Source organism: Mauremys reevesii, linkage group 9 (assembly GCF_016161935.1).
Source record: "Mauremys reevesii isolate NIE-2019 linkage group 9, ASM1616193v1, whole genome shotgun sequence".
Taxonomy (NCBI): Eukaryota; Metazoa; Chordata; order Testudines; family Geoemydidae; genus Mauremys; species Mauremys reevesii.
Genome location: NC_052631.1, coordinates 7843543 through 7911390, shown reverse-complemented (window position 1 = coordinate 7911390; position 67848 = coordinate 7843543). Strand labels below are relative to the sequence as shown.

The window sequence follows — 67848 nt, the reverse complement described above, 5'->3', positions numbered from 1 at the left end:
CCTGCCGTGCGCTTTGCAGTGGCTGACATATGGCTGTGGCGGGGCCTGCCCGGCGTGAATGTCAGTGCCCCACCAAACGGCCCTGCTCAGCCACGCGCAGACACAGTGACAGCAGGAGGGCATTAGCCAAACGGGAAACAAACTAGCCCCTGCGCTCGGAAGCTGTTCCCAGCTCCGCCGAGGGCCGTAACGACCCGAGCGAGCCCATAAATCCAGGGCAGGCTGCGGCTGTCTGGGCCACGCCAGATGGGGCTGTCTCCTCGCACAACCCGTTAGCAAGATGAGCCTGTTTATCAAGGCTGCTCCGCTTTAACCCCTACGCGCCAGGCAGGCAGTGCCAACACAGCCCCTGCTTCCTGTCCCGGAGGCTGGGGGGCGTCAGCCCCATCCACCCCTCCCACTGCCAGCCAGTCAGCACAGCCTTCCCCAACCAACCAGCCAGAGCCCCCGTTACACTGCAGGGCCCGCGGGGGCGGCGGTGGGTGGTCACAGGGCTAGAGATGGAGATGCCCCCCTGGGCCCACCCAGCCCACACTACTGGGAAGGCTTGATGGGCCTGGTATCCAACAGCGCTTTGCCCATGTGGCAGGGCTGCCAGCCCCTCCCTGGGGGAAGAGTCCCAGCCGGAGCCACTCTCCCTCGAGACATTTTCCCTGATACTCCCCTGAGATCCCTTCCTAGCCCCTGGTTTCACCACAGCGATCACCCTCCCTGCTCAGTGTTTGCACCCAGGACCTCAGCCCGTCCCCTCCCGAGCTGGATGGAGTCGGCTGTTCCATCCCTCCACCGCGGGTCTCCTCGGCGCTCCGGCCAGCTTGTCTCGCTGGCTGGTGTCAGGAGACCAGGCAGGGCCTCTCCAGAGCTGTAGAGAGAGGGACTGTCCCGCCCTGCTCCGGGATTGGGGGGGCACCGAGTGTTCCCACCAGGCACTTCCAGCCCCCGCTCAATGCCCCCCACATCTCCCAGCCAAGTCACCACAGGATTCATGTCAGAGATCCAGCCAGGCACGTTCTTTGTGCTGCTGACCCCGGGATCAGACCCTGGGGGCAGAGCCGGGATCCCCCTCCTCTCCCTGCCAGGGCCAAGGGGACTTGACGCAGCACGGTGGGCGGAAGCGCCTACCCAGGGACCCCAGTACTGGGGAGGGGAGTCGCAGGCCGCTGGGCTCTCATGCCACATGGAGCTCCCAAGGCTCAGCTAGTGAAAGAGCACAGCTGGTACTGGCCAGGCCGCGTTTCTGTCACTGTGCCCCCTGCCCGTGGACCAGAGCAGGGCGTCCCGGTGATGGCCTGTCGGTTATGGAAGGCAGCAAGAGACAGGCCTGCAGGATTCTGGGCACCCTGCCAGGGAGCAGGCCTGGCCCTGGTGCCAGCTTTCTGACAGCTCCCTGTGCCACCAGGGTGAGCCCAAGGACGGGGTGCGCCGAGCTGGCAAATTAGGCCTTAGTGGGAAAAGCAGATCACAAAGAGCTGGGGGCAGGGGGCCCGTTGGCAGGGGACGGAGCGCGCTGCACGGCGGGGTCAGCCGGGGGCTGCTCCAGCCCCGCATGGGGGTTCTCACGCTCAGTGCCGGCGGCAGGGGCTCATTACGGGGAACCATAAACACAGAGGTCCTGACTCCCCCAGCACAGGTGCGGCCTGGGTCCCCCCATTCCCTTCCAAGGTGGGGTGAGCGCGGTGTCCTGCTGTGGGAGCGGGTGCCCGCGCTGCCCAGCCGGGCGTGAGCGATGCCAACAGACAGTTTAATGCAGAGAGCAGCTCTTTCAGGGCTGCATTTCAGGAGGCGGCCGAAGACGCCTCTGTTTACTGGCGACACGGGAAGGGCTGTAATTAGGAAGCAGAAGTGAAGAACTAACACATGCCTGTGACCCCGGGAGCACAGCTCCCCGGAGAGGGCCCAGAGCAGCCCCACCAGCGCCGCCAGGTCCTAGTGCCGCCTGGGCCCAGCGGCCCCTGCACATGGGGCCAGCCCCCTCCAGAGCCCCTTTGATCAAGCTGGGATGGGACAGGTGTCCCCTGACCCGCAGCCTCAGGCCGAGCTGGGACTCCCACGGGCATCTAGGAGCTGCTATTGTGGGCTTCTGCGCCGGCTATCCCCAACCCCCCTTCCTGCCATGCTGGCGCAGGTCACTCAGCTGGCATCTGCTCTGGTGTTGGGAGCCAGGCGTCCCGGTTCTGCTCCCAGCTCATTGCAGAGCAAAGGCAGAGGCCGGGACGGCCTTTAACACAGTGCTTGTCTTCAGCCAGGCCTGGCACAGGTATCCCGGCCCTGCCGTCGCAGCCAGGGCAGGCTGGGGTATGAAACAGCCACGCCCCAGGCTTTGGCTGCCACGGGAGCAGGCTGCCGCTGTGTAGTGGCCGCACAGAGGGCAGTTAGCACGGGCCTGCCCCAGTAGGAGCTGCTGGGTCCAGGCATTTCTGAAACCCTGGCCCTTCTTTAGGTGTGCAAGCTGGTGCTGAGCACTAGGGAGTCTCGCCTCACATCTCTCTGTACCCCAGCTCCCCCTCTGCAAATGGGGGCGGGGAGGGGTACCGCAATCCCTTTCTCCCGCCCTGGGCCTGCCATGTCTCTGCGAGCTCTTCGAGGACGGGGCTGTCTCTTGTGTGCGGCACTGGGCACCACGAGGTCCTGGTTTCAGCTGGTGCTGCTGGAGCACAAATAATACTGAATAATAAAACTTGTTGCACCCTCCAGAGCTTCAGGGGGTAGAGGCTGGGCCAGCAATTGCCAGCCCCTACGCTCCCGCTCCGCGCATGGTGCGAAGAGCTGATGCCCCCATCTCCTTCTCAGCCAATGGCCCCTGGAGTATCAGGGGTGAGCGCAAGCTGCTGAGCCCAAATTGCTATTTCCTCTCTTTTCCTCCCAGTCCCCGTTAGCACCTGCCAGGAATTGGCTGGAGTTTGCGAGCCTGACGCTGCTCTGCAACAGTCACTGCTCTGGAGAGGAAGAGGAAAGAGCCCGATTCTGCCCTGGGACCCACTGAGCCAGCCCCAGTCCTTCCATGGGACCCGCCGGCACAGTCCCCTGCACGTCTGCTGCGCCCCTTGGCAGGAGCTGGGGCTAAGCATGTGCCTGCAACCTAAACCTACAACCAAGTGGTGCCCTCAAAGGTCTGTTACTAAATACAGGCGACATTATTAGCCATTATTTTTTATTCTAAATTATGCAAAATACAAACAATAAATCCTGCTACTACACCCCCATCCCTGCCCCATCTCCATGCAGGGCCCTGCAGCCTCCCACCCTGCCCCGCTGCCCCCCATCCCTGCCCCATCTCCATACAGGGCCCTGCAGCCTCCCACCCTGCTCCGCTGCCCCCCATCCCTGCCCCATCTCCATGCAGGGCCCTGCAGCCTCCTGCCCTGCCCCGCTGCCCCCTCCATCCCTCCCCCATCTGGACGCTGCACAGGGTCTCCACTGCCACCTCGCCCATCTTGCTCCCCGTCTCGCCCTCACCCTTCTCAGAGGGGCAGGGAGCATTTCACCTCCGAGGCCCCTTCTCCGCGCCGCCAGCATTGCCGAGCAGGCAGAGATCACAAGCCAGGGCCTGTGAGGGGCAACTGGCTCCACTACCCAAGCAGCAGCGACGGGCAGGGACACTTTCCAGCTGTGCACAGCCTCCCCCGCCAAAGACACCGGCCACCCTCCCCCCCGTGATCCAGCCAGTGTCATCGCCACGCACTGTGGTAATTCCTGCCCTGCCCGGGACAGGGTGCTGCACCTGGCCAGCGCTGGACCGCATGGACATGGGCATCGTGGGAGCAGGGAGAGCCCTGGCACACGAGGGGTCACTATTTCCCCAAGACTCCCCACCCCCAAACCAATTGCCATTGCTTTGTGGTGACTCTCGCCCGGTCCCAGGCCCCCCGGCCCCTCCAAAGTCCCTCCTCCACCCCCAATCCCAGTGCCCTGAGCCGTTCCAGCGGGCAGACACCAGTGACTGGCCGCAGAGCCCGTGCCAGCTGGAGAAAGTGACAGAGGCTCCCAGGCCAGTTAGCAATCCCCGCTGGCAGCCATAATCCCGGCACATATTAACCAGCCATCTGCCTAACGGCTGCCAGAGCAGCTCCCTGCCCGCTGGGCCAGGACAAACAGATCAAGTGCCCGACATGGTCTCACCTCACCCCTGGCACCCAGCCACCTCCCCCACCAGCCTCGCTCACAGTCTCCTCCCTCAGCCGCCACGTGCCCACCCACTGCCCCACCGCTCCCCTGGGCATGGAGGGTACGTGGCAGCAGCACAGGTGGGGAGGCTGCAGTGCCCTGTAGGGAGATGGGGCAGGGATGGGGGGGGCAGCGGGGCAGGGCGGGAGGCTGCAGGGCCCGGCAGGGAGTTGGGGCTGGGTTGGGGGGGCAGCGGGGCAGGGCGGGAGGCTGCAGGGCCCTGCATGGAGATGGGGCAGGGATGGGGGGCAGCGGGGCAGGGAGGGAGGCTGCAGTGCCCTGCATGGAGATGGGGCAGGGATGGGGGGCAGCGGGGCAGGGAGGGAGGCTGCAGTGCCCTGCATGGAGATGGGGCAGGGATGGGGGGGCAGAGGGGCAGGGAGGGAGGCTGCAGGGCCCTGCATGGAGATGGGGCAGGGATGGGGGGCAGCGGGGCAGGGCAGGAGGCTGCAGGGCCCTGCATGGACTTCAGCCCCAATGCGCTGCAGGAGACCAGGCGTGTCAGCTTCCTCAGCGTCTGGGAGGTGGTGACGGCGGGACACGATTTCCAGTGCTGCGCGTGGCGAAACGAGAACATGCCGGCCATCCCCGACAAGACACACTGCTACCAGGCCTGCAGGTTCAGGCCGGTGCAGGGCCAGGCGGGGGCGCTGCAGGTCTCTGGGCGCAGTTCCGAGGTGGATGGCAGGCAGACCCTTGGGTGGGGCACAGGGAGCTCATGGGTTTAGGGTCCTGGGGGGCAGGGCATGCCCTCTGTGAAGGCCAGGGCAGCCCTCGGCTCCTGGGCTGAAGGCTGGCACTCACACAGCGGTAACGCACCTTGGCAGCAGCTGGGTTGGGGCGCGCTGGCGTCTCCATCTGAGGCAATTCTACGGGGCCGGGCACTGCAGGGGCCACTGGGGAGGGGTTTCCAACCTGGTACCTGAGTTACGGTGGGCAGGAGGTGGGGGAAATCCAGCCCCACCCCCCTCAGCATGAGGGGCCCCCGGGGCCTGTGAGTCTGGGCTTTGACAAGAAGATTACAGATCGGCTCTAATAGGCCCTTAACCTCTGCCCCCCTGGACCTGAGGCCATCTCCACAGGAAGCAGACGGCGGCCATGAGGGACACTGGAAATTGCAGCCACGTGGGCGATTGGTTGCAGGCAGCAGGGCAGCTGGGAGAGCAGGGGGGCAGGGACAGGCTGCGGGGGGCAGAGAGGAATGTGTCACACCCCAAATGCTATGTGCATGACAGGCTCTCGGGGGGCGGGGGGAGCGATGGGGATAATACAAATCCTGCCTGCCCACAGTCCCTTTCATAACCAGTTGGGATTGACAGATTTAAGTCAATAGCCAGGATTATGCCCACCATTGAAATGCAGCCACCTCTGGGGTGGGACGTGGCAGCTGTTTATGCAGGGATCCCCCATTTGGCACTGAAATGCACCTGCCTCTTAGTCAGGTCATGGCTGCTGTTTAACCCTGGAGCGTGGCGCAGGGGAGAGTGCCCCTGCCGAGTCACCCACCCCTTTCCCATCAGGACATGGATTTCCTGGGGAGGGCTCTGTGACGTTGCACTCCTGTCACGGAGTCCCCGGGCGATGCTCTGGAACTGCTCCCCACAAAGCCAGCCAGGACTTTGGGGAGCCTCCTCTCCTTTGGAGCAGACTTCGTCCAGGGCAAGAAGCTCACACGGCTTCACCTCCTGGGTCTGACCATGGAGCATTCAGCATATGCCCCTCCGTGCGCTTCCCACAGCGAGTGCGCCCCGGCGGGGTCCTGGGGAAGCCAGAGAGTCCTGCACCCCCACTGCGCAGTCAGACGTGACTCTCAGCCAGCCAGTAACACAGAGGTTTATTTGATGACATGAACATGGTCTAAAACAGAGCTTGTAGGTACAGAGAATGGGACCCCTCAGCTGGGTCCATTCTGGGGCCCAGTGAGGCAGACACCCACGTCTGCCCTCACTTCCCATCCCCAGCCAGCCCCAAACTGAAAACCCCTCCAGCCCCTCCTCTCTGCTCAATTCCTTTCCCAGGCCAGGAGGTCGCCTGACCTCTTTGTTCTCCCCCACCTTTAGCATCTCCTTGCAGGGGGGAAGGGCCCGGCCATTAGTTGCCAGGAGACAGAGGGTCGGCCAGGAACTGAGGCCCCCACACAGTATTCAGGGGAAACATTAAGAACAGTCCCACTTTGTCACATCTCCATATGATTTTATAAAAATATGCTCATGAGTGTGACTATAATGTAACTGGAATAGGCTTCATGCAAACGGTCTCTTGTAAGGTATCATTACAAAGCTTATAATCTCCTGAGTGTGGTCATCCTATTTGTATAAATGTGCCACTCTTGTATCTGAAACTAGAACTATGAAATATAACTCTGGGGGCCTATTGTAATTATGCAAAGTGTGGGCCATTAATGGTGGTTTGGAATCTTGATGGCTCCCATCAACTAGGACAATTGGTTGTAAATGGCTCTGTTTACTTGCAAGCCTTCCTGTGAGTCAGGCCAGGAAGAATGAAGGCTTGCGGGGGGGGGGGGTGTCTCCCAGGACGTGTGACCGTGTCACCTGGTACTGGATTCCACCTTAAACCTGGTGCTTTTCCATTTAGAAGGAGGGGTGGGGACCCAGAGAGACAAAAGATTCCCACCTTGTGCCAAAGCTATATAAGGGGTTGGAACAGATCAAAGGAGCTTCCAGTCATGAGAAATCCCCTAGTTATCACCTTAGCCAGAGCTAACAGGAACCGTGCCACGGGAAAGGATTGGGCCCAGACTAGGAAGGAGACCAGTCTGTGAAAGACGCTTATTGGAACATCTCTGAGGGTGAGATTTTTATCTGTGTGACGAAGTGGGAATGTTCTTAATGTTTTCTCTGAATACTGTGTGGGTGCCTCAGTTTCCCCTATGCATTTCTTAAGTCTCTAGGTGGTGGGATAAGGGGGTGCGATTGTTGCAGAGCCCTAGAGGGCAGAGGTGTGCAAGGGCCTGCACAGAAAATGGCCGACACCCTGTCTCCTGGCAACTGATAGTCTGGGCCCCTCCCCTGCAAAGATGCCAACTGAAGGTGTTGGAGACCAAAGAGATCAGGTGACCTCCTGGCCCGGGAAAGAGACAAAGGGAGAGGAGGTGGCTGGAGAGTTTCAGTTTGGAGCTGGCGGGGGAAACGGAGGGAGGGCCAGAGGTGCTCTGGCCTCCCTGCCTCCCCAAGATGGACCTGACTGAGGGGTCCTGGTCTCTGTACCTACAAGCTCTGTCTTAGACCATGTTCCTGTCCTCTAATAAACCTTCCATTTTACTGGCTGGCTGAGAGTCCCGGTGAATCGCAGGAAGTGAGGGTGCAGGGCCTGGACTCCCACATACTCCGTGATACCCTGTAATCAGTTTTTTAATGTATTAGACTTAGACTTGTGCGTTTTGTTTTATTTTGCTTGGTAACTTACTTTGTTCTGTCTGTTATTACTTGGAACCACTTAAATCCTACTTTTTATACATCATTTTAAACATCATTTTTGCTTATTAATTAACCCAGAGTAAGTAATTAATACCTGGAGGAGCAAACAGCTGTGCCTCTCTCCATCAGTGTTATAGAGGGTGGACAATTTATGAGTTTACCCTGTATAAGCTTTATACAGAGTGAAATGGATTTATTTGGGGTTTGGCTCCCATTGGGAGCTGGGTGTCTGGGTGCTGGAGACAGGAGCACTTCTCAAGCCATTTTCAGTTAAGTCTGCAGCTTCGGGGCGCGTGGTTCAGACCCTGGGCCTGTGCTGGAGCAGACTGGCATGTCTGGCTCAACAAGGCAGAGATCTGGAGGCCCAAACTGGCAGAGAAAAGGGGCTCAGAGGTAGTCTCAGCACATCAGGTGACAGTCCCAAGGGGGTTTCTGTGATCGAACCCGTCACAGGCTCCCATCCCTGGCGTGCCCTGACTTGGGAGCTCGGACGCTCTGTGATGTCTGCGACGGCGCACTCGTAATGCCAGGGCTTGGGTAGATCAGCCGGGGCTGGTCACAGCGGTACCATATGCCTGAGGTTGTGGGGTCATGCCGAATGCTGGGAGCCGACCTGTCCCCCCAGAGCTGCAGGCCTGGGATTCACGCCTTGCTGCAGGCACGCGATCACCAGCTCCTTCCCTCTGGACTGCTCACAGCTGCTAGGCCCGTGCGTGTGGCTGGGCCGGGCACCTGCAAGCCCAGACTGGATTTTCTGCCAGCTGGGCACCAATCCCTGAGCATGGGCTGTGTCATAGAATCACAGAAGATTAGGGTTGGAAGGGACCTCAGGAGGTTCTAGTCCAACCCCCTGCTCAAAGCAGGACCAACCCCAGCTACATCCGACATGGGTTGGCCCTGCCAGCCAGCCCGTGTCCCGCAGCAGTTTGCCGGGAGCCAGGTCTCAGCTGGGTTTGCAAGCACGGCGCTGCACAGAGCGCGGGGCCAGCCAGCCAGTCCCCGGGGCTGCTTGGTACAGGGGAGCTCGGGTCCCGCCGGGCATGGGGCAGGGCCCCGGCTGGGTGGGGCTGGCACCAGGTCCCCTGGCTGTGCTGCTGTTCCAGGAATCTCCAGCACTTGGCAGTCGAGAGATTCTCCCCCCCACCCCCAGTTCTCCCTATGCTGCCAGGAGCCACCTGCAGGCCTGGGGGAGCCGCAGGCTGGGCTGCCCAGGTACCTCAGCCTGGATTAGTGACAGCCCCAGCACCCCACTGAGCAAAAACCTCCCTGAACCAGCAGCTGGGCCAGTAACCCACTGCCCCCGCCCCACTGGCTGTGTCCCCCCATCAGGATCTTCCCTGTGCACCTCACACCTGTCTCCCCCCACCCCCCATGCCTCCAGCCCCCCTCTCCCGGGGTGGGGGAGGCAGGAGAGAAGCCCTTTGTGGGACTCCTGCACCGTTGCGCTCCATGCCACCCACCTTCTCGCCCATGTCCTGCCCAGACGCTGACTGGCAGGACCCACTGTCCCCAGCCAAGCCCATGGATCCCAGGGGGTGCCTACACGCCACCCTGGCTTGGTGATTTGCCGGCATCTCCTCCATGTTGCTGTGAGCACAGGCAGGTACCTGGTGGGGTTCACAGGCTCCACCAGCCCCTGCCTCTCTCTGTAGAAAGGAGACCCTGGCACAACTTACGCCCAGCGCGCCAGCCCCTCTCCAGAGCCTCCTAGCTGCACGTCTCCCCACACTGGATTAGCCTGGACATCCCATCCCAGACCTCCCAGACGCCCCTGCCTGGCAGCAGCCAGGTCTCAGTCCAGGAGGCAGCTCCCCTGCAGCACGGCTCTGCTGGGTGCCAGGCTGGACTCCTCGCACATCACTTTGGAGCAGGGGGCACCAACCGGGGCTCTCTGCCCAGTGTCCCCCCAGCATCCATCCATCACACCTTCCCCCCACCCCGTAGGCTGCTGGCCTCTGACCCTGTGCCACCAGGCCCCTGCTCCCGCGAGGGCTCGCTCAACGCGGGATCTGAAGCACGGAAAGAGACGGGGAGCCAGGGGCAGGGAGGACATGCTAACCCTGGCCCCTCTCAGCCCGCAGGGTCTTGGATAGACATGGGGGCCTTGGAGTTCAGGCCTGGTGGGGATTCCAGGCCCTCCCAGTGGTGCTCGGCCCCCGCACCTGGACAGCTGCCTCCCTTGCCCTGGCGCACTGCCCCATCCCCTGCCCGTTCCCCCCATCCTGGGGCTGCCCTCAGTCCCACCCCCAACCTCCTCCTTGTCTCCCGGAACTCACCCTCTGGCTCCAGGGCTGCCTCCCACCAGTAAATCCCCCCGTAACTCTCCGGCCTGTCACATTTCTGAGGACCATGATGAGCTGGCGAGTGGTGAGTGCCAGGCCTGTCTGGGCTCCCGCGCCCGCCCTGCCTGGCTGCAGCTGATGGATGGGGGCAGCGGCACTTGCAGCGAGGGCATGTTCCCAGGCTGCAGCTGTCACGGTGATTTGAGCTCGTTAGTCAATCAGCACCAGGGTGAAACTGAGACCCAGCAGCTCGCCTGGCGCCCTGCCATGGGCTGGGCTGGCAGAGAGACAGGGACAGGTACCCAGGGATGGAGACAGAGAGACAGGGACAGGAATATGCAGGGACAGCATGGCAGAGAGATGGGGGTGGGGATACCCGGGGCTCAACTGGTGGAGAGATGGGGTGGGGGTAACCGGGGCTGGAGTGGCAGAGACTAGGATGGGGGAACCCAGGGACAGACTGGCAGAGAGACAAGGCTGGGAACTTCCCTGGCTCACAAGCTGAATGTCTGTTCTGTTCTGCCTTTGCCCCCAAGGCAATGGGTCTGAGACTGGAGCCCCTCCCTGCTGAGGCACCAGCCAGAATTTGGAGCAGGGTGACGATCGAGGGTGATGGGGGCGTTGGCCACTGAGGCCGTCAAAGACCAGGACATTGGCTTAGAAATCCTGAGCTTTTAACCACGAACCTCCGGGGCGTGGGGGGGGTGTCACATTTGCCTGCTTTTCCTTGCAGCCCCCAGGGCCAGAATCCACCCAACGTGTAAGGTGAAAGCTGCGAGTCTCCCCTGATCCCGTGACTCCGGGCACTGGGGCTTCCTGGGAAACATGAAATGTGGGGAGAGATGGTGATGGGGGATGGTGGCGTGGGGGGGGTGGTTCTGGGACTCTCCTACACTCCTGGCACAAGCCTGTCCGACTCCCTGAGCTGTCCACCATGCCCATCTCCCTGCGGTTACCCTGGACCTACGGCTCTGTAGCCGGCCCCAGAGCCAGCAGGGAGTCAGTGTACACCCCAGGGCAGGGACCCACACTGCCGCCAGGCATGGCTGTGTCACACGCCGCTGTGGGGCTTTGTGCCAGGCCTGTGCGGCTGAGGGGGGCATGGGGCCAGCTCACATGCTGCCCCCCGACCCTGCTGGTGGCCTGAGGCAGCTTTGCCCCTCTGCAGCTGTGAGGAGGGTCACTGTGGGAGCCCCATTAGCCATGGGCCTAGTTTGGGGGGTTGGGGGGCCATTGGCCTGACTGGAACTGCCCCCCTCCTCCAAATATAGACATCAAACTATGCCTCTGCCATTAACAAGGCTCAGGACTGAATGATGGGGGCATGGGAGGGGCTGGGCCAGGGGCCCTCTGTCCTGTGGGGCCAGTTGCCCCTCCTGCAGTGGCAGGGGCTGTGCTCTGGCAAGCCCAGATGTGCCTGGGATGCCATGGCCCTGGGCCCCGTGGCAGGACTGAACTTGTTAGCATCTAAACGAGGGGCTGGGCTCACACTCCCCCCTCACTTGGACGTGTTTCCCAGCCAGCAGATCCAGGGAGCAGCGGGCACCGGAGCCAGCCCTGTGTTAGCTGAGGGACGGGGCATGCCCGCTGCTCAGCACAGGGAGCAGGGCCCTGACACGGGCGTGGAGGGCAGCGCCACAGCAGGGCGTACGCTGGCACCGCTAGGCCGTCCTGCCCCCTTCGTGGAGTGCACCTGCACCGCGCACCCCAGCTTTACCCCAGGGCGACGGTGCTGGGCGTTGAGGCCCAGTGAGCGGCTGGTGATGGCTCCCTCTGCGCTCGCCCTGGCAGCCCCGGGCCTCCTGCCCGCACTGTCTATCCGAGTGGGGCCACGGCTGTGCCGTGTCTCCCCCGCCAGCTCCTAGGACAGGGAGTCCCCAACTCCTACTGCTCTGGCAGGGCCAGGCCAGGAGAGGGAGCGGGCAGGTCTGGGGGCTGCCCTGGGGGGAGCCTGGCGTGGGGGTGCAGGGCATGACAGCAGCATGTCTCAGGCAGGTGCCCATGGGGATGGGGAGCATGGGGGATGCGGCTGAGTGGACCCCACTGGGGAGCCGGGAGCTGCGAGTGGCACTGGGGCACATCCCCCCGGTGAGGTTCTGACCCTGTCACTCCACTGCCTGATGCAGCCCTGGGGAGGGCCCTGCTTCATGGGGGGTGCAGCACCCCCAGCAGGATCCCTGCCCCCTCCCCAAGGGCAGCCCCAGCTCCCCGGCCCCGCAGCGCCCATTTCCCACCAGAGGGACCATTCTTGGTGCAATGCTGCCACCTGCTGGGGAGGCTCAGAGCAATCGGATCCCACGGGCTGCAGGGGCCCCGGACTCAGACCTGGGACGAGAAAGGGAGACACCCCCCCCCTCTTCCCGGGAATGCAGGGGCTCAGACCCCCTCTCCTGTGAGACCTGGAGCAGGCCCCCAGCAGCAGAAAGGTATGGGAGAAGCACCCCCATGTTCCTCATCTCTCTGCACTGACCCCAAAACCCTGCGCCCAATTTATCCCCCATCCCCTGCACTGCAGCTCCAGCACATGCACCCCATCCCCTGCACTGCCCCCATGCACCCCATCCCCTGCATTGTCCCATACACCCCATCCCCTGCACTGTCCCCATGCACCCCCATCCCCTGCACTGTCCCCATGCACCCCATCCCCTGCACTGCCCCATGCACCCCCATCCCCTGCACTGTCCCATGCACCCCATCCCCTGCACTGCCCCATGCACCCCATCCCCTGCACTGCCCCCAGGCACTCCTGTTGCCCCCACTGCCTCCCCCCTGCCTTCATTTCCCCTTGCCATGGTTGTTAGCCTAGAAGCCATCAGCCCTGGCCCTTGGTCGTGCCCCATCGCTCCCCCGGGGCTTGGCTCCTCCCCACCAATGCCCCCCTCTTTACCCATTGCAGGGTCATGGGCTCTGAGCTCGCTTGGGGAACGAAGCGCCTGCTGCTCCCCCTTCCCAGGGGACCCACACACACACTGACATCAATGGCAACTTCCCCCTTAGATGCAGCCTGTGCTGCAGGGATGGGGAAGGCGGGGGCAAGGGGGAGCTGGCTCTGGCCATGGCCTCGGCTGCCACCTGTTCCCTGGGGTACCCAGCTGAATGAGACTGCGTCTGCCGAGGGGGACGGGGCCTTCTGGGGGGCGACAGGGAGTGGCCCCGGCTCATCTCAGAAGGGGCCCGTGACCTCTTAGCTCCTGCCGAGACACCACCAGGGTGCACCAGCGGGCACGGCTCTGCTCCCCTCCCCCGCCGTGCTCATCTCTAGCCATCTCCAGGCTGCCCTGAGCTCCCGTTTCCGCAGCACCTAGTGTCCGGGGCACAGGAGAGGGCATGGCGGGCACCAGCCCCCAGCATGGGCAGGTGGGGAAATGGCCCCTCTCCACCTGGCAAACAGCCTCCAACAGCTCCCCCTTGTCTGACTCCCACAGGGCGCCCTCCGAGCCCGATGGGGCTGGGGGGGGGGATTTGTGCCAGGAGAGACGGGGAGGAAACCACAGGGTAATGCAGTACCTGGCATCTCCACCCCCCTCCCCAATTCACACCCGCTCCAGCCCCGCAGCTCCTGGCATTGCAAAGCACCGGGACTCACCGCAGAGCGCCCACCTCTGGGGAGGAGGCTGGGAGCCAGGCCCACAGCAGGGCACTGTAAGGACCGGGGTGTCTCTAGCCCACCAGGGGCTCCCCGCCCCCGTGGCCAGGCACTCCAGTGACCAGAGCCAGGTTTACTGCCAGTTTGGGGCGAAGGAAACTCATCTGGGGTCTGAGAAGCGGGCAGAGGGAAGCAAAGTTGCAGCCATGTGGGCCAAAGGCCCGGCCCTGTCGAAGCGCCCAGCCCTGCCGGCCAAGTGAACCAGGGTGGAGTCGCTCCCAACCATGGAGCGGGCCACGGCCACGGCCAGATATAGCCTCCAGGCTGGAAAGCTGCATGCCCAGGCCGGGAGGGAGCCGGGCAGGGGGCCGGGAGGGAGCTGGGCACTGGGCCAGGAGGGAGCCGGGCAGGGGGCCAGGAGACCCGGGCAGGGGGCTGGGAGGGAGCCGGGCAGGGGGCCGGGAGGGAGCCGGGCAGGGGGCCAGGAGACCCGGGTAGGGGGCCGGGAGGGAGCCGGCAGGGGGCCAGAAGACCCAGGCACTGGCCCGGGTTGGGATGTCGCGCTGCACTGTGGGGACAGAAGCAGGCTCTGTAAGCCGGCAGGGAGAGCACAGCGCATTTGCAGGGGACACGGTTTTGGTTTCGGGGTCCTGTCAGCCACCTGCACGACGGGACATTGGGGGTCACACAGACTCAGCCCACAACCCACAGCCCCTGGGCTAAGCATGGCCCATAACACCCACAGGGAGCAGGTCAGAGCTGAGCCCTGACACAGCCAGGCAGGGCATGTGCCTGCCATGGGGGGTCGTCCCCTCCTGACCACTCACCCTTCCCCTAGGGGCTCGCTGCCCCTCAGTGTGCTCAGGGCAGGTGCTGGCAGTAGCCAGGTCCCTGGCCCCACCAGAGGGGGCCTGTGGGGGCAGAGGAGGAGGGAAAGGGTTTGGCTGGGGCCGGGAGGAGGACAGGATGGGGCTGGTCTAACCACTGAGATGGTGATTGAAGCGAACGGCAAATGCAGTTTACGTCCAAATGAATTAAGTGCAAGTGGACGGGAGCTGGGCTGAGCCGTCCCTGCGTTCAGCAGCCGTGCCGCAGGGTGACCCCGCTGTGAACCTAACTCCCGCACGCTCGGAATCCTCCCATGCCACCCGGCCTGCTCCTAGCGCCCGACACCAATCCGCCGCCCGCGTGGGACGCCCCGGCTTCCAGCGCCCGACACCGATCCGCCGCCCGCGTGGGACGCCCCGGCTTCCAGCGCCCGACACCGATCCGCCGCCCGCGTGGGACGCCCTGGCTTCCAGCGACGGCACCGATCCGCCGCCCGCGTGGGACGCCCCGGCTTCCAGCGACGGCACCGATCCGCCGCCCGCGTGGGACGCCCTGGCTTCCAGCGACGGCACCGATCTGCCGCCCGCGTGGGATGCCCCGGCTTCCAGCGCCCGACACCGATCCGCCGCCCACGTGGGACGCCCCGGCTTCCAGTGCCCGACACCGCTGCCCACGTGGGACGCCCCGGCTTCCAGCGCCCGACACCGATCCGCCGCCCGCGTGGGACGCCCCGGCTTCCAGCGCCCGACACCGATCTGCCTGCGTGGGACGCCCCGGCTTCCAGCGCCCGACACCGATCCGCCGCCCGCGTGGGACTCCCCAGCTTCCAGCGCCCGACACCGATCCGCTGCCCGCATGGGACGCCCCGGCTCTCGGCACCGAACAGCGATCCGCCCACGTGGGACGCTCCGGCTCTCGGCACCGAACACCAATCATCCCGCGTGGGAGGCCCCAGCTTCCAGCGCCAGACACTAATCCGCCTGCGTGGGACGTTCCGGCTCCCGGCGCCAGACACCAATCCGCCCGCGTGGGACACCCCGGCTCCCAGCACTGAACACCGATCCGCCGCCCACGTGCGAGGCCCCAGCTTCCAGAGCCAGACTCCGATCCGCCTGCGTGGGACGTTCCGGCTCCCGGCGCCAGACACCGATCTGCCCTCCGCATGGGACACTCTGGCTCTCGGCACTGAACACCGATCCGCCTGCGTGGGATGTCCCAGCTCTTGGCACCAGACACCAATCCCCCCGCGTGGGACGCCCTGGCTCTCTGCACCAGATACCGATCCACCCCCTGCGTGAGACGTCCTGGCTCTCAGCGCCCGACACACATCCGCCTGCGTGGGAATCCCCGGCTCTCGGCACCTGACACCGATCCGCCCGCGTGGGATGTCCCGGCTCTTGGCACCTGACACCGATCCGCCCGCGTGGGATGTCCTGGCTCTCGGCGCCCGACACCGATCCGCCTGCGTGGGATGTCCCGGCTCTCGGCACCAGACACCAATCCGCCCGCGTGGGACGCCCCGGCTCTCAGCGCCCGACACCGATCTGCCCACGTGGGAAGCTCCAGCTCTCAGAGGAAGACAGGCTGCAGAGGTGCCTTGGATGCACCATCCATTTGCCAAGAGGAGTCCTGCACCAGGCGTGGCCCTGACTCACCTACATCACTGCGCTCTCAGCAGACGTTCCCGCTCATCTCTGCCCCTCGGGAGGCACATTAGCCACAGCCATGGGCGAGTCTTTGAACTCCCTCATTGGCGTCTTCAGCTCAGATGCACCAGCACAGGGGAGCGAGGCCCGGTTTGCCCTGGAATCCAGGCTGCTCCCGCCCCTGCACCTCTGGCTCTGCCCTCTGTGCCCCCATCACCGCACTGGGGCCACTGTGCCCAGGCAGACCCCAGATCCCGACCCACTGGCCCCCAGCAGTCACCAAGGTTGCCTGCCATGGAGGCACCAGCCCCTTCCTGCCCCGGGGCCATGAGCCGAGAAGCTAGCCACGCAGCGCCCCCATCGCAGCAGGCAGCACTGCACTTCCCCGCCCTCACAAGGGAGCCGGTTCCCTGGCTGGGTCGGGAGCTCCTCCGGCCCCTTCTCTGATCCCTCCAGGTGCAGCTGTGGGGATCTCGCTCTCAGCCCTGCAGGCCGGGCTGGCAGGGTCCAGGGCTACTGGGTGCGGGGGCTCCGCTGTGCCAGCCGGGGAAGAAGGGGTTAAACCGGCTCACGCTCCTTTGGGGAATTAAAGGGGGGAGGGAGCAAGTGCCACAGCTGAACTTTTGACACACATGCCCCCCCCACCTCCCGACCAGATGCCAAGTGCTCGGGTGCCTGCAGCGCTGCCAGCAGGCCCCGATCTGTGCACGTAACCCCCAGTCAGCCTCCGCCCCCCCGCCCGCTCAGCCACCCTTCCGGTTCACTGCCTGGCCACCGGGTGAGTCGACATGGCACTTGCTTCACGCACCCCCCCCCACCCCCCGCCCGCAATCAGGGCTATTTTTAGCAACTGCTCGGGTTGGATGCCAGGTCAGAGTCTCAGTCGAGTGTGAGCGGCAGGGCACGGGGAGGGGCACGCCAGACGGGACAGGTTAACCTTTGTGCCCCTGTGCAGCTGGCTGCTTTGCCTGCCCCTCCCCCACAGCCTCCCCACCGCCTCCCGTGCCCCCCACCACCACAGTGCACCTGGGCCCACCTGCCCAGCTCCCCCCACCCCCACATGCGCCTCTCGGGCAGTGGCACGTACAGCAGCAAAGCACCCGCTCCGTGCTGCCAGGGGCTGGGCAGGGCAGCCTGACAACCGCCCTGCTCCCTAGCGTTGGGCCCATCCCCATGGTATCTGACCCCAGAGACAGCCACACTCCTTTGGTGAGTCACAGGAAGGGCCCATGAGCCCCTAGCTGGCCTGCTCTGGACCCCAGCATCCAGGGGCAAGGGGGAAGGTCAGCTCCCGGCCAGCTCCCTCCAGGGAGCAGGGGCCTCCAAGGGACACCGTCTGCGCCAGGAGCCCTGGAAGCTCCAGCCGGGGCTGCCCCAGGCCTGGCGTGGGAGGCAGCAGCCGCTGGGGGAGCTGGCCAGCCCTGGGGCCAGACTGTTGTGGGAGATGCATGGAGCAAGAGGTTGGGGGTGAGGCGGGAGGGGAGCAGGGGCTGGGTTTGCGGCTGGAGTTGCAGTCAAATTCCCCTCCCCCCTGCTGCCAGGCAGCCCCTCCTCCCTCGGGGGGCAGGGCTGTGGGGAGAGGATGGAGCAGCTCTGGGGAAGGAGAGAGTCACTTGTTCATGTGCTCTGCACCCACAAATGTGGGGCTGGGGGGGAATCTTCAAAGAGCCCTGTGAAGCTTCCTCATTACCCGCAATCCTGCCCTGCTATCCCAGGCCTGGGCTCCCCACCCCCAGCTCTGCTGATACCCCTCAATCCTGCCCCACAGCTCCCTGCTATCCCAGCCCTGGGCTCCCAGCTGCAGCCGCCCTGTTATTCCATCCACCTGTTAGCAGCTGCCTCTGCTCCATGCCCATGGCAACGTAACTCAATGGCTGGGCGTGGCAGGCGCCAGGATCCGGGGCTACAGAAATGTGAGACACTTATGGGGCCCAGACCCCAGCTGAGACCCGTAAACTCATGTCACTTGTGTCTAAAACCCAAGTTTCAGTCTGGTGGTGGCAGTAAATGCTCATAGTGCACAAGAGCTGAGCGGGCGGGGTGTGGGGGGGAGCCTGTGAGCTCACAGCAGAGGGACTCACAGCAGGGTTGGCCCAGAGGGACAGGACTGGCCTGGGCTGCTTAACCCTTCCCACGCCTCTGGGCTGAGCAGGAAACACCTCTCTCTGAGCTGCATCAACAAACAGGTCGGGGGACTGGGCCCCCACCAGCCCCAGGCACCAAGTGTGGGGACCACAGCCATGACACGCACTGGGGAGGAGAGACCCCAACCCAGGGGCAGACAGACCCAGCCGGGGGGGACTGGTCACAGTGCCCCAGGGGCAGACAGACCCAGTGGGAGGGGGGACTGGCCACAGCACTCCAGTGAATGAAAATGGACCAGTGCACACCCTTGTCCCTTCTGCCCCCAGCACTGCCCCGGGAACCACTGCTGGCGCTCATGGAAGGCATTTGGGTGCCGCCGGTCATGAAGACTGTCACATCGGAGTCGCGCACGCACAGCTCTAGCTGCCTGGTTCCAAAGCCACTCAAATGCGGCCCGGCCGCCCTCTGCCTGGCAGGACGCAGGGGCAGCTGGCCCAGTCTGAACAGCATTCAGCTCCCGTGGCCAGCTCAGCTTGGGAATCAGGCAGTGGCTCTGTGCAAAGCAAAGTGCCAGAGCACCACTCCCTGGCCTGGTTGAAATACAGGAGTGAAGGCATCTTGCGCTGATTTCATACAGGCCAGGCCATTTTTTATTTAAATCAGGGATGTCCCTTATAACATGGGACTGTTGGCAACTCTTAGTGCCCCATGCCCACCTGCCAGTGCGGAGCACAGGGACGCCTCCCCCTGGCAGAGTCAGCTGTGTCCTGGAGCTGGTCCTCCCTCCAGTGCCAGCTGCCCGGGCCCCTCCCAGCACCAGGGCAGGTGCTCCTCTCACACCAGTCGGGTCGCTGCTGCCTGAGTCTGTCCAACAGGCCAGGCCCAGCCACACAGAGCAGCACTTACCCGGCTCCCGGCCCTCCCAGCATCCCCGCTCCTTCACCAACGGACTCCATCCCCCTACCCTCAACCCGACCCAGCCCCCTCCCAGCTCACACCTCCCCCCTGAAATACCCCCATCCCCCAGCTCTGAACACCCCGCCCTGCCCCTGGTATGCACCCCACGCCTGCTAGCCTCAGCCAACCCAGCCCCACGCTCAGAAACGCCAGCTCGGCACCTCCCTGCTCTGGGAAGGCAGGTGCTGCGCAGCAGGGAGTGCACACACAGCCCTACTTTCTGCCTCCATGGGGCTGGCCCCACTGCAACTCCCTTCCCCCCACTGCCTCCTGGGCTAGAAGTCCCCTAGTGGCAGCTAGGGTTGCCACTTTTGGTTGGATGTATTCCTGGAGATTTAACCACACAACAATCTTTAATTCCTGGAGACTCCAGGCCCATTCTGGAGGGTTGGCAACCTTAGTGGCAGCCAGGCACTGCAGCTTCCAGAGAGGGGAGCCCCCTGTGGTGACAGGCGGTACTGCAGCTGGCACTGCATCAGTCCCGCTACCTAGCTCCGAGCAATCTGCCAGCTGGTGGGGCTTGGCCCCTCCCGGCCAGGTCGCTGGCAGAGGATTGGGGGGGGTATTACTAGTGCTGCTGATGGCCCCCTCTGGTCCAGCCTGGCAGTGCCTGTGCCCATGTGGTGCCCCTGGGATGGCACAGGTCTCCCAGACTCTCCCCCAGTGCAGCCGTGCCCTGAGGCCCCTGCCTGGCAGGATGAACCTGCACATCAGCCTCTGCCCCTCGCCTGGGTCTAGTCTTTCTTCCACACATGCGTTACAGAGACAGGGAGAGCCCTGCCCAGCCCCCGCCCCCACCCCCATGGAGGGGGCCGGGCTGCCCTTGCCCTGAGCCTGAGGGAAGAGCAGGGGTGGGGGCAGAGGCCAGCAGTTTTATGGCCTTTGTTTTCCCTTTGATGCCATGTGCCAGGCTCTACCCCCTGGGCTGCCTTCTCCAGGGTGCACCTCAGCCACGGCTCCAGCCAGGAGCACCCAGCCACACCCCCACCCCCAATGCCAGGCCCACAGCTCAGCCCCCTGCCTCCTGCCAATGGCAAGGTGGTACCAACATCACTCTGTGTCTAGGGGAGATCCAGCCTCCCGCACCCTCAGCAGGCCAGGAGCATCTCCACCCCCCGGGACTTCACCTCTCCCCTCTGTCCAGAGAGACAGCAGCCGGCTGGAGCATAGCAGGCTGGAGCATAGCAGGGCACGGGGGCTGGTCAATCTGGGGCAGCAGGCCAGCAGCACAGGAAGGGAGGGGCAGGCAAGGGCCAGCCCAGAGTGGTGGGGAGTGCCAGTGCAGGAGGGGAAGGAAGGATGGATGTGGAAGAAGTGCCAATCCAGCAGGGCAGGGGTGTGAGCTCATCCCCTGACAGTCTCGCTGTGCTGAACACTGTCCTGTGCAGGGCCATGAGCTCAGGTCTCACTCCCCATGGCCCTGCCCAGAAGGGGCAGCCAGATGGTGACAGGCTGTGACGCATGAGCCCTCGGTGCCAGCCAGGGCAATACCTGCGTGGGAGAGAAGTGGGGAGAGTGTCAGGGGGGCTGTGCCCTCCCACACACCCAGAGATCCTGGGGGGGGCCTGTGGAATGCCTCCCAGCACAAGGCAGACACACCGGGCTGGACCAGGCCCGAGGGGCATTTACTAGTGACGTTGTGCAGGCTTGCAGGGGAGCGGTGTGCAGAAGGGAAGATGGTCTCTCCCAGCTCACGGGGAGGGGGCCTGTGGTCTGTATATGGAGGGTAAAGGCAAACATAGGAACTGCCAGGCTGGAACAGACCCAAGGTGCAGCACCCTGTCTATGCCAGCTGCTTCACAGGTAGGTGGAAGAGCGCTGCAGTAGCAGGTACGGGATAACCTGCCCCACACAGTGACTGAATTCATCCCCAATGCCCAGCAATCACCACCATCCCGCCCTCTAATACTCTGTTAGCATCAATCAGTATAACAAGATTCTTGGGGTCCCTACAAGCATCCAACCCCTCTTTGAATCTTGCTAAACGCTGGGTCTCACCAACTTCCTGGGGCAGGGCATTCCACAGGCTCCTCCAGCCACTTTACAGCCTTTCGGCACAGCCCCTTTTCAAAGGTAACAATCCCCATTTTTTCCATCCTCCTCCCCCGCACCTCTCACTCGCCTTTCTGGGATGGGGTGCCCAGCACTGCAGCCAGGAGCCAGCTGAAGCCAGACCCGTAATCTATACACCACAATAGTCTCCAGGTTATTCACTAGCCCGTTCCTTCTGCAGCCTAGCATCTGGTTTGCTTTTTTCACCACAGCTGCACCTTGAGCAGCGCTCGCCACTGAGCTGGCCACAGCGATGCCCAGGACCTGTAGCTGAGTCGATGCAGTTAAGTGAGAAGCCGGTGGGTAGCTGAGTTTTCCCCCTCCAGCGCACAGTCCTTTGTATTGATCATTCAGGCCCTCAGGGGGCCCTTTCATCGGGCTGGGTCAGGACCCTCTGAAGTTCTGCACACTCTCCTCTGGCCATGACTAACCTAAATACATGTGTGGCCACTGCAAGTTTTGCCACCTCCCACCCTGCCCCTTTGCAGCACTAGTACAGAGCGCTGAGGCACCCCGCCCTGCACCTCGACCTAGATTCTCACACGTATTTAGGCTCCTACCTCCCACTGGTTTCAAGGGAAGCCTAAGCGCCTTTGAGGACCTGGGCCCTTCTGCCATGATGAAAATTCCCTGTTTATTCCTGTTCTTTGAGCTCTCTCGCTTAGCCTGTTTTTGATCCGCGACAGTGCCTGGTCACGCACCTTCTGAGGCTTAGCTTTTATCACAGCCTTGTGTGAGGGGCCTCATGAACGGTCTTTTGGAAGTCTAAATATATCACGTTAGCCGCTTCGCCGTCACGCACTGTTTTACTGACACACACAAAGAATTCTAGGGGATGACTGAGCCGACCTTTTCCTCCGCAGGATCGGTGCTGGCTAGAGCCTCTCAGATCATGATCTTCCAGCTGATTTATTCGTCTACCTTTAAATTATTGTTGCAACCACGCTCCCAGAGGCCCCATAATTCCTCAGACCACCTCTAGAGCCTTTTCTAAATATAGGAACAATATACGCTGCCCTCCAGCCCTCTGTAACAGCAGCTGGTTTTAATGAGCGGGCAGGTTTCAGCTAGCAGCTTCTTCTCAGAGCTCCTTCAGCGACAGTGGATATATGCACCAGTGTGGTTACAGCATGCGAAGGGGCTTGGAAAGGGAAGGGGAGCTGGAGTAGCGGCTGGGTGGTTTGCAGGTTAACTACAGAGGTCCCAGTAGAAGTGGGGACAAGGTGTAGAGGATGGGTATCTCAGGGACAGAGGCACAGGATGGACGGTGGTGGGCAGAGTTAAGGGTGTTTGGGGCAAGTGCATCTACATTGCATGAAGGTGTTTACTAAAAGGAACCAGCTCCTCAAACCATCACACTGACTTTTTTATTGGGGAATTTCCTTCGCTTCCCCCCATATTTTTGCCACCAAGAGATTTTTTTACATGATGTGAAACCCTGGGAAGGTATTCATTTGCTACTGTACAGACTGACAAGAGCCCAGGCCGGGAGGGTCGAATGCTCTTCTGCGGGTTCCCCGGTACCTCGCTGTGGCTCAGCAGACCTCTGAGGGTCAAACCGTTCTCTGTAAAACGTCTTCCCCCACAAAACAGACTGTGCAGATTCCCCGGCAGTTGAAGAGCTCAGCGCGCCGCCCAGCACCAAGCAGCAGGACTGCAGAGTCCCTCAGGCAGGAGCTGCTGGCCTCACCCAGGCGTGTCGGTGCACTTGACCCAGGACTGTTTGGCCACGGGGCAGAGGAGGCACCCTGAGCCCAGGGGCTCTGACGCTCTCACCTTGGTGGCTTTAACCCGTGCAGTCCCTCTGGGTGCGCAGTGGAGGGGTGGGAGGTCACGAGCGCTGCTCCTCCGGGGACGGTCCCGGCACGTAGCTCCTGGGCGGCTCCACCAGGTAAGAGTACGAGAGCCCAACCATGACCTACGGGAGCAGAAGAGCCATCAGCATGTGGCCCGCGGGGCTGGAGCCCTGGCTCCCCCAGGGGCAGGATAGGGAGGGGCAGGCGGCCGTCCCCGGGGTGCTCACCATCAGCAGGCTCAGCAGGCCCATCATCACCCCCAGCATGATGTAGAGGTTTTCGGTCAGGCCTCCAGCCCACAGGGGCCCCAGAATGGTGGCGATTCCCCCCACTGACCGTCGCAGGCCCTGGCTGAAACCTACAGCACAGGAAGAACACAAAGGGTTAATGCTGCCTGCCGTCCCCAGCTCCTAACACCGGGGGCCCCAAGCCACTGAGGGTACTGGCCTGCCTGGGGTGTGCCCGGAGGTAGGCACGCTCCATTCCCGTGGGCAGCCTCTCCGCGGGTGGGGACCTTGCCTCTCTCTTGGGGGGAAGCCTGAGCGATCACATGGCACTACACAAGCAGATAATGGCCATCTGGGAGCCAATGAGACTGCCTGGGTGTTGGGCCATATCTCCCCCCTTCCCAACCAAAGGAGCGAGGTCACGGGACTGGTGGGCCAGCCCAGCATGACTGCAGAGAAAGACAGAATGGGAGAGGGGAGGCCGGCGACAGAGAGAGAGAGAGAGAGAGAGAGAGAGAGAAGCAGCCCCCCCGTCCCCCAAAAGAAAGTCCCACGGGACGTAGGGCCACACACTTTTCTGCACTGGCCCGAGAAGCAGAGCGGTGGTCTCTGTAGTGCGTCCTTGCCTCCCCGTCCCGCTGGATCAGAGCGCCCGTCTGCCAACGGTACCAGCTGCTGCAAAGAGCAGCCGTCCCCAAGCTCTGCCCAGTCTCCCTCCTCCCCACTGCTCACACCACCGGGTGGCGGAATATACTCCATCAAAGACTCACAGACAGCCCTGGGAGTCGGAGGCCTTGGTTCTGGGTCAAATCCAGGTTGGCGTGGGGCCAGAGAGAAACAGCTTAGAGATCACGACTGATGAGGGAAGGTTATAAAACTGGGCATGTTTAGTCTAGAGTGAGACGAAGTGGGGCTGTTCTTAATGTTTCCTCTGAATACTGCCTCAGTTTCCCCTATGCATTTCCTAAGTCTCCAGTGTGCATAAATGGCCGACCCTCTGTCTCCTGGCAACAAATGGCCAGGGCCCTTCCCCCCCTGCAAGGGGATGGCTAAAGGTGAACAAAGAGCACGTGACCTCCTGGCCCGGGAAAGAGACAAAGGCCAGAAAGGAGGGGCTGGAGGGGGTTTCAGTTTGGAGCTGGCTGGGGATGGGAAGTGAGGGCAGATGGGGGTTATCTGGCTTGCTGGGCCCCAGAATGGACCCGGCTGAGGGGTCCCGTTCTCTGTACCTACAAGCTCTGTTTTAGACCATGTTCCTGTCATCTAATAAACCTCTGTGTTACTGGCTGGCTGAGAGTCACGTCTGACTGCGGAGTGGGGATGCAGGACCCTCTGGCTTCCCCAGGACCCCGCTGGGGTGGCTCGCTGTGGGAAGCGCACGGAGGGGCATATGCTGAATGCTCCAAGGAGGTGAAGCCGTGTGAGCTTCTTGCCCTGCAGACAGTCTGCTCCGAGGGAGAGGAGGCTCCCCAGAGTCCTGCCTGGCTTTGTGGGGAGCAGTTCCAGAGCATCGCCCGGGGACTCCGTGACATAGAGAAAAAGGGGAGACCTCATAACAGACGTCAAATGTGTTCAGGGCTGGTGCAAAGAGGACGAAGACCAACCGTTGCCCATGTCCACTGGAGGTCGGACAAGAAGTAATGCGGGCGACTGGCAGCAAGGTTAGATATCAGGAAAGGGATCCGGCGGCTGTTTCTGACTCGAAGGGTAGTTAAGCTCTGAGCCAGGCGAACAAGAGAGGCTGTGGGGTCCCCATCACGTTTTAACCGATGGTCTAGGTATATCTGGCCCTGCCTCAGCACCGGAGGCTTGAACTCGCTGAGCTCTCGAGGGCCCGTCCTGCTCTACATTTCTGCCAGGCCGGGCAGGTCGGTGGCCCCCGGTCACAGCAATAGGCAGAGCCATGCTGGGTTCCCTGGCTGCTCTTTCTCCAGGCTGAGCTTCGCCTGCCCACCTGTGCCACCCCAGCTCTTCCACCCACCCCTATAAATTCATTCAGCCTTTAGGTGGCAGGCAGCAGCGAGGCCTCACGAAGGAACCCAACAAGCTTTGATCTCAAGGAGTCATTCAGGGAGGCCTGCCAAGGAGAAGGGTGTCCCCATTCAACTGTTTGAAATGGGCCACCCTCATTACCACTACAAAAGTGATTTTTCCTTCCTTAGTATCCTGCTGTTAATTCATTTGTCTCGTTAGCACTGACCCCCCACTTGGTAAGGCAACTCCCATCATTTCACGTGCTGTATATTTATACCTGCTACTGTATTTTCCACTCCATGCATCTGAAGAAGTGGGTTTTAGCCCACGAAAGCTTAATCCCAAATAAATTTGTTAGTCTCTAAGGTGCCACAAGGACTCCTCGTTGTTTTTGCTGATCCAGACTAACACGGCGACCCCACTGAAACCCATTCATCGGGTGCAGGAGTGGCTCAGATCACCCCAGCAAACCAGTCACTGAGCTGAGACGGACCCAGCCAGCTCCGCCAACATGAAGCGGATGCAGGACTCGGCGGCTGGAGTGGGCAAGGCTAAAGTGGGATAGAAATTGGACCCTGGGAATCAGCGTTTGAGCAGAAACCCAACACAGCCATGTGAAATGGAAACCCCTGTGTTGGAAAGGGGGCCTGGTGCCACGGTTTAACAGCATCCTCCTGGGACAGAGCTACCTGCTCTGACACCAAGATCCTGACAGACGGGCCAGACTCAGCCCTGGTGGAACTCAGCTCCGCCAGGGCCAGGGAGGAGTCAGGCCCAGCTTGTGCAGGTGAAGCGAACGGCTCCGTGCTTTTAACAGCACCATCCAAGATCCCAGCTGCCCCAAGCTGCTGCCCTGATGTCCCTACAAGGCGGGAGGGGCGGGAGAGGCCGACCGCACAGAGGTCGCGTGTGTGTTTTGTGACACCCATCTCTAGGGTGCCCTTCATTGTGGTATCTGGGCTTGGAGCGAGAAGGGGCAGGGTCCCAGAGCGGACTGTGCTCTGAAGGGGAGTCTGAGTGCCGCTGATCTCTCTCAGGGCAGGTAGGAAGTGGGCGCCATGCCCCAGCCTGGGCACCGACCCCTCCCTGAGGCTCACCTTGTGTTCTCTCTGCTGTGACCTTGGAGAAGAGCGAGACCTGGGAGACAGCCACGAAAGGCAGCCCCAGCACCTGCAGGAACACGCCGACCACCAGCTCGGACAGCAGGACGGGAAAGCTTCCTGCGGGCAGCAAAGCAGACATGGCAGGGGGTAGATGGGCCCAGCGTGCAAAGAGCCCCAGACACTGGCAGACTCGAATCAGGGCCTATGCTCGTTCCTGCCCGGTGGAGGGGCACACCCCTGGCATGCTCTGCCCGGCCCCAGTATGGTCCATGCTCAGTCGCTAGCTTTCCTAATCAGCCAAGGACCAGACTTGCATGAATCTGGGCGCCCAGGAGAGCACCCACTGCTCCCTTCCCCGGGCACTGAGCAGGGAGTGGGCCCAGGGAATTGCAGCGCCAGCAAGGCACTGGGCCTGTCATGGTGCCCATGCTGCCCACAGCTGCTGCGCATCGCCACCACTCATCTGGGCAATGGGTCTCCTCTCCACCACACAGCCCCTGCTGGGCCAGCCTGAGCCATGCAAGGTGCCACGCAGCCCAGGGGAGCACTCCAGAGCCATGCCAGGCCCCCGTCCCCAAGCATCCCTAGCCAGCGAACCCAACCCCCTGCCAAGCGATTCCCCTCAGGTGGGAGTGCCCAGGAAGAGAGGAACCGGAGAGCCCAGCAGGACGGTTAGCCGGGAGGGGAGGGGGCAGGCAGTTACCTTGGGGCCGGGCCAGGAAGAGCAGGCACCAGATACAAGCCACGTTGCAGATGACCAGCCCAAGCACCAGGATCACGCGGTCCGGGAGGCGGCTGCTGAGGCAGCGCACCAGGAAGAAGCCGCAGATCACCTGTGGGTGGGGAGGGAGGGGAGTTATTCCACAGCCCCCGGGGCCGGGTGCAAAGACCAGTCTGCTGCTGGGGGAGCCAATCAGAGTCGGGGGGGGGGGGGTGACCCAGGGTGGGGGCCTGAAGGGAAGGAGGGCAGAGCAAGCCCCGCATAGGGCCTCTTGCGAGCTAGCAGCGCCCAAGAGCCAGCCAGCACCGGGCACACGAGCACATGCCCTGTATTCCCTCCTCAGGAGTCATTGCTCGCCAGGGCTCTGCAGTCTGCCCTCCCCCCTCACGGCTTCAGCACCACCGCTCGCCCTTCCCCTGGCTAACAGGCAGCCATGCCCGGGCACAGGTGCCAGCCAGCACAGCCAGGCTCCAGGAAACGGCCTGTGCCATGCAGACCGGTGCAGGTTGGCAGGGCCAGGCCACAGGCTCTCTGCCAGCAGGGCACAAGGTTTCCCCAGCCTGCAGCCCACCCTGCCCTAGCTGCAAACGGAGACCGCTGGCAAGGATGCCCCGCTCCGCACGCTGCTGGAGCAAGGGCAGGAGACGTCCCACACCAGTTCTGTCTGGGCACGTCTACACAGGCACTCTCCCCTCCCTGCACTCACACAGCCAGTCCCACCCGTGGGAACAGCGAGTGTGCCGGTGTGGCCAGGGCAAAGGCATTTCAGCCCCGTCCATGCCGGTGGAGGAGCATGAGACCTATCTGCACCAACGCTCCCAGAGGGGCTGGAACAGGGCTGCAGCTATGGGCTACGCAGGAGAGGCCTGGCTGGACGGGACCCCAGCATCACTAGCCTCCCTCACTGCCTGGGCAGGACAGAGGAGATTGGGGCTGGAGGGATGACTCAGAGGACTGGGGGGCACCGAATGTGGCTCTAGGCCTGCCCTAGACCTCCTTCTACCCCACCCCCAATCTGGCAGTACACACCCCTAAAGCATGGGGTAGAGAACAAGAAGCACCTGCAAATATCTGAAGGATCCCAAAGGGGTGGTGGGGGGAGGTCACCAGGAAGGCCGGGGCGAGTGCTGAGAAAGAGGGAAGAGGGTCAGACATTCATAGGGCGCGAGTGCTCTCGGCAGGGTCCGGATCGTACGTGTGCACACACACCGTGGGATGGGGGCTGGTCACCTGCCCCAGGCCATGTCTGCCAGGACCCCCATCTTTACAGCCCCCCAGGGCTGGGGTCTCACCTACCTCAATGCCGCACAGGAAGTACATGATGCTGTTCTCGAGCTCCCCGAAGCTCAGGTAGCGCTGGGTGATGGGAGTCACCATGGTCTGGAGACAGATACAGGCAGGCAGAGAAAGCAACCTAGAGTCACACATCTACCCACCCTCCATTCACGGCTGTGAGGAGCCCCCTCTGCGTGGGATGGACAGGTACAGCCCCTCACCCACAAGGTGCCCTCCCCTGCTCTGCCCCAGTGGGAGGGTTCTCCTGACCAGCGCGCTGGGTCTCTGCTCCCGCTTGTCTTCCCTGAGATGGAGGTAGGCCTGGGTCATGCCCAACGTTCCCCCAAATTCTGGGCTTCACAAGGGAGAGATGCCCAACTCTCTGGGCACCAGGCGCAGGTGAAAGGTGAACCCCACCAGGGGTCTGGGAGAGGCCGGAGCATCACATGGAGGGGAGAGGAGACCCCCTGTCCCCCTCCCCCCCATACACATATCCAGAACCTGGGAAGGGCTGGACAGGAGACGTTCCCTAGACCCAGTCTGGTTGTGAGAGGAGCTGTAGCCCCCACCACCGACATGGAGAAGAACCCCACCGCCCGCAGTCTCGGTGGGAGTGGAACAGAGTGACCTGCCCATCAGGCCCCCAGGCACTCACCTCCAGGGCTGTTTGGTTGAAGAGGGTGATGAACTGGGCAGTGAGCAGAACCACCACTTCCTCCCGCAGGTACTCTGCAACGACACCACGGGGACGTCACGGGGCTGCGGCGCTGGAAGGAGAGCGGCCAGGCCCGCAGGGAAGGAGAGCGGCCAGGCCCGCAGGGAAGGAGAGCGGCCAGGCCGCCCTGTCTCCCACGGGGGGTGGAGGCGGGAGAGACACTGCCCAGTGGAACAGGTCAGTGAGCCAACCAGGCAACAGGGAAGGGTGGGGGGTGACACAAGCAAAGTGCCGGACACTCCTCAGGGTGGGGAACGCGATGCTGCTGTAACCAGACACGCTGGGCAAGGGAGCCAGCCGGGAGAGTCTGATCGTTTTCTGGCCCTGAACTCCATCCGCAGCAGACCCGCACTCTCCTGCATGCCAGTTTCTTCACTCATTGGCTCCCAGTGGACATGGGTGTGAGCAAGAGGGGGCTGTGACGAAGTGGGACTGTTCTTAATGTTTCCTCTGAATACTGTGTGGGTGCCTCAGTTTCCCCTATGCATTTCTTAAGTCTCCAGCGTGCATAAATGGCCGACAATCTGTCTCCTAGCAACAAATGGCCGGGGCCCTTCCCCCCCTGCAAGGGGATGGCTAAAGGTGAACAAAGATCAGGTGACCTCCTGGCCTGGGAAAGAGACAAAGGCCAGAAAGGAGGGGCTGGAGGGGGTTTCAGTTTGGGGCTGGCTGGGGACGAGGATTGAGGGCAGACGAGGTTGTCTGGCTCGCTGGGCCCCAGAATGAACCCGGCTGAGGGGTCCTGTTCTCTGTACCTACAAGCTCTGTTTTAGACCATGTTCCTGTCATCTAATAAACCTCTGTGTTACTGGCTGGCTGAGAGTCACGTCTGACTGCGGAGTGGGGGTGCAGGACCCTCTGGCTTCCCCAGGACCCCGCTGGGGTGGCTCGCTGTGGGAAGCGCACGGAGGGGCATATGCTGAATGCTCCAAGGTCAGACCCAGGAAGTTGAAGCCGTGTGAGCGTCTTGTCCTGAAGACAGTCTGCTCCAAGGGAGAGGAGACTCCCCAAAGTCCTGGCTGGCTTTGTGGGGAGCAGTTCCAGAGCATCGCCCGGGGACTCCGTGACAGGGGCGCTGCCCTCCTCCACTGTCCACCGGCCCCCAGAGCCCAGTCTTTCTGGAGCACCAGCTGGAGAGTCCAGGCCTCTTTTCCCACCAGGCTGGCACGGCACCCAGCTCCCTCTCATGCCAACCCTTCCACAGCCCCGTCCTGCCAGCTCACACCACGGCTTGCTGGCTGACCTTGGGCCACTTCTTTCCCCTCTCTGGGCCTCAGTTTCCCCTACTGCAACCCAGGGATAACAGCCCTGGAGGAGGGGGCAAAGGCTCAGTGCCCAGAGAAGGGAAGGGACCATCAGGGTCTCCTACAGCTGGGCCTGCACTCCCCGCTCTGTGCCCAGGTCTGCGCCCTGCCCACCGGGACGCTGGGTCCAGGCTGACAAGTCGGTGACACTTGGGTGCTGACCCAGCTGCTTGCTCTGGCGCAGGGCATGGGACCCTGGGGACAAGCATGAAGGCCCCACGGTGCCCACAGGCCCTCTCGCCACTCAGCACCCAAGCAGCTCACCGTCCATTCCCACGTAGCTGTCCAGAGCAGCGGGAGACCCACCAGCGACAGCCCCACAGCGTCACGATCCTTTGTCCACAGCTTGGGGGCTTATGCAGCTGCCAGGCTGGTGCAATGGGACACGGAGGGTTTGTCCTTTCCCCCACAAGAGTGGTCCCCAGCACAGTGCCCGCAGGCACCATGGCGCTCGCCGGGGCACCTAAGTGCACCCGCGTACTGTCCAGCGGACGAGCAGCCGCCAAAATGCCGCCAAGAAGCAGCGTCATCCAGAGGCTTCGCCGCCCAAATGCTGCTGATTTTCGGCGGCATTTCGGCAGTGACGCCTCTGGATGATGCTGCTTGTCGCCGGCGACACCTATTGCCATTGACGCTTCTCGGCGGCATTTCGGCAGATGCTCGTCCGCCAGGCACGGTCCTCGGTGGCTCGTCGTCCAGCGCCCGCCAGACGAAAAAGGTTGGGGACCACTGCCCTAGACGCTCGGACCCCCTGATTACGGAGCACACGGCTGGCCTTGGGACTAGGCTGTCGCCAGCATGGGTTCGACTCCAGCTCTGCCAGACTCCCACGAGGATAGGAGCCTGGTTGGACTGAAGCGCGTGACAAATCCCCCCCCACGTACTGCCCAGCACGGTACTGATCAACATGGGGGCATGCCAGGCTCCCTGCCTCTAGGGCCCGAAGCTGGATCCCCCCAAAACCGCTGGGCTGCAGGGGCGCTCACCGCGCATGGCGCTGAAGTTCTGAAATGGGCTCTTCTCCTTTACTCCGCCCTCCTCCTCGGCCAGGTGCCCGTTGGGCACGTAGCGGGACTCGTCCCCCACGGGGGGCTCAGCGGGCACCCGCTGGATGGTGCCGCCATAGCTCCGGTGCTCAGCGGGCTCCTCCTGGCCAGCGTCGTGCTGCACCAAGGGCTCGCGCTCCTCCTCCTCCTGCTGCGCTGCCAGCGCCGCTCGCTGCGGGTGGGGCACGGGCTGCAGGTCGTAGTACATCGCCGCGACCACAAACTGGAGCAGGATCCAGAGCAGGCACATGAAGAGCTGCACAGACAGACGGACACCTGAGAGCCCGGAACCACAGCCCACCCCGCCCAGGGAACTCCGGGCCGACGCACGCGGCCAGCTCTCGCCGGCTGCCAGCAAAGCCCGGGGAATACTCACCCCCGGGGAGGTGAACTTGTTGACCTCAAAGGGCCCCAGCCGGAAGTTGCAGAGCCGCAGGAAGAGGTTACAGGCGGGTCCTGAGCACAAAGAGACGGCGGGTCAGACGCAGGCACTGGGAGGAGGGTGGGACTGGCATGCCCCTCACTGCCACCAGCCACCTCCCTCTGCGGCAAGAGGGGCAAGAACGGGCACCATCAAGGAGATGATGGGTCTCTCTCACCCTCGCCAGGCTCTGAAAGCCACCCCCACTCACTGCCTCTGGCAACAGCCTCGGGAACGGGAGATCCTTTGTCACATGCCCCCCCGGTCCCCGAGAGGGGCAACGCCACCATGGCCTGGCACCGCACTGCCATGGCCTGGCCCCGTACCCTTCCCAACCTGAGAAACACCAGCCTCCGTGGCATCCCCCCTTAGTTACCACAGCATCCCCCCTTAGTTACCACAGCAGGCTTTCACGGGCACAGGGCAGCCAGAGCTCAGCCAGCTCCCTGCAGTGGCCCCTCTCCACAGCCAAGCGGGCAACACTGGGGCAAGAGCCTGGTGCGTGGGGCAGGCGCCTCCTGAACACGGACTGTGTCTGGACAGCAGAGCCCCAGCTCATGGCTCAGGCCCACCACTCCCCCCATGCTGAGGGCCTGCTGCGGACAGGGCGTGGCGGGGGTCCAGGGGTACCTTACCGATCAGCAGCCCGACCTGCCGGCATGCCATCACTGCAGCAAACACCGTGGCACGCTCCTGCGAGGTGGTGGAGCGGGTGAGATAGCCAAAGATGGAGGCACCCGCTCCCGTCCCAATACCTGCCAGAAACAAGGAGAGTCGGGGCAAGAGACGGGGCAGGGGCCGAAAGCCCCCGGCACAAGCACCTGGATCTAGAGACCCTCAGCCTAGATCCACATGGCCCCCGGCTTCCTCCCCAGCAGCTCTTACCTGCCACCAGCCGGCTGCCCAGGAGGAGCCACTTGGAGACGCCCATAAAGTACATGAAATTCCCTGCAATTGGGGGAACAAAAAGCAGCAGGTAACGCAGGGAGGAACACGCAAGCCAGGAACGGGGTGCAGGCGCGTCCCTGGAGCCAGCAGGGCTAGCCAAGAGCAAGCCTCATGTGGGGGAAGGGGGGTAGGCACTGCTGTCCCCTGCTGGCTATAATCAACCCCACGTACACCTGTGGGGGTCTCATCCCATGGGGCTGGAGCAGGGATAGGGTCCTTCAGAACTCCTGGCTTCTGTACCCTAGTGTTGCAGGCAGGAAGGTTATCTGCGATCCTGCTCTGAAAAGAGCCCCTGTGTTAAAATGGCATCGCAGGCGCCACGCTCGCCATCCTGCACCACCACCCACCTGTGCCGTAGAGCACGGGGGCTGACGTAAACGGGCACTTGGTTAGCTGCCAGCGCGGCATGCTCAGAGCTGGGCTCTGCCCGGCTGATGGGTCAGCACCAGCAACAGAGGTTCTGCAGGCTGGGTTCTGCCCCACAGGGATCCCCCAGTGCCTCGTAACTGAGGGCACGATCGGGCCCTGCAGCTGGACCTTGGTTAACAATGAATTCATCTGATGCCCAAGTCAGACTAGAACCCAGCTCCCTGCTGTAGCGGGGTTGGCTCTACAGGGCTCCTGGTAGAAGCAGGTGCTTGGGATCTCTGTAAATCAGGGCCTCAGGTGCCTGCATTTAGAGTTTGGTGTTGCACGTTTACACTCTTGTGATAAATGGGGCTAATCCTGCCCTCCCACCCTCTCCGGGGGGGCAGTGCCCGGGACACAGGCTCACTCTGGGCTGCACCCGCCAGCGAAGCAGCCCAGCCGGCGGCCCCCAGCCGGCCTTCGCTTGCTCACTCACCCACTATCTCAAACACGTTGGCAAAGAGGATGATGGCTTTGGTGCGCTGGCTCCGATCAGACCAGTGCCCGAAGAGGGGCCCCGTGAGCAGGCCAGTGAGGCTGAAGGCAGAAATGCCCAGACCCAGGAAGTACGGCTCAGCATGGAGCGTCTGCAGGTAGGCCCAGATCGTGGGCAGAATCACCGCTAACGGGGAGCAGAGACAGACAGACAGTCAGGGGCCCCCACACCACAGCGCTAGAATAGATCCCGCCAGACCACCTCAAATGGGTGCTCGGCCCTGCCCTGAATCCAGGTTCCTGCCTCCCAGGAGCAAATGGACAGCCCCGGCGCAGCATGAGACCCTCCCTGGCTGGCCTTGGACTAAGAGGGCAGAGGTCTCGGGGTCCCCTAGGCCTCTGACCCCCACCCATGGCGACTGCCGGCTATGCAGCCAGATCACCAGTACTGACACATTGCTCAGGAAGGGGGAGATGCCAATCACCCAATGGCTCAAACTGCCTCCCTCTGGGCCCTGGGAGCTCCCCAGTTACTGCCGGGCATGTCACCCTCCCTTGGGTGGATGCTGGAGGCTGCAGCAGCTCCTCAGACCCAGACACAGGTGGACCCCAGCAGCACCCTATGGCCTCGGCCACCTGCCCTCCTTGCTAAGAGGGCACACCCAAGCCTGTTCCTGTCTCAGCCTGCCAGAGCCTCCTTCCCTCAGTCAGGGGCCCTCACCCACTACCCTAGAGCTCCTGTGAGGCCTTATTGCAAGTTATTTATGCAGCAGCCGAGCCCCTCAGCCGGGCGAGTGGGCCGTGCACCTCACCCAGTCACTGCCGTCTTACCTTGCACTTAACAGGTATTGCAGGAGGGAGACAGAGAAACTCCATGAACCTCAACAGGGGCCAGAACCGAAGTCCTCACACACCTTCCCCGCACCACCAGCCCCCTGCCATCACCCTCTTTAAGCAGAGCTTAGTGGCTCTATCTGTGGCAAGAAGCCCGGGACCCTTTCCCATAGCTACCTGCCTGCCACAGCTTCTACCACGTCGGTCGTCTCTGCCCGTTGGTCTGCGTAGGCATCTAACACGCACCCACCACCAGTGTCTGAGTGCTGCCAGAATGAGAAATACCAGGCCACCAGTGCCAGGCTGCCCAATGCCCTCCGTGCCCCAGGACGCAGCCAGGAGGCAGGTCTCACTGTTAGCCCTCGCTGGGCAGCCACAGTAGGATGGCCAAAGACATCCCCCGCTTTGCTTACGGGCACTCCCCACTACCCTGCAGCCTGCACCAGAGAGCCATAGCGCCGCTGCCCCCGCAACTCGCCAGCATCTCCCCGCTCTCACCGTCCCTCCTGTCACGGAGTGTGGGGGAGTCAGGGCCCTGCGCCCCCCGATTCACCAGGACTCTCAGCCAGCCAGTAAAACAGAAGGCTTATTAGACGACAGGAACACAGTCCCAAGCAAGGCCTGTAGGTACAACCAGGACCCCTCAGCCAGGTCCCTCTGGGGGACAAGGATCTTAGAGCCCAGACTTGGGGTTCCCGGCCTCTTCCCAGCCAGCCCAAAACTGAAACCAAAAGCCCCTCCAGCAGGCTCTCCCCCGTCCATCTCTTCCCCACCCCCCTTTGTCCAGTTTCCCTGGCAAAGGTGTTGGCTCGCCCCACCCCCCTTCCTGGCTCAGGTACCGTCCCTCACCTAAAGTCACCCCTGCTCTCCCATCCCCCGTGCAGACACTCCCAGGCCAATCCACCCCACTCCCTCCTGCGTCACAGCCCCCTAGTTAATGATGTCCACCGGCTGCCCCAGGAAAAGAGAACCAGCCTCAAGGCTCTGCTTTGAGACCTCACTGACATCTCCCCTTCGGGAGCCAATGCTTGTAGCATCCCACGTACTGAGAGCGCCCACCCTGCTGCCCTTTGGTGGGATTCAATCCCCCACCTCCGCCAGCCAGGGAGCCTTGCTCAGCCATCGTCCCCAGGTCTGGAGAGGAAGGGGGAGGAGAACAGGAAGGCCCCAGAGTGGAGAGTTTTCCCTGGAAAACGAGACCTTGGGTAATGAAGGAAGAGAGGCAGGACTGAGACATGCTGGCCGAGAGGGAGGAGTCGGAGATGAACACTGCCAACCCCCGTTTATACTCCCCATCTGTAACTGGGTTGCGTATCATTTCTATGTACCTGGGGCCTTTTCCTTCTTGCTTAAGTTCCAGGCACTAACCAGCTCTCGAGCACACGGTGTGGTCAGTGCCATCATCTCAGGTCACGTTCCCACGGGGACATTGAACCCCAGCCAGCGCCATCACTCGGTTATCACCAGAACTGGAGGAACATTGGCTCGGCCAAGGGGAGCAGCAAATCAGCTCCTGGCGGGCTCAGTTCTCCCTTCCTCTTCCCATACGCGGTGCTCTACGGTGAGCTAACGGCACCACGGCCATCCCAACAGCAGGGCAGCGCCTTGCCCGGGAGGTGGCCTCCAGCTGGGCAACCCACGCGTGGTTGTTTGGGGGATAAGGGGAGAGGCCAGGGATCTGGGTGAATCTGCAGGTGCTAGGAGACTGGGTCTCTCAAAGGCAGAGGAGATGGACTCAGCAATACGTGTCACACTCCCCGTGCTGGGGCATGGATGGAAAGTCACCGACAAGGGGACTGAAAACGAAGTGGCTGCCATGGGGACAGGCTCCTCTTCCCTCCCCTGGTCTGCAGTGTTCGCCTGGAATGCCAGTTCTGTGCACAGGGATGAGCCTTGTACCACCAGGGCGAGGTCTCGTGCCCTCTGGACAGGCGACTGAGAGAGCCAGGCAGATAAGGGTGTCGAGGTGGCTCTGGATTGCTGTCTGAGCCGCCAGGAGAGATGGGATGGCAAGGAGAGACAGAGGGCATGACTTGCCTCTAGCAAGCCACAAATCAGGACCGGCGAGGGGGGAACACGAGCCCCAGTTTCTGCTGGAAGCTGACAAAAGAGGAGACTAAATACTTACTAAAAACAAGTGGGGGGGGGAAGAGACCTGTGGATTCAAACAGGAGGGGGAACGGACAAGAAGGACCCTTCAGGCAGGACAGTTTCAGCTCGTCCCTTTCATGATGTCCCACACGGACTGCAGAACGCTGTGTGTCCGAGCAACGTTTGTGGATCCAGAGCTCAGCTGGGGCCAGAATGACCTGGGGCACCTACGGCCATACCCTGAAGAGAAGCACCGTGGCCCAGGGCACATAAGGAGCCCAGAGACCTAGTCTCTAGCCTTGGCTCTGCCACTGACTTTGGGCAAATGCTCCTTTTCCCCACCCCTCTCTCCTTGCCCCCTCTGTCTGTCTTGGCTACACAGACTGTGAGCTCTTCAGAGCAGGGGCCGTCTCCTTGATCCCAGCTGCAGATCTCAACACCCAGCCGCGCGAAGGCCTGGTGATTGCTCACCCTGCTAAGCTGAGGGGCACAAGGAAAGGGGGAAGCTCCCCGCGCTGCGTCAGGGAACGCAGAGAGCTGCCTGCCAGCCTCAGTCGAGACCCCTCATGGGACAGGCCACATGCTGTGTGCCCAAGAGCCTGGGATGCGCACAGTGGCGAATGTGCCTCAATCAAACCTTCACTGTTTCAACACAAACACTTAATTACAGCCACTTCTCGGGATGCCAGCGACTCAGGCCCTGGCATTGTGCAGCCCAGCTTCAAGCATGAGGATATCCAGGAAACCTGCTCGACAGGTCATTAATATAATCCACCGGCCACCAGAGCAGAGCCCCAGCGCCTGTAGTCCAGCAGCCTTCTTCATCACAACAGACCAATGGCTCATCCAGTCTGGCGTCCTCCCTGCAACGGTGGCCACCCCAGAGCTCTGATTATGTAGTATCAGCTCATGGAAGGAGTGGGAGACGCTTCTGCTTCGTCATGGGGATCGGTTTATCCCCTGAAGCAGGAGGAGCGATAGCGCTTGCAATCTTATCCTAGGTAGTGAAATAGCAGCTGGGAACGGGTAGAGTAACGAGACCCAGCTCCACAGGGTCTGGAGCCATCCTTGGTCCCTTCCTGCATTAAAATCACTGACCCCTTAGGGGCTCTCGGGTAAGGGAAAACCAAACAACGGTACCGAGAGGGGGGAGGGAAACTGGAGCTGACGGGCCCAAGGATTCAGAAAACGCCAATCAGTCCTGGAGACCGTCTGCAGCCCACACAGCCCCTCTACTGAAAGAAGGGGGAGAAGGGAGTAGCTGCGAGCGCACCTATAACCAGTGCCCCTGCCCTGCTGCCTTAGTGCCCCCTGGTGGGCTAGGAATTCTCATCACACTTGACCGACGGTTGGCAGATGTCAGCTAGCTAGGGGTGCCGAAGCCTGGCAGGCTGGCACCCAGCAGCAGTGCCCCCTCCAGTCCCACCCTTCAGCTGACCCTGGAGGATGAGTTACAGACTCAGATTGCAGCTTGTAAAATATTAACAGAGGAAACTGGGAGGCCAGCTCTGCTTCAGCAGGGGCCCTCCGGACCCCCCTCACCACCAGGCTGTGTGGAGGAGCCGGGGGGCCTGCAAGACCCACTCCAGGCCTAGCAATTCCCAGCACTTTGGGGAGCACTGGGGAACATCCCATCGAGGGGTAAATGTCCCAGTGAGAAAAGAACAATGTATCTAAAAATCCATATAGAAACAAACGCACATACCCAGCCAGCCCCACTGCAGGGCCCGCCGGGCTCCCCAAACCCCTCCATGGCTCTCGTCCACCATCGTTCCAGTCCCAACAACAGCCAGGAGAGTTGCAGGAGACTCCCCACAACTGCTCTAAGATGCTGATATCTCCTTCTAAACAGCTACTGCAACGTACCAATCCCTTTGCTACCCCACCAGCTTGTGAGGGGAGGAGGGGCCCAAGCACCCGGCCTAAGGCATTGCCATTAAAACAGTCTCTAGTCCTGGGGCTTCAGACAAGGGCTCGCTGCTCGACCCAGCCAGAAAAACAAGGGGGCACAGGCTGATCCGGTGTGCTGGCAAGAGACAGGACCAGACCCACTGCAGAGTCACACGGCAGATGCATAAGGGGGGCTATTGAGGGGGGGGGGGGACCAGCATGACTCCAAAGGCAATCTGCTCTGTCCTCTAGTAAAATGATGACAATCCCCGTAGCCTTCACCTCTCCCCTCACCCCTCCAGTCCTCCGTCCAGGCTCAGCTCGGGGCCTGCTCTAACTGGGTGAAATCCAGTGGCCTGCATTATGCACTACGGCCCCTTCCGGCCTTCACATCTATCAACCCAACCTGTGACCATCTAGAATAGCTGGAGTGCAGAGTGGGGCAGCCATAGCCCTGCAACAAGAGCTGGGCCCATTGTGCCAGCCCTATCCACAGAACCCCGCTGGGCCAGGGGGATACCTGACTGGGGGGGACCCCACTGCAGCACAAAGGGTCCAGAATGCAGGCCAGAATCAGAGCCCAGCTCTGCTGCCAACTTCCTGCCTGACTTCAGACAAGTCATTTACCCCCCCAGTGCCTCAGTTTCTCCATTTGTGACATGTCAAGACAGAGACTCACCCTGTCCACCATCCACAAGGCTCAGTCACTACAGTGATGGGACCAGACTCGCAAACCCACCCTCAGGGACAGGGCTTCCACCTATAGGACCTAAACCAGCGGGTTTGTCATTCATGGACGAAGCAGGACTAGGCATGTGGGTGCCCCCTATTGGCGCAGCAGCTCTGCAGGGCCCATGGGGGGCCCCCAAAGAGAGTGGAGGTGTCTGGAGTCACCCTCCGGGTTACTATCTACCACTGAGTGCCCGGCCCTGGCAGGCAGGGCATCGCCCCCTGCCCCCAGTGCTCACCGTATTCAATCCCTCCCGAGAGGAAGAGGAGCCCAATGGTGAAGTTGGTCAGTTTCTTCTTCCTCTGATACTCCATAGACCCTGCTGCTTTCCTGCCCGTGGCTGTGGAGGTGCCGGTTCCCTGCAGGACTCAGAGCCCGGCTGCGACGTCTCTGCTGCCAGGGGCCATCGCTGCTGCTGCTGCTGCGCACAGCCTCGGTGCCTAGCCGGGCAGCCCTGGCCCCTCGCCAGCCCCTCCTAGGTGCACATCGCTGGAGGCCCCGGCTCGCCCCAGACCCCCACGCGGCCTCCACCAGGATCCACCGAGCGAGCCCGCTGCTGACAGGGCAAAGCGCCGGCTCCTCCTCCTCCTCTCCCCGGCTACCAGGTGTGCAGCGCTTGCGGGCAGGAGAAGCAGCAGCAGCTGTGCCCCCCCCGCCGGGAATGCGGGCGGCTCAGCCCCGCCTCCTGCGATCCCCGTGGCTGGGCTCCTCGCCCGCAGGCTGGGGGCTAGCGGCTCCCCGCGCAGGGGGCTGTTATTGGCCATAGTGCACAGTAGGGACGGGAGGGAGGGGGATCCGGGGGAGTCTCAGGGACAGGGGAGCAGATAAATCTGTGTGCAGATTTAATTGCAATTTGTTAATGACAAGCCCAGGCCCTTGGACAGCATCTGCTCCGCTGCAAGTCGGGCCCCCAAGCCTCTGCCCCACCTAGCAGGCCAGGGGCTCACACACAGGGGGTGGGGGTCAGGCAGGAGCCGGCCAGGGACCTTGGCTTGCCCTCCCCGGCAGGGAGCGAGAGCTCAGCAAACACCACGCCTGGGTGGGACCCGCAGGGCGTTTGAAACAATGTCCGCGTGCAGCCGGGAGTTTAAAGGGCGGCCCCGCCCCCAAACACACCCCTGGGCCTGAGAGATCAGGAGACCCGCCCCCCGGCCTGCGTTATCACAACAGTCCCACGGGCCCCCCCCCCGGGAGATCGGGTGAGGCTCCCCCCCCCCGGGGGTTGTGCGGAGCGGGGGTCGCTGCTGCTGCCCTGGGTGTTTGTGTAGGGTCGCGGTGCCCCGGGGTTTGTCTGGTCTCGCGCCTCAGGGGAAAAGGAGGGGGGTGAGGGGGTGGGAGTGGTTTGGGGGGAGGCTGGTCTCGGGGGGGGGCACCTAACGCCCCTACTGGCGCTGCCCGCAGGTGGAGCAGACACACAGAACCCAGGCGTCCGGGGCCCCACGGGCACAGGGGAGGTGGAGGAGCCCTGTCTCCGTCCCTGAGGCAAGCCACGAGGAACCCTGTGCGCATGCGCAGCGCACTCCCGGGGGAAGTGCTTCCGCCCCGCACTGACATGGCGGCTCCGCATGGGCTCGAGCGGGCGCGGGTTGGCCGGAAGTGAGGCCCCGAGTCCCTGCGCCGGCCGCGCGCTCGCCGCCCCCCGCTCGCCATGGCCGGGATCCTCTTCGAGGACATCTTCGACGTGAAGGACATCGACCCCGAGGGCAAGAAATTCGACCGGGGTGAGCCGGGCCGGGGCCTCCCTCCCCAGGGGCACCTCCCGCCAGGGCGCGGCGGGAACAGCCCCATAAACCCCCCGCGGATCTGGGGCTAGATCGGGACCCAGCCCTAGGGGGGACAGCCCCATAACCCCCCTCCCCTATCTGGGGCTGGATCGGGACCCAGCCTGAGGGGAACAGCCCCATAAACCCCCCCGGATCTGGGGCTGGATCGGGACCCAGCCCTAGGGGGGGCAGCCCCATAACCCCCCTCCCCTATCTGGGGCTGGATCGGGACCCAGCCTGAGGGGAACAGCCCCATAAACCCCCCCGGATCTGGGGCTGGATCGGGACCCAGCCTAGGGGGGGTAGCCCCATAACCCCCCTGCCCGATCTGGGGCTGGATCGGGACCCAGCCCTAGGGAGGACAGCCCCATAACCCCCCCCCCCGCGGATCTGGGGCTGGATCGGGACCCAGCCCTAGGGGGGGCAGCCCCATAACCCCCCTCCCCTATCTGGGGCTGGATCGAGACCCAGCCCTAGGGGAGACAGGCCCATAACCCCCCTCCCTCAGATCTGAGGCTGGATCGGGACCCAGGCCCTGAGGGGGGCAGGCCCCTTAATTCCTCCCCCCCACACACACACAGGATCTGGGGCTGTATCTGGACCGAGGCCCTAGAGGTGAAAGGCCCCATATCTCATGTGTCGCTGGTTCGGCTCCTTCTCTTCCAGTTTCCCGCCTGCATTGTGAAAGTGAGTCTTTCAAGATGGACCTAATCCTGGATGTGAATATACAGATCTACCCCGTGGACCTGGGTACGTATGTAGGGTGCTCACAGGCTGGCAACTGATAATCCCTGTAACAGGCAGCACCTGCTAAGCGAGAGCCAACTGCTGGCAGAGGTGCCCATAACACTGAGGGCTTGTCTGCCCAGGATACGAATTCAGATTAAGGAAAGGTGTACATCTGAAGTGTATGAGTTAAAGTGCAGTAAGCCCTCATGTGCATGCTGCCATTCTGAAGGAAAGAAGCCTTCAGTGCATTTAATGAATTAGGTCCAGTGGCCACAAACAGCTGTGATGTGAGGAGAGATGCTCTTCGCCTGCCTGACAGCTCCATGACCTCTGGAGTCCGTGCTACTCAGAGTGCATCACCTGGATGTGCTGCTGAGTGTCCCTGATCACCCATTTCTGGAACTGGGAGCCCTGAATATTGTGGGACCTGGTGACTGGCCAGATCTGGCTAGGAGCCAGTTCACATGTGGCTCGCTCATCTTTGCCACTGAGCACCTTTGAATTACCATACAGCTAGGACTCCTGGTGTGCTCCAGTTTCTGTGTTGCTCCCTTTCCCCTGCCCTTGTGTGCGTGGGATCATGTGGCCTGTGTTGGAGGCTTGCCTTTTACCTCCTGCTCTCTATTGCGTGTTCCAGGTGACAAATTCCGCCTGGTTATCGCCAGCACCTTGTATGAAGATGGGACCCTGGATGATGGGGAGTATAACCCCACTGACGACAGGCCGTCCAGGTAATGGGACAGGATGCTGCAGGGAGCTGTAACACGGCTGGAAGTAGCCAAGAATTCAATAGGGTCTCGTGCAGTCCCCAGGATGAATTCCCCTTGGGTTGGGTCTGGTTAACTCTCGTGGGGATCTGAACTGCCCGAGGACAGTGAACAAAGGGGTGCCGGCAGTGGGGAAAGCGTGGAGTTGGGGAGCTGCCCTGGGTCAGCGTCGCTGCCTGAACACTGTGGCCTGTAAACACCTGGGAGAAGGGGCTAACGGGTTCCCAGCCTTTGTCTGGTGGAGTCCCCTTGTGGTCAGTTGGCAGCTGGGCACTGCTGTCTCTCCTGGCGCGTTTGCTTGGTGCCCACTCTCTTGTCCTGACCCCGTTCACTTTTCCTCTCTCTCTCTCTCTCTCTGTTTTCCTTCTCATCTTTCACTTTTATCCGGCCTCTGTTTATTTTTTGGTTTCTAAATTCTCGTGTCCGTGACAATTCCTACATCATTGCTGTCATATCCGAGCAGCCCCTACCTGTTCTTGGCGGCCCTGCTTCTGTAGCTCCCTCTCCCTATTCGCCAGGGTGTTACTTGCTGCTTGGGCTGGCAGTAGCCATTGGTGGCTCCATAGGGGGCAGAGGCCAGACTGTGCTACATTCAGGGTCATTGCAGAGGGCGCCAGGTGGCTTTCCAGGAACCTTTGGTGCTTTACCCTGATGGATGTTTGCTTTGGGCAGGAGGGTCAGGTCCGTGGGTGTGCGCCTCTCTCCACCCCCGCTGTCTTGTTGCACGCAGGGCCGACCAGTTTGAGTATGTGATGTACGGGAAGGTTTACAGGATTGAGGGAGACGAAACATCCACGGAGGCAGCCACACGCCTGTAAGTGTCCTGCTTGCCCCTACCCCCCATGCCACTCCCCTGTTGTCCACGAGAGGTGGTGCAGTTCTGTGCCCCTCCAGAGCACGGTGCCTGGAGCTTGGAGTAGTCAAGGGAGGGGGCAGCATGGTTCTAGAGTTGCTAGTGAATCCCTAAGAGAAACACTGGGACACTGAGCTCTGCCCACCGCACTCCTCTCACCTAGCAGGCTCCTAATTCCCAGAGGTGATGGATGGAGGCGGTAGCCAGGGGCTCCCTTTAGCCACGAGTGGGCCCTCTGACACCAGGGAAGTGAGCAACTATGGCTGCCTCTTGGCTACTAAGGCTTCTGGAGCCTGGGGGTGATGCCCCCTCCCTGATTCGTGGGATGCTGTTCTCACCTCTGCCCCTCTCCTGCCCTAGTTCTGCCTACGTGTCCTATGGGGGGCTGCTCATGAGACTCCAGGGAGATGCCAACAACCTGCACGGCTTCGAGGTAGATTCCAGGGTTTACCTCCTGATGAAGAAACTGGCCTTCTAACCGCAGGGGACCGAGCAGCTGGGGACTGCGGCTGCACCTGGGACCCTGCCTCACACGCAGGCTTTGCAAATAGACACGGCCTTGCTGGCCGGGACCGGGACCCTCGTATTCAACGGCCGCTGGATTTCAGCTCCATTGGCCCATCTGGACCCTCTGGAGTGATGCATGGCAAAAGCCTGCACCATTTCCAGCAGGCCTTGTGTTTTGTGGCCTCTCTGTTGGCTGGGAACAGGACAGGGAGCCGTTACTGAGCCTGGTTCTTTACTAAAGTGGGTGCTTCGGATTTGTCTCTGCTTAGATCCCGCCAGCAAGTGTGAGACCGTAACATAGTGACACAGCGAAAACCACTGGTGTTTAAGATGGGGAGTTCACCCCTTTCCGCACAATGGCTTGGTGGTGCGCAGACAGGACGGCGTCGGTCCCTTGTTTCGGGCATCGCTGCACTAGTTGCACTGGAAGGTTTCCTTTGTGACTCTAAGGGCTAGAGACACTTCGTTTTGTCTCCGAGTTGACTCTGCTCTTGTCCTCCATTCCCCACGCCGGTCATTGCTGGCTATATCCAGACCGTCACCCTGGGTTACGACTACAAAGTTTTGGGGCCCGCTGCTTGTCCTAAAAAGGGGAGAGAGCTCCCCCTGCTGGAGAACTTGTGCTCCAAGTCTTCCAACACATGGGGCGGCCCTTAGCGGCCAGCCACAGGTAGAGTTTGGCCAATGCAGCTATGGCAATAAAGGTCCTCGGCGCTGGCAAAAAAGGCCTTTTGCCAATAGAGTTTTTTGTCTGGGGGACTGGGACAAGCTCTGCCAGCCCAGGAGCTCGTGCCCTTCCTGCTGGAGGGAAGGCCTGAAAGCCAGCTGCAGAGTCGGTGTAACCAGACACAGCTCTGTTGAGCATACTCAGGCTCGCTGGTTGCATTCGGGGGCTGAATCCTGGCCCATAGATTCCTCTCTGCTGCCTGGAGCTTCCTCAGTGAAAATTCCACCACGATCGGAGGTGTGAAGGGCCCTGAAACGCCAGTGCCCAAGGAGACCTGTCGCCTGTAGCGGAGACGTGGCCTTAGTCTCCTTAATGCTGCCTCCTTCCATTTAATTCAGCCTAGAAATTGCTAGAGGGGAGGGGTGAGAGGGGAGATGCCTGCGAGATGCGCTAGCCTTGGAAGGGGCCAGGCTAGGAGAAGGGGTGAGAGCCGGAGCTGCCTGTTTCTGGGAAAGGCACCTGTCTGCCAGCCGTTCCTGCAGCGGCCACAGGAGGGCGCTGGATGCCTAATTCTCGGGAGGGTGGGGCACTGCCCCCAACGCCCCCCCACACACACTCCCCTGAGCAGGACGGGGAAGTGGGTGGAAGAGAGTCTGTTTCTCACTGAAGTCCCTAGAATAAAAAGGCTGGTGCCCCCCACTGCATGGGCCCCCAGCGAGCAGGCCTGTGTCCCCCTGCTAGCCCCATTCTGTTCATCTGAGCTTTGCCCCCTGCTAAGCGAGATCACAGGGCTCTTTAGAAAAATAAGCTCTTTAATCATAAGACGCTTTCCCGGTAAAAGACACCCGCCCCCTCCCTGCTCCTTAACTCTAGCAAGCAGCCCGAATCCGTCTCCTTTCCACTTCCACAGTCGCGATAAACAGCAAGTGCAGCATTACCCTCTGTGCGGGGAGGCTGGGCTGGGATGATGCATGGAGACCTGGGGGCATGAGCCTTGGGGCCGCAGGGTCGTGTTCCCGCAAGTGCGTAAGTCCACAGCTGCGTTCTGCCAGCTGATCCCCTGGCACAGCGAGTCCCCCACCCCTGGACTGGTTGGCTGGAGACGGGGCTGGTGGACGGGCAGGGAGTTCTCACCCGTGGGCTGGGGCGGGGACGAGTCCGCACGTGTTGCATGTGTGCTGACTGGATTCAGAGGCCCATGCCAACGAGTCCTGCCTCGCCGTGTGCCCACAGGAGCTCCTCCTCAGAGGGCAGAGTCCTCTCCCTTTCCTGGCATGTGCAGAGCTGAGAGCATCCTCTGGCCCCTCCCAGTCTCGGGGCCAGGCCCCTCTTTGCTCAGCTCTCAAGTCTTCGCTGTGGGTCGACATTCACCGGCCCATCAGTGGGGGGCCTCTCTAGGGCTGAAGGAGCCCCCTTTCTCGTCCTCTGCCAGCTGTTAACGTCCTTGGGCGTGACCTCTCCTCTGCTCCAGCAGGGCCCTCTCTGCCCTGCTCTTCCCCCCATCTCTGGAGAGTCGGGGGCCAGGATCTGCTTCCTTCCCACCCTGTCTCCACCTGTGGTCTGGTGGACACCCCCATCAGCAGGCAGGGCTTTCACTGTCCCCTTGAGGCAGCCGGGGACGTGGGGTGCTTGGGGGCTCTGGCACCCCCCGGCTTCCTTCCTGGCAGAAATCCTTTGCCAGGTCATGGAACAAGAAGCGCAGTTTGCCTTGCACGAGCTGCCGGTAGATCAGAAATATCACACTGGGGTGGCTCTGCAGGGTTGTCCGGGAGGCGCGGTCCGGCTGCCAGGCACTGACCTGTCCCAAGACAGAGAAGGGGCCCTCAAACACAGTGCTCCCCCCACCCTGAGCAGTCCCCTCCGGCGTCACCGGGGCCAAATCTGCAGCTGGGCCTCTAGGCTTAGAGAGGAGCAAGGTGAGCTGGGCTGGGCCAGGGCTGATGGGGACAGAGGGGCGGGGGCAAGGCTGGGCTGGGCAGAAGGGGTCTCACCTGCCAGCTGAAGGTCTTCAGGAGCAGGAGGAAGGAGTTGGCTTTCTTGTAGAGCTGCCCCAGGAGGGCAGCCGCACACTCCTGCCTCACATGGCCCTGCGCAGCGGTCACCGCGTCCACCAGCAGCGCCAGGTCCCAGAGGATCTCCTGCCTTTTCGTCTCATTCTGACGGGGACAGAGAAGGGGGGCGGTGAGTGCCTGACCCCAGTGCTGCAGGGACTAAGGGGTGAGAGCCCTCACCCCTTCCCACGTCTCCTAACCCGGCAGCATGATGGGAACGTGGACGCTGGCGTCGCCCCACCACCAGGGGGCGAAGGAGCAGGACTGCCCCCTGCTGAGCCCATGGGCAGCAGCCAGCAAAGGGACAAATATCCCCCTCCCCTCAGGGACTCCTCTGTGTCTGCTGCCCCCTCTAAGATGGACTGAGTGATCATCTTCCCCTTGGGGCCAGGGAAGAGCTGGAACTCCTGGGCTGCAGCTGCTAGAGATGCCCCCCCCCACGCCTGTCCTCAGGGGCCCCCGACCTCACTCACTGTCTTCGTTTTCCATTCCCGGAGGCTGAAGTCCACCATGGGCAGAGGAAGGGGCTGGGTTAGCGACGGGAGCTCCTGGCACTGGCTCTATGGGGAGAGGAGGTGGAAAGCACTGAGTGAGCCGCCGACAGGCCCAGGAGAGCCCAGCCCGTGAGGCCGGCTCTAGGGGCAAGAGAAGGAATTAGCACGGGCTCCGTTAGGAGGAGCGGAGGCAGCACTGGAGCTGTGCCGCACAGATGGCCAGGCAAGATATTTCCCTGCCTTCCTTCCTCTGGAGCTTGTGTGATCCCAGCCTCTCCCAGCAGGGGGCAGGGCAGGCACAGGTGGGGGAGAACCCAGCTAGTCCAGTCCCAGCCTCTCCCAGCAGGGGGCGCTGTAGGGCACAGGGCAGGAGCTCTGGCTGTGGGGGAGCTCCCAGCTGCTCCAGTCCCAGCCTGTCCCTGTAGGGGGCAGGGCAGGATCACTAGTGGGTGGGGAGGTCCCAGCTACTCCAGTCCCAGCCTCTCCCTGAAGGGGGCAGGACAGGATCACTAGTGGGCGGGGGAGCTCCCAGCTACTCCAGTCCCAGCCTCTCCCAGCAGGGGGCGCTGCAGGGGGCAGGGCAGGAGCTCTGGCTGTGGGGAATCTCCCAGCTACTCCAGTCCCAGCCTCTCCCAGCAGGGGGCGCTGTAAGGGGCAGGGCAGGAGCTGGCTGTGGGGGAGCTCCTGGTTCGCCGGGCTGGAGCGTGTCTCCTTACCACTCTCTTCTCCATGTCCTTGGCTTCGCTGATGTATTTCTGGATGAGCCGGTTGTCGCAGACCAGCCGGGCCGGGCTCAGCCTGGACAGCTTGATGTGGAGGAGGAAGGCTGTGAGGAGCAGCAGCCCTGAGAGCAGCCAAAGGGAAAGACGGCATGGGCCAGACTTCCCTGAGGGCAGAGCCCAGCGCTCCAGGGAGAAAAGCTCAAGAATATCCCGGCGCTTGCCTTCCCCCCCGCCCAAGGAGAGCCGCCCCCCCATCTCACACCCAGCGGGCCATTCTCCGGGGCTAGCACAGGCCTATTGTCACGGCTCTAGTCCCCTGGGGCTCTTACCTGACTACGTGCTGGCCCTGCCTCAGTTGCCCTCTCCTGTTTTTCGTGCCCCCTCCCTGCAGCCTGTGGGCTCCCCATTGACAAGTCTCATGCTGGGCCACATGTGTTTCTCCAGCTGTTTCTCCTGCCATCGCCTTCCATCGGGGTAGTCACACACCCCACCCACGACCTGCTGGCGGGACACTGATTCACTTGTCAGCCCTGAGGCCGGCGCTTTAAGTCGAACCAAGCTGAGCTCCAAAACTAAGCTAGTCACCCCTGGCCCACTGCTGGGCACCTGCCTAGCTCCCTGCCCCACGGGGTGTGGGACCACCCATTCCTCCATCCCCAGCCCCTCCTACCCTGCACTGGAGCATGGTCTCTACCGTGTGTGAAAAGGCTAATACAGCTCATGCACTCGGCCTGTAACACGTGTGAAACGGCTCACGTTCAAACTCGGGCCTAAACCTTAACTCCACCAGCCTAGCTCACGTTAAAGCCCACACCAGCTCGTCTACACAGCTTTGACCCCTGTCTAGCCAAGACCAGGGCAAAGGAGGGGCTGGGCCTGACCGCCCCGTGTGAGCCCCCCCCATCTCCACTCACAGCTGCGCACAGTGGCTGTAAAATGCCATCAAACACAAATTCTCCGATACACCCAGACCCCTGGTGCCAGGCAGGGAGAATTGGGTCCTGGGGGAAGGCTGTTCCTTTCCAAAGCAAGTCGGGTCTGGGGAGGGGGGAGGGGATCTGCCAGGCAAAGGGGCGGCAGAAAGGCGAGGAGGAGAAACCGAGCAAGAGGGAAACGGTTTTTAGGTCTGACCCCGGCAAGGGGGCTGGCAGGCCACTGGGATGGATTAACATGTGCGTTGCACCACAGGCTGGGGCATCTCCAGGCAGAAAGTGCCTTAGTGGTTGTGACTGGTGTGTTGAACTGGTCTAGAGTGGCGCCTCCAGCCCTCTACCAAATCAGGCCCCGCTGTGCTCGGCGCTGTACAACCACACTGATTAGCTCACAGTCCAAGCAGACAAAGGACTGGGAGCAGAGCAGAGAGGAGAGGTGACTGGCCCAAGGCCCTGCAGCAGGTCCATGGCAGGGCCAGAACCCAGGTCTCCTAGCCCAGGGCCCTACCCACCAGGCCACATGGCCGATACTGGCTAAGGGGCTTTGGAAGGACAGTGCAGGCTGAAAGTCAGCCTGTTTCCAAACAAAAGCCCTTCCCTGCACTGGAGAGTACACAGCTTATTTCCCGCCCACTCGCAACCGCTTCAGCTTGGGCAAGGCAGTGTCCCCCTGCTATCCCTGCGCTGTTTCACTTTCGGTTTCTCAGCCAGCAGGTGTGGGAACGCGGCAGGGGAAGGCAGAGGCCAGCTGAGACGATAGCGGAACAAACGAGAATATTACAGCCAAAAAAACGATGGTAAAAGCCTAAAAGGACATTACGGTTGCAAAGTCAAGCCCTGCGGCCTTCCCTTGGCCTCCTTGTGCATATGCACTGCGGGCGTCACAGCTGCTTGCTGACAACAGAGGAATAGAGAGACGCAAGACTTCTGGGATCAATTCCAGAGGGGAGTGTGATCTAGTGGTTACAACCCCTTATTTAACAGTCCACCCACCATATACCCGCTGCAGCCTCTCTGCCACCATCTATCTATATCCCCCCCCCACACACAGCCACTCTCTGTCCCCCACTCCTTGCCCGTCCCCTCTCTAACAGCTTCTCTGTCCCCTTCTACAGCCAGTCTCCCTGCATCCCCAATCCTCTCTCCTCTGCATCTGTCCAGTTTTCTGGTCAGTTCCCCCATCGCCTGGGCCCCAGTGCCGAGAGCATCTCCTTAGAATATCAGGATTGGAAGGGACCTCAGTCCAACCCCCTGCTCAAAGCAGGACCAATCCCCAGACAGATTTTTGCCCCAGATCCCTAAATGGCCCCCTCAAGGATTGAGCTCATAACCCTGGGTTTAGCAGGCCAATGCTCAAACCATCCTTGTTCTCAGGCCACAGGCTTGGATGCCATAGCGGCCGCTAGGGTGACCAGACAGCAAATGTGAAAAATCAGGATGGGGTGGGGGATAATAGGCACCTATTTAAAACAAAGCCCCAAGTATTGGGACTGTCCCTATAAAATCGGGATATCTGGTCACCCTAGCGGCCACTGATCGCAGAGCAGCAATTGCAGGCAAGGGCCAGCCGAGGGCGGCCATGCTCGTTTGCCCTCTGGGGATGGCGTCTGGCTGCAGCCTGGGCACTGCGTAGGAGCTGCCAGGGTTGGAGCATGCTCAGTGCAGATGGAATCTTTGGGGAATTTAGCTGCCAAACTCGAACAAAATCTCTTTTGCAAACTGAGATTTTTCAGAGGCTTATAACGTGGCCGAATTGGGGTTGGTTTTCAGAGGGTCAGCAAAAGGCAAATCACTCCCACCAGGGCAACCCCTCTGCCAAATCTCAAAGCCCTACTCCGAAGCTTGGGGGTGCAAAGGCTTCCCAGCCAAACACTTGCAGGCATTTTTTTTAACATGGGCAGAATGACATCCTTTCCTTTAATCTAACAGCAGAATCGTTTTAGCTGAAACTTTCCCCAAAGATTCAGCCGGAGGCAGACCCTGGGCATGGAAAATTTCATCACGAGTGGTTAAAGTGTAGCAAAGAAGGTCTCCCAAAGGGAGGCCATGAGCGATAGGCCACCAGCTCCCACTAGAATTAGGGGTTCTACACCCTGAAACGTTGGCCCCAACCTACTCGACCGTGCCCCTTGGCAGGAGAACTGCACGTATCCACCGCAAAAGTGAAATGGGGCCATGTTTCCTGCTGGGCTCCATCCCCAGGAAGCAGGGCAGTGATAGGGGAGGATAAATGGCTTCCTTTGCTGGCTGTGTGCATCGCACTCCCATCCCACTGATAAGGAGTGTTTGCACCGTGAGCGACTCTGGACACAGGTTCCTCTTCGGTGACCTCGGCACAGGCGCGGACGGGCTCTACGTCGAGGGCAGCGTCACACACGGCTCAGAGCATTTCGGGGAATGCCAGTGTCCTCTGTACACTGCGTCTTGGGAACTCCCGCCTCACCCCGCCCCAGCAGCCACCAGAGGCAGCCACCCTTCCTGCAGTGACAGCTCCGACACCGCTCTGGTGGGGGCCGATTCCCCGCACTCGGAGCCCTGGGTTTCTAACAGAGACACACTAGTTCCAGTGGGGGTCCTGGGCTCGGGACAGGGATTCTCTGGCCTGTGGGTGAGTTCACTCCGCTTGGCCAGTGAGTCTGGGAGCTCAGGAGGCTGGTGCCTCCCCTTGGGAGAGGTTCCCGCTACTCAGCTGCTTTGAGCATCCCAGGCCTTTGCTCTAGTGGCCCTGCCCTGCCCGTCAGCACCCGTCACCCCTGGGTGGGTGCCTGTGACGCAGCAGGGAGTGGGAAGGTTGCAGGGGAGTTTGGCTGGGCCTGTCTGCACCAGGGATGGGAGACTTGGCTTGAGGGAAGGTACCTGAGCAGGTAACATGAGAACCAGGAGGGGGCTTGGAGATCAGGTGACCTCCAGCCCCTGGAAAGAGACAAAGGCCAGAGAGGAGGGGCTGGAGAGTTTCAGTTTGGAGCCGCTGGGAAAATGGAAGGGAGGCCAGAGAGACCTGAACCCCCAGAAGGACCTGACTAAGGGATCCTGTTTATGCCTACAAGGTCTGTTTGGGACTGTGTTCTTGTTGTCTGATAAACTTCCTGTTCTTCTGGCTGGCTGAGAGTCACGGTGAATCGCAGGAAGCCGGGGGTGCAGAGCCTTGTCTCCCCCAAACTCCGTGACACCCCCACCAGCCCTGTCCTGCCCTGCCCCTCCGTCCCCATCACTCCCACCAGCCCTGCCCCTCCATCCCCATCACCCCACCAGCCCTGCCCTGCCCCTCCGTCCCCATCACTCCCACCAGCCCTGCCCTGCCCCTCCGTCCCCATCACCCACATCCAGCCCCGCCCTGCCCCTCCATCCCCATCACCCCACCAGCCCTGTCCTGCCCTGCCCCTCCGTCCCCATCACTCCCACCAGCCCTGCCCCTCCATCCCCATCACCCCCCTAGCCCGGCCCTGCCCCCCCCTTCCCATTACCCCACCAGCCCTGCCCTGCCCCACCATCCCCATCACCCCACCAGCCCTGCCCTGCCCCTCCGTCCCCATCACCCCACCAGCCCTGTCCTGCCCTGCCCCTCTTTCCCCATCACCCCACCAGCCCTGCCCTGCCCTGCCCCTCCGTTCCCCATTACCCCACCAGCCCTGCCCTGCCCCTCCGTCCCCATCACCCCACCAGCCCTGCTCTGCCCCCTCCGTCCCCATCACCCCACCAGCCCTGCCCTGCCCCTCTTTCCCCATCACCCCACCAGCCCTGCCCTGCCCCTCCGTCCCCATCACCCCACCAGCCCTGCCCTGCCCCTCCATCCCCATCACCCCACCAGCCCTGCTCTGCCCCTCAGCCCTGCCCTGCCCCTCCATCCCCATCACCCCACCAGCCCTGCTCTGCCCCTCCGTCCCCATCACCCCACCAGCCCCGCCCTGCCCCTCCATCCCCATCACCCCACCAGCCCTGCCCTGCCCCTCCATCCCCATAACCCCACCCGCCCTGCCCAGCCCCACCGGCCCCAGAACCCCACCAGCCCTGCCCTGCCCCTCCATCCCCATCACCCCACCAGCCCTGCTCTGCCCCTCCGTCCCCATCACCCCACCAGCCCTGCTCTGCCCCTCTGTCCCCATCACCCCATCCGCCCTGCCCCTCCTTCCCCATCACCCCACCAGCCTTGTCCTGCCCCCTCCGTCCCCCTCACCCCACCAGCCCTGCCCTGCCCCTCCATCCCCGGCATTCCCTGGCCCCTGCCCCTTCATTGCCCCCACACCTACATGGCCCCTGCCCCTCCCTCCCCATCAGCCCAGCCCTGCCCTCCTGTCCCAGCCAGCCCCCCCCGAGTCCCACCCGCCCATCCCCAGTGCCCTGGAGCGTGAAAGTCTCCGACACAGACGGGTTGATCCCACTCGCCTCACATCTGGTCCGTGTGACGGGAACAAGGTTGTGAGCCCAGCAGGGCCTGGCCTGCCCCCTGTTGGCCCTCGGTGCTGAGGCTGTTGGAGGCCGGATTCCCTTTCCTGAAGGACTGGGAGTGGGGGAAGCAGTGAGAGATCAGCCCGTGGGGACGGGGTGCTGTGTGTGAGCTGGGGGCTGGAGGGCAGGCTGTGGCACCCCGGGGCATGCTACCTAAAGCCCTGCCCCCGGGGGTTGTCCCGGGCCAGCACAGTCACTGATGTTCCAGGTCTGGGAGGGCCCCGGCCACTAGCTCTGAGCCCTACATCCCCATGGGGGAGAGGACAGCAAGGGCTGCGGCCTCATCCCCGCAGTCACGGGCACAGCCCTGGACACTGGGCTGCAGGGACCAGTTCTGCCCCCTCTGGAGCTTTGTCTCTCCCTGCCCAGGTGTGAGACTCTACCCCGCTCCCCATGGCCAGACTTGAGGAGTGGCCCAGCACTCACGGTTCAACTCCATGCTAAGCTGGCCGTCTCTGTACTGCATCTTCCTCCCCGGGGCCAGCAGCTGCTGTCCAGCTCCCGTCCGGCTTCCATTTAGGGCAGCTCTTGGTGGGGCACGAGGACCGGACCGCGGGGCAGGGGCTGGGAGAGCCCCCGAGTGACGCCACACGGCTCCTGCTGCCGAGTGACCAGAGCAAGGCTTCCTGTTGTGCTGCTTGACCTCCGAGGAAAGGCACTGGGTCACAGAGCGTGAGCCCTTGGGAAGGCTTCCTGCTTCCCCCGGCTTCCTCCTTGGCTCGCAGGGCTGGAGTCCTGAACACGGGCTGGGAGCTCGGAGGCAGCCACCTCGCTGCGCTCACCCGCTGGCGCGCGATACGGCTCGTGCCATGAACCGGCCCCACCAGCTCCCCCTCTGCACGAGCCGGGCGAGGAGCCGGGCGAGCCTCACTGCCCGCTGGGTCTGCGTCTCCTGCCCACAGACTGCGGGAAGCTTAGCGCCCCAAAGCGTGAACGGCATGCAAGCTGGGGGCCCGGCGCTGGCTCCCCACGGCTGGCGGCCCGGAAGGGTGTCTGCTTTGGGCTGCACAGCTGGCCGGTTCCCCCAGAAAGCCCCAGCGATCCAGCCAGGAGGTCAGGGTTCAAGGGCTGCTCTCGGGACACCTGGAATGGAGACGGTGCAGTCAGTGAGCAGGGTTCCCAGCACCCCCTTCACTCCCCCAGCACCGGAGTCCTGCCTGTGGGCTCAGGGCTGCAGACCCCATCCCCACCCCTGCAAGGTCCCCTAAATGACACACAGAGATGCTGATGATCCTGCCCCAGACCCCCGGCATCCACCATCCTGCCCTGAGAGCTCTAAGGGGCCCGTTACCCTCATGTCCGTGTGAGCCAATCCAGCCCCGCCGGGTTCACACTAATGCAAAGAATGGGCAGCCCCATTTCCAGCCTCCCCAGAGCTACCCACAGCCCCGTCCCTGGGCTTTATCACCTACTCAGCTCCTGCTGCCCCATAGCCCTGCACCCGAGCGCCCTCAAAGTGCATCCAGGCGTTGTCCTCTGCACTGGGCCCCTGGGCATCTCTGGGGTCACCCTCGGACTCAGTCGTCTGCCCCAGTGGGGGCGCAGGGCAGAGCTGAGAAGATTCGCGGGAAGGAATCGGATTCTCTGTGCTCAGCCAGCCAGGGCACCTAGCTGATACCATGTGCCCGCCATGTCCCAGCCAAACTAGCCAGTCCGTCTGGAGTCCCTGCCACGAGCGGCTGCTGGAAAATCCCGTGCTGTGTCCAGCCCAGGCGCAAGCAGCCCAGTAGTCCGCGCAGTGGGGAGGGGGCACACAGCTCTAGGGCAGGGCTGGGAGATGTGAGCCTTGGCTGCAGGACCTGCTGTGGCTGGGAGCCCAGAGCAAATTGCAGGTCAGGAAGGGGCAGGGGAGGACTCTGGAGCAGGCACACAGCCCCCAGGCCCAGGGGGCAGCTGGTGGAATCCTTAGGGCCTGGGGAAGGGGCAACTGTGGGGCAGGGGCCCAGGCCTAGGGAAGGGGCAGCCGCGGAAGACGGGCATGAGCCCAGTCCCGGGGACAAGGCGGCCACAGGGGCCGGACAGGGCCCAGGCTGGGGAAGGTTGGCCGTGGGAGCCAGGGAAGGGGCAGCCTGGGAGCCGGGCGGAGCCCAGGGAAGGGGTGGCCGTGGGAACCAAGTAGGGGCCCAGCCCAGGGAAGTGGTGGCCTTCAGGAGCCCAGCAGGCAGGGCCCAGCCCGGGGAAGACACGACCTGCAGGAGCCAGGCAGGGGCCCAGCAGGCAGGGCCCAGCCCGGGGAAGGCACGACCTGCAGGAGCCAGGCAGGGGCCCAGCAGGCAGGGCCCAGCCCGGATGGCCTGCAGGAGCCAGGCAGGGGTTCTGCAGGGAAGTGACTTTTGAGCTATTTGTTCAATGTTAATTGTTAATGAAAGTCCCCCAGGGTTGGTTTAACTGTGGAAAGCCCAGGCTGCCCCCTGCTCGGTAAGAGAAGGGGTGAAACAGAGCCAGCCTGGAGCTCCGAACCCTCAGCTCCCCTGTCCAGGTGGGGGGCCTGTAAACCCCCCTCCACCCCACGAAGTTCTGTCTGGTGAGTGCCAGGATGCCAGTGCAGAATGGGGAGGGGCAGACCCCCCCCTCCAGCACATTCACCCCCAGTGAAGAGCTGCTCCTGCATGGGCAGATGCTGGATATGCCTCAGTGTCCCCCAGGAGGGCCCCATCTGTGCCCCCCAGCGTCCTCGGGGTTGCAGGTGCCTCTTGGGATGGGGTGAGGCTCTTTCTTCACAGCATGGTAGGGCCTGCTTCAACACTGGGATGTCTAGTTGGGTGCTGCCCTGATGCCCATGCACCCCAGCCCCTTCCCCAGGGGAGCTGTCTGCCAGGTAATGACCCATCCGGGGAGGAAAACGAACGCCCGCAGCTGTGCCAATAGCCCTGACACCCCTCAGCTGTACGCTGCCCCCGCCCCTCGGAGCGGGCACCCAGCCTTCCTCTGCTCCAGAGCTCCCTGCACATGGGGCATGCTGCCGGAGATCCCCAGGGCCACCGAGGGTGCCCAAGTGGGGTCAGGGCCCACTGTGCTGGGTGCCCGTCCCACAGAGAGCACAACACGCTCCGGGCCCTGAGGGGCTCAGTCGGAACAGATCTGCAAATCTCTGCCCGCGTGCACAAGTCTCCCTGCAGCTCAGCGCGCCAGCTGCTCCTGGGAGCTGGGCGGAGGGAGGCCGTTTGTGGGTTGGGGACTCCGGGTTCCTAGTATGCATCTTCTCGGGGTCTGGCCCTCTGACCAGCGTCAGAATCCACCCCAGCCGCATGTCGGCTCCTCCGCCCAGGGCTGCAGGAGGAAGCTGTTTGCAGGGCAAGCGCCTAGGGGCAAGGACCCGGCGCTACCAGGCAAAGATCCTGGCAACCAACCACTGACTCACGTCTCTTGCCCCCCCGCTGCCCTGCGTCTGGGAAGCCCAGGGCTGGGTTCGCTGGTGTCTCCTTCCTTTCCTCTCAGACTAGTCCAGCCCACGCTCAGGCACACACAAAACACACACAAAACACACACCTGCACATGCTCACACGCCAGCCACGTGGGCCATTGTTCCCAGCAGAGATGCAGCCTCCCTGGGCAGTTGGATGTGAGACAGACCAGGCAAAAACAAACACCGCTCCTCTCCCATGACCTCCCTCCCCACGACCGACCTCCCTCCCTCCCCAGGGCGTGCCGTGCCCACCTGGAGAGTCGCAGAGGAGCTAGGCGGGCAGCCTGGGATCTGGAGGGCAGAGAATGCGCCAGCAGGAGCTCCGGCCTGGTTCTGAGCAGACGCAGCAGTGGGCCGGCAGGCGAGTGAAGCGCACCGGGGTCAAACACCCCCGGCTTCCCACACACCTGGCCTTGCCCAATGCAAACATTAGCCGAGCTGCAGTGGGCGTCTTTGCCCGGCCTCCTTGCCTGCTGCGGACGTGACGGGCTGCAGGTGCCCTGGCATCAGGGAGTCTGAGCCAGGAGCAGAAGCGCCAGGTCTGTGCAGGGCACAGCAATACCACCCCAGTCCTCAACGGGCTGTGTTCTGTATCTCCATAGTGCCAACAGCAAGTGGGCACAGAGCCTCGGACCCCGCCTCCAAGGGCACCCAGCTGCCACGGGGAGGCCAGGGCCTCCACACTGAACTGGCTTCCTTGTCCTCTTGTTTGAACCCGAAAAGGGAGTCTCTTTAAACCTGGAATTTAGCAGCGGGTCATAAATCTGCCCTCTGCCCTCCCACACCCCGTCTTGGACCTGCCCATGCCCATGGGGGATTCCTCTGCCCAGCCCGTGGGCTGCCAGCAGGGAATAACCCCACAGCAAAGAGCAGGGACCGAAGAGGCAGCTGCCAATCTGCTGCTGGGACCAAATCCACTGAGCGGCCCAGGGGGCAGAGTGCGGATGCTTTAAATGGGGCGACATTTTCCTTTGTAATTAGGGAAACTACATTAATTTGGATATGGTTAGAACCAGCCCCAGAACAGCAGCAACAACAGTAATAACTAACACAGCACCCCAAAGTGTGCCGAGCAGCCCCCTATACAGATCCGAGCACCAGGGTTCCTAACCAGACCAACTGATTTAACAGCCCAAGCCTTGGGCTCAGCAGCGAGACTAACGGGGACGCACCATGCAGAGTCTCCAGCCTGCGACCCTTCTTGCATCCGGCCCCAGAAGCAAAGAGCTCACAACCTCCTTCCAGACAGTGACAGAAGAAGTTTGGGGCGAGGACATTTCAATACCTTGGAATGGGGGGGGGGTTGTTGCTTTTGTGGGTATAAGTTTCAAGCAGGAGCTCGGCCCCTGAACAAGTGATTCAAGGCCCCAGTCCTGCAATGGGATCTGTGTAGCTGGGCCCTTGTAACAACCAGGCGTTAGTGGTGAGTCGAAAACGAACTGCTCCCTGCTGACAGGAAGCATTTCTCCAAGATCTACCTGCCCATATGGTCAGTTAAAGAGCAGACAGGTGGCCACCCAGTGACTGCCAGAGGGGAGACAGGGTCGCAGGGAGATTTACGGCCGGCCTGGTGGAGCAGGGGAGTTATTTCTGAACTGTAGCTGTCTTTGGGGGCGCCCGTCTCAGGTTCCCAGTGGGAGTTGGGGCTGAGGCATCTCAGAAGAAACTGAGCTTCAAAAGGACAAAGTGAAGTGCCGGGAGCAGGGGGTTGCTGTACAGTTCCGGCTGACACTGGGAACACCCCTCGAGGGCAGGATCCCAAAGGCCATGATCCCAAGAGCAAGGGCCAGATCCGAGCGACAGGGCTCCTAACCAGACCCAGACTGATTTAACAGCCTCAGCAGCGAGGCTAACGGGGACGTACCATGCGGAGTCTCCAGCCTGCGACCCTTCTCGCATCCGGCCCCAGAAGCAAGAACTCCAGGCTGCTGCAGGTGGGGTTAGTGCCGGGGAGTGCATGGGTTGAGAGGGGTTTGTTGCTGGATCCTGCCTGGGCAATTGGCATGTTGATCTGCTTTGGGAAGCCCGGTGTTTCGCAGCTCTTCAGGAGTAACGGTCCCTAAGCTCTCTGGCTTCCAGGGCCATCCCTGCAGAATGTGACGTCTGTATAGTGCAAAGAGCTGCATTGTCAGGAGCACCTGGTGTCACCCACCCACCGTAAGCAGCTTAATTGGGAGCGAACTGCACTCCGCGGAGTGTCTCAACTCTAAGGCTGACACCACGCTCCGGCTCCGATCGCAGACCTTTCCCCAGGGCCTAGACTGAGCATTGCCGGCTCTCGGGATATCAGATCCACATAGTGTGCAGTGGAGGGTGTCTGGGCCAAACCCTTGCATGCAGCATTGTGGGGCTGGATCAGCATGTGCCCAACAGAGACCCCTCCGCAGGGCTGTGCATGAGGCAGTGGCTAGCAGGGGGGGAGGTGTTGGGTGACACAGGGGCATTCAGAATAAAAGCAGCCCAGATCCCAAAGGGGATCATCCTTGGGGACAGCGTCGGGGGGAGGTGGATGAAATCCCAATCCGTCCCATGCCGAGAAGGGGAAAACGATGCCAACAGTGTCACTAGCTTGCCACTAGGCGGCAGCAGGTAGCTTCATCTGAAACCATGGGAGTTGGGGGGTCACCTTTGCCTTGCAGTCCTGGTCCTAGGCATCCCCTTGGCCTGTCTGCCAGCCCCATCAGAGTCCAGCGACGTGTGTCCCTCTGGCTCCCCGTATCCCTGACACAGGGACTGGCGGCCAGAGGTCACGGTGTCCTGCTGCAGCCTCAGCTGGATGGGGACAGCTCACGCTGGGCTCTTATAGGGCAAAAACTCCTCACCGGATCTACCAGCCCCGGCCTGCCCCGTCTCTGAGCCGGGGGAGAGCGACTGGGTGCTGGGCTCCCACCAGCTCGGCCCTGTGAGAATGGGGAACGCACATTCCAGGCACTGCCTCTTTGGAGCTGGAGAAAGGACCCAGCTGCAGGGAGTGGGATAGGGGGCGTTCCCCTCTCGAGTCCAATGACCCGGTGTGGCATGTGGGAGCACACTGTGCTGCAGGGAGCCAGGTGGGGGAGCCAGCAGGCAGGGGTTCTCTCCTAAGCAGTTGGCGCTGACCCCAATGCCCCAGCGCAGCACGTGGGGGCGCTGTGAGGCTGCAGGTGCTGCCTTTCGAATGAGACGTGAAACCCATGTCCTGAACCGTCACAGAATCAGAGCAATGCAGGGCTGGACCGGCCCTCGAGAGGTCATCAAGTCCAGCCCCCTGCGCTGAGGCAGGATCAAGTAAACCCTGGAGACCACCCCGGACAAGTATTTGACCAACCTGTTTTTATACCCTCCAATGTCAAGGACTCCACAACTTCCCCTGGAAGTTCCAGAGCTTAACTACCTGGAGGTAGAAAGTTTTTCCTAATATCTAACTTAAATCTCCCTTGCTGCAGATTAAGCCCATTCCTGCTTGCCCCACCTCCAGTAGACGAGGAGAACAGTTGATCACACAGTCCTCATTATAACAGCCCCTGACATATTTGAAGATTGTTGTCAGGTCCCCAAACAGTCCCAGTTTATCTAAACTTTCTATCATTTTTGTTGCTGTCTTCTGGACTCTCTCCAATTTATCCACCTCTTTCCTAAAGCAGTGGCCGGAACGGAGTACTCCAGCCGAGGTCTCCCCAGTGCCGAGCAGAGCACGCCTCAGTGTCTTACAGATGACACTCCTCTCTTACATATTCCCCAGAAGGATCTTAGTTAGCCTTGTTTGCAAATGTGTCACGCTGATGACCCATATTCAGTTTGTGATCTGCTCTAACCCCTGAGCCTTGCCAGCCGTACGACCGCCCAACCACTTTGTAGCTGTGCCCTTGATTGTTCCTTCCTAAGCAAAGTACTTTGCACTTGTCTTCACTGAATTTCATCTTCTTGACTTCAGATCGATTATGTCGAGGTCATTCTGAATTCTAATCTTGTCCTCCAAAGTGCTCACAACCCCTCCCAGCTTGGTGTCATCAGCAAATTTTATAAGCAAACTCTCCACTCCATGACCCAAGTTATTAATGACAATGCTGAATGGACAGACCCTTTCGGGCACCCACTAGATACATCCTCCCAGTTTGACAGCAAACCACTGATAACTACTCGCTGAGGACGGTGTTTCAACCAGTTATGCACCCACCTTACAGTAATTTAATCTAGGCCACAGTTAGCTGGAAGCTGATTCTTCCTGCACGGGGTGAACAGAGCTGCCGCAGGGGAGGGGGCTGGGAAGCGATGACACCATAGGGCTTTGGGTGGCCTCGGTAATAGGCGAAGGAGGGCTACCTGGTTTGAATGAAGGCTCATGCTGTCTCTCCCCTTCCTTGCAGGCCTTGTCTCCTGCCTTCTCTTTCTTCCTAGTCTCCCAGGTGGACGGGGGTTCCGGGTGCCATTACTCTCTCATATGCAGGGGCGACCAGAAGGGTTTGCGCTCACGTGGACGGACTCCTAAAAGCAGGGGCTTTCAGAGACCATGAGCTGAGGACTCAGAGCAGGGGTTCTCACTTGGAGTGTGCCTGTTTCTTTAAGGAAGCTAGGCCTGATGGGAAATAAGCTGCCCCTATAAAGCCTGCTATTTCTACCCCAGCCCCAGCTGTAGTGTAGGCTGCAGGCCTGGTGGGAGCAGGCTGACCAGCTCTGCCTGTGTATCAGCTGGATGGGCACACCTCCAGCAGAGCTAGAATTGCTCCACCTGGCTGCTGGGATCAGCTGTTCTGGCTCTCCCCTCTTGCTGCTCCCCCCCATCCTGTAGTGGTGGGATAGATCCCAGCAAGTGCCCACCTCTCCCCGAGAGCACCCCCTGCCCTTCAGACCACCCATGGATCCTGGTCCCCAGCCCCCCCTCATCCTAGATGCACTCCTCCCCAGCTACAGCTGCCAGCTCCATGTTTGCAGCTCCATGTCCTGCCCGTGCCACTGCTTGGGGCAAGGTGTATTGACCATAAGCGGAAGTCAATCGAGATATGCAAATTAGTGTGTGAAATTTACATAAAAGACCACACCCAGAGCTGCATTAATCTTGGCACTAGGGGCAAGGGCTGTTTGCAGGACAGGCTGCGTTACAGCTGTCCCATACTCCCAGATGGTGCTTCATGCAGCCCCTCATATGATTCTGGGACCCTTTTCTGAGAATCAGGGGGCTTAACCCCCCCTGTCCTGGCTAAACTCCAGCTCTGGGAGATCCCGCTGATCCCAGGAATCGCCCCTGCCTTTCAGAGGGACTGTCCCTCCCTTCCTATCCCAAAGCAATGCCCGGGGTTGCTATTAAACAGCTGCTGGGGTGTCCCTCAGAGGGGGGTGCAGGTCAGTGGTGGGTGAAGTGCTGTCTAGAAGGATGGTTTGCAAAGTGTCTTGGCTGCTCTGGGTACTTTTGGGGGCGTCGGCTATCGAGATCTGAGCCCCCACGGGTGGGCAGATCACATGGGCCCCACAGAGGGGTATGTACTGGGGACCAGTGTTTGTCACCCTGCTTTGAGTGACTTCCTCCTCCTGGCTACGTCTCAGGCCTGTGCTCCGTACTCCCCCGCCCCTCCCTCCTGGAGCTCTCAAGGCCCATGCTCTTGCTAGCCCCCCCTCCTTCAGCATCAGCTCTCCCCTGCTCAGCTGCTGCACCTCAGGGTGCTGGGCTTGGTCCCCTGCTGCTCTAGACTTTTAAGTGGGTGACCTCATCTGCTGCCTTCTCTACACCTGGGGCTCCCAGCCCTCCCTCTCTGCCCTGCTCGCCTCCCAGGATGCCTCGTTTGCTTATGAGAACGTCCGTCCGTGTGGGACGGTGTGAAAAGCCTTACTCAGATCAAGATCTCTCCCCAGTGCTGGGCCAGCAGAAGGAAATGAGGTTGGTTTGCCGCTTGTTCTTGACACGTCCCTGTTTGCTGTTGCTTACAACCCTGACACCCTCTAGGGGCTTACAAATTGAGTGTGTCATCACTGGGCCCAGTATCTCTCCAGGTCTTGAAAGTAGGCTGGGCTATCTGGAATTCCCTCGGTCCTATGTTTGCCCATCTCCAGGCCTCTGGCTCCCCACCCGTCCTCCAGGAGTTCTCCAAGATAATCGCTAACGGAGCTGAGATTGCTCCCGCTAGTTCCTTCCTGGCCCTAGGATGCATTTCATCAGGCCGCCCTGCCGACTTGAATGCATCTAACTTAGCTAAATATTCTCAAACCTGTCCCATCCCTGGCGTTTCTTCCCCCTTGTCGGTATCATTCATTGTTGAGGATCTGGTCACCATTAACCTTTTTAGTGAAGACTGAAGCAAAATAGCCATTAAATCCCTCAGCCTTCTTAATGTCACCAGTGATTAGTTTTCCTTCCGCGCTAAGTAGAGGACCTGCACTTTCCTTTCTCTTGCTCCTAATGTATTTAAAGAACTCTTCTTGTTGGCTTTTGTCCCTTGCTAGGTGTAACCCATGTGGTGCCAATGCTGCAATCTGCTCTGGTTTGGGGGAATGGCTGGGGGCTGGGTGAGGGTCAGGGAATGGGATATAGGCAGGGCCGCCCGGGGGGGCCAAGTGGGGCAATTTGCCCCAGGCCCCGGGCCCTGCAGGGGCTCCCACGAGAATATAGTATTCTATAGTATTGCAACTTTTTCTTACGGAAGGGGCCCCCGAAATTGCTTTGCCCCAGGCCCCCTGAATCCTCTGGGCGGCCCTGGATATAGGGCCTCTCCCTGTGTGAATAAGCTAGGTGGGGCTCTGCCCAGTTGCTGGGCTGACGAGTGGCATATGTCCCTGCTTGGTACCGGAAGCTTTAGCAGAGCCCAAGGAGCGAATGAGCCCCAGAGACCAGTGCCCCCGGGCTGGGCGAGTGCCTCTGTACTCAGAACATGAGTGCCCATCTTCCAGCGGCTATGGAGACGGGGCTCAGGGGCATCGCCTTGCTCCGAGGCCCTGCCCTGCCAGCGCTTGCCCGGTCACAGCTGCTGGAATATGGGGACCAATTGTTCCAGGTTAGAGGAGGCTGGGCGAGGGGCAGAGGGGGTCTTGGTGCAGGTAGGCAGCAGGGGCCCATTGCACGGCTGCTGCATTGGTGACAGAGGGATGGGCGCCACCCTCTGGCACCTGGCATCGTCATTTACACCTGGGCAGAGTGGGTGACAATTGCTCCCAGGCCAGGATTCTCCTCTTCCCCCATGGTGGGAGCCATTTGCACACAGTTTGCACGGGTGTGAATGGCCGGGCCAGGGGCCAGGAATGGGGAGCTGGCTCTGGGGGATTCTTTCTGCAACTTCACTCAAGCCCTTTCTGGTGCAGTCAGGGGCCATCTCCACTGAGCCCTTCCCTGTCCTACGCCCCCCAGCGGTGCCTGCCTTCCCCCGCCCAGAGGCAGCTGGGAGGCCACCCACAGCTGCAGCCCTGGTGCGTTCCCACACTGGCATTCAGGCCAGGATGTTAGCACTAGCTGCAGGGAGAGCTGGGAAGCTACAGGCCACTTCCAGGTGCCTGGGGTGGGGGGAGCTGAGGGGAAGCCCCCAGGCCCTTTGAAGCCCCTGCTGCCATAAAGATCCCATCATAAAAGAGAAAGTCGAGGGGACAAAGGGGATTGACTGGGGGCTGCTAATCTGGCAGCAAAGCAAACAGCTCTGTTTGCTCATGGGCCAGCTGCGCTCAGGGCAGGGCGGGGAGCTGGGCAAAGGGGGCTCACAGAGGGGTCGGGGCTCCCTGCTGCGGGGGAGATCAGCACCAGGAGAGGGGCAGGGAGTGCAGAATGCCATTGCACGAATCTGGAGCCCAGCGCATCCCTCTGGCTTTCTCCTCTCTGGCCCCCTGGGACCTGCCAATGGGGCCGTTCAAATGGGGGTGCAGCTCTCAGGATTCTGCCCCTGGGGCGAACAGGGCCTGTGTGTGTGTGTGTGTTGGGGGGGTGTTCAGCATGTAGGGGGGGTGCAGACAGAGCCAGTCTATGCACGCCCCCCACTCGCGGCTGACCGGCTTCCGCATCACACTGTTCTGCCCTGGAATCTTTGCACCGTACAGCCGGGGCCGCTGGAGGGTCCATCATCCCCGGGGGGACCCGGCCGGGCAGGGAGCTCAGCTGGGCCCCTCTCTTGGCTCACAGCCATGGAGCTCATCAGCACCTCATTGGCCCTGGGAGCTCTGGCCCTGACGAGCTGCCACCCCCTCCTCACGCCGATTTTACATTTGCAAATTGATAATAAACATTCCTCTGGAGGACAAACACAGCCGCCGGCACCTCATTCACGGCCCTACGCCTCTCAGGCTCCCTGAGGACCCAGCTCCAATCCCTTCCCAACCTCCCCCAGCACCCCCCACACACTCTGCCCCCCTTCTCTCAGGACCGGGCATGGAGGGGGGCAGTTTGAAAGCAGCGTCCCCACGGAGAGAGAACCTGCTGCCCGAGGGTGATGCAGCTTCCCCGGAGCCAGGCCTGGTGCTCAGGGGTTTGAACACTGGTCTGCCCGCTCTGTGCAGGGCAGGCCAGGCCCAGGCAACATGGGGGCTGAGATGCTAGGGGCCCCCTTGGCCATGCGAATGCTGCTGCGGGTGCAGCCCCAGGCTGCTAGCGAGTGGGGAAAGCGCTGGGTGGGCTCCACAGGGCCCATAGTGCATTGGACTGCCCCCAGCGGCGCCCAGGTCTGTCCCCAGAGCCGACATGGATCGTTGGGAGCCCAGGGAAGTGGCCACTGCTGGGTCCCACATGCCTCCGTTCGCCAGGGCTGGGGAACGGCACGGCACAGGGGTAAAGAACAGAGAGGAATAAAGCACATGGGGCAGTCCTGGCCCCAGTGTGGGGCTTGCACGCTAGCCCCTGCCCCAGGGAGTGGGGCTAGGCAGTAGCACCCTCCCCCACCTCCACATGAAACCGAACTGGAGCAGCTGGACTCCCCGTCCCATTCGAGAGAGCTGGAGAGTGATACAGCGAGCGCCTGCTCACTGCTCTGTGGGGAAGGGCATCCTTCATTTGATGCGGCTGGGGGGGGCTGCAGCCCCCCACCCATCTCAGTAAGTTCCCAGCCCGAGGCCTGGGCTAGGGGATGTTTGTGGGGGATCGGGACACTGTCTGTCCTGCCACCATCTGTCAGACCCCGAGCCGCCCCAGGGCTCTCCGTCCCGCCATGGTTCTGTCAGACCATGAGCCGTGTCAGGACTCTCTGTCCTGCCACAGTCTGCCGGACCTCAAGCTGCCCAGGGGCTCTCCGTCCCGCCACAATCTGTCAGACCATGAGCCGCATCAGGACTCTGTCCTGCCACGGTCTGTCGGACCCCAAGCCACCCCGAGGCTCTCTGTCCTGCCACAATCTGTCAGACCACGAGCCACCCCAGGGCTCTCCGTCCCGCCACGGTTCTGTCAGACCACGAGCCGCCCCAGGTCTCTCCATCCTGCCACAGTCTGTCAGACCCCGAGCCGCCCCAGGACTCTCTGTCCCGCCACGGTTCTGTCAGACCAGGAGCCGCCCCAGGGCTCTCTGTCCCGCCACGGTTCTGTCAGACCCCGAGACGCCCCAGGGCTCTCTGTCCCGCCACGGTTCTGTCAGACCAGGAGCCGCCCCAGGGCTCTCTGTCCCGCCACGGTTCTGTCAGACCAGGAGCCGCCCTCTGACCTGCCACGGTTCTGTCAGACCAGGAGCCGCCCTCTGACCTGCCACGGTTCTGTCAGACTCCGAGCTGCCCCCGGCTCTCCATCCCACCACCGTCTGTCGGAATGCAAGCGGCCCTGGGGCTCTCCGTCCTGCCACGGTCTGTTGGACCCCGAGCCGCCCCAGGGTTCTCTGTCCTGCCACGGTTCTGTCAGACCACGAGCCGCCCCAGGACTCTCTGTCTTGCCATGGTCTGTCGGACCCTGTCGGAGCCCAGGGCTCTCTGTCCTGCCATTGTCTGTCGGACACCGAGCTGCCCCCGGCTCTCTGACCTGCACAGTCGGTCGGACCCCAAGCCTCCCCTACCCCCGCCCCAGCTTTCTGCCCTGCCATGGTCTGGCTTCCCGTGAGTCTGAGCAAGGCCGGAGCTCCTTCTTGAGCTCATGGGCCTTAAGCTGAGCCTGCCCCTGGGTGAGCTGGCCGTGAAGGGTTAATGCCGTCCTGTGGGAGGAGCAGGTGGGTGCAGGAATGAAATTCCTTCTCACTGTCCTGTGAAGTCTGGGCACAAATATTTGCCTGTGTGTCCTGGCTCTGCTTGTGTGGCAGGGCTCCTGGGGGGGAGGCTGGGAACCCACCGCCGCCCATCCCCTGGCAAACACAATTCCCCGGCACAACTGGTGTCATTAAGTCTTCCCTTTCTAATGCTGCTAATCCTGACTCCAAACAAGAGCCCCTCCCCTCCAGCGAGAATGCCCCTTGCTGGGCACAGGAAAGGAAACGGACTCCGCAGCCTTTGATCCCCTCTGGCCTGGCTAGCTCAGCGCAGAGCCACCAGGGCAGCAGGCGGGTGGGAGACCAAGGCCGAAAATTCAGGGAGCGGTGTGAGCCGCTCCTTTGGGGTGCTCTGCACCCAGCCAGGACTGACCCCGGGCGGGTGCTACAGGGGTGCTGGGCTGCAGGGAGCGGTGGGAAAGATCCGCAGAGGGTGCTCTGCACCCAGCCAGGACTGACCTCAGGGTGGTGTTAGGAGATGGTGTGCTGTGAAGATCCCACAACACTCTTCACAAAAACACAGGCCATAACCCTGGTGTTGCCTGCTGCCTCTCCAAACACTTCTCTTCCTCTGAGTGCCGTGAGCCTGCTCCACCCTGCACCGAGCCCGGGGCAGGGGGTGCAGCCCTTTCCCAAGGGAGCCAGAACCGCTCCAACGGCAGGGCCTGGGACGGTGGGCTAGGCGCGAAGCTATACTGCTGTGTACGTTCTGTGGCAATCTCCTTCCTTTGGGGGATTCGCAGGGCCAGACTTCCCAAGCAGGGATTTGAGTGAAGACAGCGCGGTGGGGGGAATACGTCCCAGCGTTGCCGTGAGCTGTTAAACAGCTGCTGCATCCTACCCCAGACGTGGCTGAGCCTCAGTGCCAGATGCAGCAGTTCCTGGATGTAGCTAACCGCCTGGGGACTCTTTGGATGAAAGATGTTCTCTAACACTCAGGTGTTATTGAATCCACCCTCAGGGGCTCTGTTCTGGACCAATCTGTGCAGGGGAAGGGGAAGCCCTCTGCTGATGCTGTAGATCCCTGTTGTTCCAGGGCTTCCCGGGGGCCTGTGCTCGGGGCAGCTGGAGGGTTACATGACAGAGCAAATCCCAGCTCCAGGTGTTTGGAGGAGAGTGGGGAGAGATGCGGAGCTGCCGGTCACTGAGACGTCCCTTCGCGCCAACTCAGAACGAAGAGCTGACGTTTCAAAATGCCCCGTGAAATGAAATTTCTGACAAAAGGTGTTTCGGGCCCGTCGGCCTGGACGTCACAGGCCTGGGCACCTTCAGAGGCCTGGAGCGCTCTGTGGCCTCTTCACTAATTAACGTGGTTCTAGGTGGACGTATGCTGGCCCCAGCCACTGTCGGAGCCCGGGGACTGGGCTAGCAGAGCCGCTGGGCTGGCCCGGCCTGGCAGCTCTCACCTTCGTGGGCTCTTCAAGCTCTTTTCCTCCCAAACGGGGACAAAGGG

At 61.8% G+C, this 67848-nt stretch overlaps 3 protein-coding genes across 3 annotated transcripts; 1 reads left to right on the top strand and 2 right to left on the bottom strand.

Moving 5' to 3' along the window:
* Positions 1 to 22382: 22382 nt before the first annotated feature.
* On the bottom strand, positions 22383 to 39919 carry LOC120372357 (major facilitator superfamily domain-containing protein 8-like). The gene is made up of 12 exons (XM_039489386.1): positions 39194 to 39919; positions 33412 to 33597; positions 32505 to 32567; positions 32255 to 32374; positions 31575 to 31654; positions 31139 to 31454; positions 28789 to 28862; positions 28155 to 28238; positions 26841 to 26970; positions 26132 to 26254; positions 23061 to 23191; positions 22383 to 22955 (listed from the first exon to the last, which is right to left on the bottom strand). Exons 1-12 carry the CDS (start codon positions 39267 to 39269, stop codon positions 22869 to 22871), a joined length of 1470 nt encoding a protein of 489 aa, XP_039345320.1. The 5' UTR covers positions 39270 to 39919; the 3' UTR covers positions 22383 to 22868.
* A 425-nt stretch (positions 39920 to 40344) lies between these two features.
* Positions 40345 to 45253, top strand: POLR2H (RNA polymerase II, I and III subunit H). The gene is made up of 5 exons (XM_039489388.1): positions 40345 to 40676; positions 41385 to 41468; positions 42085 to 42178; positions 42945 to 43028; positions 43428 to 45253. The coding sequence occupies exons 1-5, from the start codon at positions 40604 to 40606 to the stop codon at positions 43543 to 43545; spliced, it is 453 nt and encodes a 150-aa protein (XP_039345322.1). The 5' UTR covers positions 40345 to 40603; the 3' UTR covers positions 43546 to 45253.
* An 89-nt stretch (positions 45254 to 45342) lies between these two features.
* Positions 45343 to 53811, bottom strand: THPO (thrombopoietin). The gene is made up of 5 exons (XM_039489387.1): positions 53313 to 53811; positions 47503 to 47630; positions 46766 to 46852; positions 46233 to 46397; positions 45343 to 46039 (listed from the first exon to the last, which is right to left on the bottom strand). The coding sequence occupies exons 1-5, from the start codon at positions 53350 to 53352 to the stop codon at positions 45818 to 45820; spliced, it is 642 nt and encodes a 213-aa protein (XP_039345321.1). The 5' UTR covers positions 53353 to 53811; the 3' UTR covers positions 45343 to 45817.
* Positions 53812 to 67848: the final 14037 nt, after the last annotated feature.

What these genes read in the sequence shown, in the direction of transcription:
- LOC120372357 (XM_039489386.1), bottom strand. Translation starts at nt 39,269, where the DNA reads ATGGAGTATCAGAGGAAGAAGAAACTGACCAACTTCACCATTGGGCTC. An exon ending in GGGCAGCCGGCTGGTGGCAG is followed by an intron (nt 32,375 to 32,504) that starts GTAAGAGCTGCT and finishes TGTTTCTGGCAG; the next exon opens with GTATTGGGACGGGAGCGGGT. An exon ending in CACAGCAGAGAGAACACAAG is followed by an intron (nt 23,192 to 26,131) that starts GTGAGCCTCAGG and finishes CCTGTGCTGTAG; the next exon opens with GTTTCAGCCAGGGCCTGCGA.
- THPO (XM_039489387.1), bottom strand. Translation starts at nt 53,352, where the DNA reads ATGCAGTACAGAGACGGCCAGCTTAGCATGGAGTTGAACC. An exon ending in GCTTAGCATGGAGTTGAACC is followed by an intron (nt 47,631 to 53,312) that starts GTGAGTGCTGGG and finishes GGCTGCTCTCAG; the next exon opens with GGCTGCTGCTCCTCACAGCC. An exon ending in AGGACATGGAGAAGAGAGTG is followed by an intron (nt 46,853 to 47,502) that starts GTAAGGAGACAC and finishes CTCTCCCCATAG; the next exon opens with AGCCAGTGCCAGGAGCTCCC.
- POLR2H (XM_039489388.1), top strand. Translation starts at nt 40,604, where the DNA reads ATGGCCGGGATCCTCTTCGAGGACATCTTCGACGTGAAGGACATCGAC. An exon ending in GGGCAAGAAATTCGACCGGG is followed by an intron (nt 40,677 to 41,384) that starts GTGAGCCGGGCC and finishes CTTCTCTTCCAG; the next exon opens with TTTCCCGCCTGCATTGTGAA. An exon ending in ACTGACGACAGGCCGTCCAG is followed by an intron (nt 42,179 to 42,944) that starts GTAATGGGACAG and finishes TGTTGCACGCAG; the next exon opens with GGCCGACCAGTTTGAGTATG.